The 72,089-nt window shown below is 35.3% G+C and overlaps 1 protein-coding gene, 2 long non-coding RNA genes and 1 pseudogene across 3 annotated transcripts; all 4 read left to right on the top strand.

Moving 5' to 3' along the window:
• The first annotated feature begins 4,386 nt into the window (after nucleotides 1-4,386).
• On the top strand, nucleotides 4,387-30,075 carry LOC120190102. Its single transcript, XM_039193233.1, has 34 exons — nucleotides 4,387-4,572; nucleotides 4,663-4,839; nucleotides 5,091-5,186; nucleotides 5,393-5,462; nucleotides 5,570-5,703; nucleotides 11,628-11,768; nucleotides 11,852-12,009; nucleotides 12,287-12,455; nucleotides 12,541-12,639; nucleotides 14,600-14,677; nucleotides 14,778-14,837; nucleotides 14,943-15,100; nucleotides 15,866-16,067; nucleotides 16,981-17,100; nucleotides 17,358-17,443; nucleotides 17,544-17,648; nucleotides 18,285-18,383; nucleotides 18,610-18,698; nucleotides 19,660-19,808; nucleotides 20,343-20,486; nucleotides 20,580-20,687; nucleotides 21,105-21,215; nucleotides 23,812-23,910; nucleotides 24,022-24,132; nucleotides 24,537-24,574; nucleotides 24,617-24,715; nucleotides 24,852-25,293; nucleotides 25,839-25,946; nucleotides 26,169-26,227; nucleotides 26,466-26,850; nucleotides 27,397-28,953; nucleotides 29,140-29,347; nucleotides 29,461-29,582; nucleotides 30,053-30,075. Exons 1-33 carry the CDS (start codon nucleotides 4,462-4,464, stop codon nucleotides 29,541-29,543), a joined length of 5,853 nt encoding a protein of 1,950 aa, XP_039049164.1. The 5' UTR covers nucleotides 4,387-4,461; the 3' UTR covers nucleotides 29,544-29,582; nucleotides 30,053-30,075.
• Nucleotides 30,076-51,469: 21,394 nt separating this feature from the next.
• LOC120190448 lies at nucleotides 51,470-55,426 on the top strand (annotated as a pseudogene).
• Nucleotides 55,427-58,071: 2,645 nt separating this feature from the next.
• On the top strand, nucleotides 58,072-58,536 carry LOC120190455. The gene is made up of 3 exons (XR_005522619.1): nucleotides 58,072-58,202; nucleotides 58,303-58,399; nucleotides 58,482-58,536. It is a non-coding gene; the product is annotated as an uncharacterized LOC120190455 (long non-coding RNA).
• A 3,327-nt stretch (nucleotides 58,537-61,863) lies between these two features.
• LOC120190457 lies at nucleotides 61,864-62,783 on the top strand. The gene is made up of 3 exons (XR_005522621.1): nucleotides 61,864-61,924; nucleotides 62,466-62,557; nucleotides 62,723-62,783. It is a non-coding gene; the product is annotated as an uncharacterized LOC120190457 (long non-coding RNA).
• The last annotated feature ends 9,306 nt before the right edge of the window (nucleotides 62,784-72,089 follow it).

Raw genomic sequence — 72,089 nt, forward strand, 5'->3', positions numbered from 1 at the left:
TCAATCTCACCTCGTTAAAGAAAGCGGATTGGGTACAAGATGAGCAAACCGGTCTTTGGGTCTTCTGACCCAATAAGCAAACTCCGGGAGCTAGTTCTTCACGAGCTGCTCCTAGTTCTTCTCGTGCTCCTCCTCCAGCTCCTACCGCTGACGAAGATCTAGAGCTTCAACAGCTTATGAGAGAAATTGATGAGGAAGTACCAGATGATGAGCCTGCACCGGAACCAGCTCGGCAAGAAGATCAAACGCTACCATATTTTCGATCTTTCTTAGAGTCGTTTGATCTGCGGTTTGCCTCCATGGAGTCTCAGATTACTGAGTTTCAGAGAGAGATGCGTGAACATATGGATGCTCTCACTCTTGAAGTTCGAGCTCATTATCCTCCTCCTCCTGATCCTCCGATGGAGTAAATATGTTTTCTTGTCATGCTTTCTTGGATTTAAAACTTGGATTGATTTTGATATTTCAGGATTGTTTGTTTTTGGATGTTTTAAATTTGTTGGTTGTTGGATTTTTGAACTTATTTTGTGTTTTATGGATTTTGAACTTTATATATATATTTGGTTTGGTTGAATTTTCTTATTTTTTCATCATTAGATATATATGACCAATTATCCATTACATGTTTATGAATATTGAATTATAACTAATGGCTAATCTTTCTTTTGATTGTGATCTTAGCAGCTTAAACTTTATCTTATTAATCAATTGGCTATATTTTTCAAATTCTTGTTTTAATAACGTTTTAGAGTCTTTTTGATTTAACAAAAAGGGGGAGAAAAATGTGTGTCATAGTAAGGGGGAGTAATCTTAATCAAAATTGATTTCAAAATGATTTTCTTAAACAAATCTTAAAATTACACAATTGTTTTGTTATATCAAAAAGGGGGAGATTGTTGAAAACATTTTGATATTTCGATATAACAAATTAAGTATAAATGAATTTTAAGATTTTACAAAAGATTTTTATAAGTATATTCGATTAATTAATCGAATATCAAATTATTACTCCAAGTCTTTCAAGATCAATTTTAATCCTTACTAAACGTGTAAAAAATTATGATTTGTACTTAAACTATTTTTGAAACAATTTTCACAAAGTATTTTGAACCAAAATCAAGCCTTAAATCAATTTTGCAAAGGCATGCACCGATGCATCAATACATGCATCGATGCATCATTGAATAAATTGAACATCGAATGCATTTCATGCACCGATGCACTATACATGCATCGATGCACTTTGATTTTAAATGAAAACATCGAATGCATTTGATGCATCGATGCACACACCATGCATCGATGCATTCAGGCTTTTTCAAAACATCAAATGCATTTTATGCATCAATGCATACTTAGTGCACCGATGCACTAAGTGTTTCAACGGTCAAAATATTTGAATTTTACACTGATGCACTGATGCACTATGGTCATGCATCGATGCACCGACTCTCCGAACTGTTTTAATTAATTGCTTTCACACTCAAACGACTCTATTAACTCCACTAATCATCCCCAACGTTCAGAATCAATTCAAGGAGTATTTAAACAAGCTTAGAAGACATTGATCAACAACAATTATCAAGAATCAAGAGAGAATCAAAGAGAAAGCATCAAACCTCAAGTTTGAGCAATTTCAAGCCTATTTTTCTTAAATATTCATTTTGCTTTCAAGAACACTACTTGTACTCAGTTGTATTCATTCTTGAGTGTTCTTTTCTTTGTTCTAGAATTGTGCAAACATATTTGCCTTGTGAGGTTTTTCTTGTAAGTTTGCGAATTTGTAATCTTTTCTTTGGGAAAGAGTGTTCTCAAGAATTAGGGTATATTCTTGAGGGAGTTGTAAGGTTATCTCTTTGGCCTCAAAAGAAAGAACAAAGTAGTGAATTTGTTGGAAAATCCTTAGTGTGGATAGCTAAGGTAGTGGGCGTAGACTTTGTTTGAGAAAGTCGAACCACTGTAAATCACTGTGCAATTTCTTTCAATTTTCTGCAAAAAACTTCCACCGAATTTTTAATTGCAAATTCACCCCCTCTTGGCCGATTCCGTCGATCGATTAACTCAACAAAGTTATATGAATTTGAGTTCCCCATAGGTAATGAGAAAGACCCTAATGAGGTTCAAAATTGACTTCCGATTGTACCAGATCTATCCTTTTTAAGGGAGCATGGTCGTCCAAAATCCACTCGAATTCATTGTAATATGAATATTCGGGAAACGTCCAGAGAAAACAAAAGATGTGGGCATTGTAGAAACCTAGGACACACTAGGAAAAAATGTACATCTCTTTTGTCATCAAGTAACCATTGATGTTGTGCTTGATGTAGTTGTTTATGAAATGTAAGTTTCTGTAATTTAATTTTCATTTACTTTCAGTTATGTCATTTGAGCATCACCGATTAATTAAACAAGAAAATGATACAACAAAAAAATTAAAAAGCATTAAATAATAAAAACATTCAAACAGTTAAGTAATAAAAATTAACAAACAAAATAAATTAAGTAATAAAAAGTAAATAATTAAATAAAAATATTGCAATTGTTGGTAAATAAAAAAATTAAATACAAAAATAATGAAGTGTATGACTTTATCGATGCATGCGTCTTGAATGTATTCCGCAGGGCGATGATTGTTTGTCTTGAGGAGGAATTATTCATATAACTTGTTATGACTCCTCACTCTCGTCATCATCACCATCACCATCATCATCATCATTATCATCATCAGGAGTAGATACATTTTGTTGATGAGGGACGAATGACGATGTAGCACCTCCATAGAATAAGGACCCTGAAGGTGTATGATTGATTATCTCACCGCTCATAGAAAACTGTGAAAACTGCGAAAAGTTCGACTGCGTTGAGTGCGAAAACTGTACAGGAGAAGTATGTGCATGTGGTGAAGCTTCACCCGCCAAATAACCAGCATATGAACCCTGATTTGGATCTACAAACATGGAAATATAATATCCTCCATGAGGGGTCATATAACTCTACGGCGGTGGTGACATTTGGTATGGAAGCGGTGGCGTCTGACCTAGCTGCAGTGGCATATGAAATGGCCACGGTGTCATCTGATATGGCTGTAGTGCCATCTGAAACGACTGCGGAATGTACATCGGTATAGATGGTGGTTGCTGTGAAAGTTCCGATGCTGTAACTAAGGACGATTCGGAAGTGACTACTCTCTGTCCACGAGTCGGGGACGATGATATTGTGATGGTGGACGTCTTTGTCGACGTCGATGAATGCTCCCGCCTCGTGCTTCCTCGAAAAATATGAATGGTTTCTCGTTCCTGTTGAACCACTCATAATAACTATCTGCAACCGAGTAATTATCCATATAAATGGGTTCTGTACGGGGAATGCGCCTACGTCGATCCTCCCATATCATTACTCACTCATAGTGCTTCAGCAACCAGTTGACTTCTTTTTTGCCCCGTCTATCAATGATATGCAAATCATCGAGATTCTTAGGTGCTTCTGGAATAGATTGTACAAAACCAAATTGGCGGAACACGTGATCAGTGGGATGCCACTCGACAATAGCATAACATATTAGAGGGACCATCGCCATCCAGAATCTAATGGGCCTCTTAAGTGATGCGGGTTGCAAATCATCATCTCTTCAGTACAATAAGGAGCAAATTCAAACTAAAATAAATATATATAATTCTTATCAAAATAATAATCTAATTATATAACGATAATTAAAAGTATATTTTGTTATTCAAATACATACCTCTGTGCCAGCCTTCTGATCAATGAGTAACCTAATTTCTTTTAATTCTTTAGGTAAATCCCGATGATCTTTTCTTGCGCTTGACCATCTATTCATTAGGTAATTTCCTTTTATGAAAAAAAGAAACTCTCAGTTTTTGCTTAAGCGATATTAAGCTACTTACCACTTGAACCAAACTCTGTTGGTTTTTAGTTATTTATTTTAGTGACAGTGTTCATTTCAAAATTTTATTTGTGTTCATTCAATTCAACGTACGGATTTTTTTAATAAAAATAAAACCTAAATTAAATAATAAAAATTGAATATTTAGAAGTCGAAAAGTAATCTCAATAAAGAAATAGAATATTATTTTTTATAAATATATTAAATTCAAATATTTATATTTACAAAATATAGAAGTAATCAATTGTAAAAAAAAATTATGAGTATATATTATAATATAATCACCTATGTTAAAAATAAAAAAGATCTAAATCCATCATGATCAGATTCAACTTGAGTTTTTAATTTTCTCCTTTGCACTCACTAACCGGCGCAGCCCGTTGGTCTTTCCCAAACAACAAAGCTGTCAAATCCAAACCCTTGATTCAAAACCCTCTTTCCTCTCAAAAGCGCGAAAAAATTTCAATTATACTAATTCTCAGGTAGAAGAAAAAGAAAAACGCTAATTTCCTTTTGTTTTCCTGCTTCGGGGCTAGGGTTTTAGTGTTTGACCTTCTATGGCTGCCACCGCTAAATCCGTCGATCGTTCTCTTTGGTGGGAGCCGTTCTCTTCTCTTCTGACAGAACTTGAGAATGCCTCTCCCTCCGTCGACCTCCCGGAAACCCTGGTACATCTACTACTGATCTTTCTCTTTTATTTTTCTTGTGGAGCATATTCTGCCTATTGGGGTTGTTTTTATACGTTTTGAATTATGCAGGCGAAGAAGTTGAAAGAAAATCACGATTGGCTCGTGGAGACGGTTTCCAGGTTTAAACCGCCGAATGAGAAGTCGAAGGAGGCTTTGACGAGTTCGCAGCAAATCAAGATTGGTCCACATGAGTTGACCATTAAGCCTGATTTCAGAGATAAGGCTTTGCAAGTCAGCTCGTATTTGGTTAGTTACACCTTCACTATTCTTTTAAATACCAATTTGAACATTCTCTCTTTTTTCTTTTAATTTTACTGTACATTTATAAAGCTATATTTTAGTATTTAGCACAATCTACTGTTTTATTGATTAAGAAGAGCTAACAATTTTATGGAAACGAGTCCTACATCGGTGACAATTTCTCCTCAAGTAGAAAGAATTCATGTCTTCTGGCATTACATAGTTCATTTCTGATTTTAGTTTTGGCTTGTTAACAGTGTTTGGATGAGGTGCAGTCGTACATTCTTGTAGATAGGTATCTGGAGCGAGGAAATGCTGCTGAGAATTACATAGTTCATGATCCTATTCATGTGGTTAGTAACTTGTTAAACTTTTTTGGATGGTTATTGTAATTATAAACATGGATGCCCCTGTTACACATGCATACTGATGTTTGTTTAAGACGTCATAAATGGGAAATATATGTGGGTCATCTGTTAATAAAACTTTAGCATATATTCTATGATATGAAGATGTCTGATTCTTTTCTATATATACTTTTATTTTTTTCCTTGTGAAGGTATTGCTACAATATTTTATTGAGCGTCAGTGCTTGTTCAAGTGCACCAGGCAGATCCTAATGCATGCTTGTAAGGCTATTATGATGAAGCTGTTATATTCTCTGACCGCCCATTGATGACACATCTTTCAATAATATATTAATTTTGTTATGACAACTCTACTGTATTTGGTTCAGTATATTTGGGGAATAGCTTGAAAGAAGGGAGTCTGATTAGGGAGGAAGCACTAAAGCTGATTTCTGATGGATTGGAAGGAAAACTAATATCTGTTGTGGAAGTCCTCATGTCTTGCAGTCATCCAGAGCAGATGGTATGTTTGATATGATTTGTCATTTACTTTTTACCCCTACAAAAAATTAGGAGCAACACGTTTGTAGAAACATGGGCAGCTAGTAGGAATGTGTTCATTATGATGGTTGATTATGCAGCATGCATCTTTTGATTTTTTTTTGAGGCAGTGGACTCTTTTTTTGATAAGAGTTACAGGCCTCGTTAAAAACCCCCTTCATGATTAATGGAGCTTGTAGAGAAGCTCCTTAATCAGCGGAAGGAAGAAAAGAGTGTCTTAGAATTTCATTAATAACAAGATAAGATACATAACAATTACAACACCCAGAAGGTTCCCTTACATAAAAACCTTAAACCCAAAAATCAGCCCTTAACATCAACACTTAAATCAGCCTATTCCAGCCTTAGCTAAGGCATCAGCCTCTAAGTAAGCTGTCCTAGCAACCCATCTAACCACACCCTCAAAATCTTTAAGTGTAACACCCCCAACCCGTATTCGACCCGGATCCGAGTTCGAGGGGTCACATTGACTTTTCAAAACGTTTTTCTTTACAAATTGGTTAAAATTTAAATTCACAATTTGAGAAAGTGAATGATTTTCATTAACTAAAACATTTGGTCTTACAAAACCTATCAGAGCATATTCAATACAATTCTCTTAGTACATGCCAACTACAATTAATAGAACAATATACATAAATTTTCCAAATACTTTTATGATCTGAACTTCGTAAAGGAGTGGTTGACCTGTTTCGCTCCTCTTAGCTCCTCTAAATGCTTCCCGGAACCTACGTGTGAAACACTCACACGCTAAGTCGATGACTTAGTGAGGCATTAAACGTATAAAGATAACTCTAACTACTTAACCATGCATGAACATATCATATCATGTTATCACACAAAGCAATATAACATTAAATATAATCAAATGTATACATATACACATCATTTCCATCATTTCCATCATTGACCTTATTTTACTATCAATATTATTATCATTTATATCTTTTAATCATATCCTCTTGTACCTAACGTTTTAACCATCATATGTCTCATTTAACCAAACAATACACATATCATCATATAAATCATATCATACAATTCATTTCACAAAAGCATATACGCCATATATCATATGTTTATTGTTATCTCTTTGTTAGCCCATGTACACATGTAAGAACTATAGATATGTGAGTCTATAGAGGTTGTGCACCAATGCTGTCACCACATCTCGTATAAATTCCCACTAGGGGCACTGAATATTTGTCCCGAAGGACCACTATGTCCCGAAGGACCACTAATAATCCCTCGACTCTTGGCATGCCACCTATACCCCTAGCTCTAATAACACATAACATGGGCATTATCATTCATGTTATTTCATATTTTCACATTCATATCATTTATCTTTTATCACATGTCATATCTCTTATGATCATGTAATCACATAACTTTGTATCATATAGCTCATTATCACCTTTCATAAGATCACACATAGTCACATAACTTATTTCCATATAATTCACCTGTACATATAATAACTTATCTCATATAATATAACTTATGGCTTAGACTTTTATCCTCATATAAATCATGTAACATATTATAACCTATAAACATATATCACTTATGCATGTATTCATGTACTCATTTTCATATAGTCTATATATATATATATATATATATATATCAATAAAATATATCTTAACTCCATGTTTTACATAATTACTTAGTTCAGTTTCACATAGCTTATCACATATACATGTTTTCTCATAAATTATCTTCAAAAAGCTCCTATAACATCTTCCTATGGCTTCATAGATCTTTATCATATATCTTATTTATTATAAGTTCATTTAAGCCTATAAATCTTCCCCATATAATTTATCTTACATGTTCATATAATCACTTCTATCAATATCTCCTAATTTATATACTATTCTCATATTGCCATATAGGTCAATGCTATTTACCTTATTTCACTTTTCATTTAATCCCTTAAGTTGATTATACCAATTCCCTTATATCTAAATCATGTAATTTATATCTTGTTATTATATCTTCATCTAGACCTATATCCACATATCTTATGTCAATTCCTCTTGTTATCACATAAGTCATTTCTATTTTACATAGCTCGTGATCCTATAACTTATATTCCATGTTCATATAGCTCATATAACAAGAACTAACAAATAACATAAAAAAAAGATGAGTGAGAGAGACAAAAAAGTAGAGAGAGAAAGTAAAAGAGAAAATGGTCAGTCTTCCTCCGGCGTGAGTTGGACTGTATTCGTTGATAACCTGAGTAAGAGAGTCACTAGAAGAGAGTTGAGGATTCTTTTTCTAGATCAGGGTCATGTGGTGAGAGTCTTCATACCAAACGAGACAAATAAACCAAAATACCACGTTCGCTTTTGTTCAGTTTGGTAATGAAAAAGGAATGAGAAATGTAGTCGAAAATATAAACGGATTGTGGATAGATGGGAATAAAGTATTTGTTGGAGTTGCAAAATATTTGAAAGACCGATCAAGGATTGCAGGCACATCTCGGTAATTATTTGATGTTTCGGATAATTTTACAGAAGGGAAATCAAAACCATGTGAGAAGTCTGAGTTTCTGAGAAGTATAAGGGATGGCAGATCATATAAGGATGCCTTGATGACGAGTAGTACGCAGAGGAGGAATTTGGAGCAAAAGGGATATAGATATGGTAGCTTGGACAGGGGGAGAGGTAAGAAAAATATTTGGGAGATGCACATTCCTACTGAAAGCTCAACCTGGGTGAAAAGATCTCTGACGGGTATTGTTAAACAATCTTTCGATCTGGAGCTGGTTCAAAGAGCTCTAGCAAATGACGGTATTGAAGTCCAAATAGCGAGCTGGGGGTACTTCTGGAATGCTTGTGTTGTTACTTTTAAATCTGAGGAAAAGTTGAAGGAGGCTTGGTTGAATAAAAGTGAGGAGTTATGGTTCTGGTTTGACCGAATGGCACCTTTGTTGAATGAAGGTGGAGTGCCGATGGCTTACTGTCTAGTTGAGTTGTATGGAGTTCCTTTATTATGTTGGCAAGAAAATTTTCTGAAAAAGTTAGCAGGGAGATGGGGGATTTTGGGCAGAATTCATGATTCGACAAAAACCAGGGAAGATCTCACGACGGTTAAAATGTTGTTAAGGGTAGCAAGTCCATTTGATGTCCCGGAAGTGATAACTTTAGGGTCCTATGGAAGATCTTTCAAGGTAAGCACTAAGTTGGGATCGACTTCTTCGGTTTCAAATTTTTTTCTTGGCAACACGCCGGAAAAAGATTCCGATGATAGAGTCACTGTCATAGAGTCGTCAGAGGAGGGAGATGACAGTATACACTATTCTGTCAAGTCAGGTTCTATTCGGCAAGTTGAGGAAGATCGTCAAAAGGTGGACACGTGGATTGATCAAGGACTTTCTTCAGGTTGATTGCTTAGCTAAGGCTGGTATTGGTTAGTTCTACTGTCTTGCTAAGGATGTTCTTGTGTTTTGTTTGTTTGTCATTGTAAAGGGAGTCTGTATGTTTGTTTTTTAAGAATTATGTAACTTTCGGTTATTAATGAATTATAAGGCACCCTTTTCCTCCTTCCGTTGATTAAGGAGCATCTTATGATCCATTAATCATGAAGGGGATTTTTAACGAGGCCTATCCTTCCTATCAAAAAAAATATAGCTCATATAACATTATTCCTATAATACATAAATCGGTGCCATAACACATATCATATAAATTCATACCTCATAACATGTAATACGAACAAAGCATATTCACATAATATCAAACATAATTATGCTTCTACTCATACAATCATATATTCAACATATTGGAAACAGACTTGTCGCAAGTCTAATTTCCATATACAATACATATATTCTAGTAGTACGCACTCACCTGGCCTCACTAGTCAATTCGAGCCCTTATAACTCTTTGACTTTCCCTCGATCGATCTTACTTGCCAATTGTTCCGAAACTCGTTAAGGCTTAGTGTCTACATAAATATAGTTTCCAAGACAATCATTAGAAGCCTAAACATCATAACTCGATTCTAATAACTTAAGCTAATTGATGAACATAATTCACATTTTCCATTAAGGGGGTATCGGTACACTACTGGGGGTATCGGTACCCAAATTCAATTCGAAATTCACAGATATGGCTACATACCTGTGTGTATCAATACACCCCGTAATGTATCGGTACACCATGAAGATGTTCTTCAAAATTGGTCTTAGTATATCGGTACCTATTCATAGTGTACAGGTACACCCTGCCCAGAACAGACTTTTCACCCGAAAATTCAACAATTCTTCATTAAATTTCCTTATATAAAGCTCCTTTCATACCACTAAACTCAACTACAACCATTTTAACTAACTTCTATCATTTCAACATCTTATTATCTCCCACAATTCATCATAATTCTTAAAACCAAGAATCTTACTAAATTTTCCATGTAATCAAAACTTAGTTCTAACACTTATAACTTCTTATTCACACTTATGACAAGTCAAATTCAACTTCTAACTTCAATTACTAACTTTATTCCAAGATTTCACTTATAACCATCTCATCTTTAATCCTTTCTAACTTAATTATCTTAGAGTTTTAAGCAACCTTAAGCTTTCTTTCCATCTCAAGAATTAAACCCAACTTAAAATTGAACAGAAACAATCACTTAAGATAATCTTACCTTACCAATGGAGGACGGGAAGGAAGGAAGAAAAAAGCCAACCATCTCCAGAGTTTTCTTATTTTCCTTCCCATCTCCACGTGTCTATAGAGGGAAGAAAAAAATCTTTCCTTTGAAAAGACCATTTTACCCTTTATACTTTCCAACTTTATTATTAAATCCAACATCAAAATTCTCCAATTAAGCCCCTGAACTTTTAACTTGTTTTGAAATTAAGCACCAAGTTTTCAAAATTTACAATTTAGTCACTAGCCCTGAAGTTGTGATGTTACATTAAGCCTATCAACGATGTCTTTTACAATTAAAGCATACACATCTGGACATAGTTCAACATTCTTGATCCAGTCCATTGCCACCTTACTATCACTCTCAATAATCAAACGTTCCTTAACAAGCCCTCGAAAAGAGACAAAGAAAAGTAAACCCTTTTGAATAGCTTTAAGCTCCATCAAGATAGGAGGACCTGGACCAGAAGACTCCTTGAAAGAACCTAAAATCGAACCATTTTTGTTTCTGAGAACGCCACCTAAACCACTCCTCTTCCAGGCAAAGCTAGTAGCAGCATCTACATTTAATTTAATGAAGCCCTTAGGAGGAGGAGACCAAGGAATCTTAGATACAATCGATTTGTGTACTGAGCAAGAATCCCCAAGAGAAGGATCAGATATAAGAGAATCCTTAGGAATAGAAATCTCTTTGTATTTGGCTAAGAACCAAGAAGCAAGCCTAAACCTTGCTAAGAAAAATAATTTAGTCTGGTCTAACTTCCCTCCTTCGAACACAATGGCATTCCTGACTTTCCAAATGTTCCATAGAACAACCCCTGATACAAATGACCATATTGCAGAATTGGTATTCAAATCTTCCCATGCTATGAGAAAACTCTTAGCATTTGCATGGAAAACAACATTGAGCCTCCAAAACTTCATCAATTTATTCCATAATGTCCACACAATAGAACAAGTAAAAAATAAATGTGATGAAGACTCCTCCAACTTGCAAAGTGGGCATAAAACATCATCAATACCCTGAACCCCTCTTTTAAACAGTTCTGTCTTTACAGCCAGCTTCTGAAGCAACTTGCAAAGAGGCAGTGGACTCTTACTATGTGTATTGTGTATGCATTACATTTGGTGATACACGGATAGATATTAGTTCAGTATCTCAGTTGTTTTTGATTTGCTGTTATGCTTAAAGCCTTCTTACTTTTTAATGCATGTTTTATAGGATGTTGATCTTTTTACGTTATGGGCTGAGGAGACACTTCTCGAAGACAACTTGGTTTTGGACATTATTTTTCTCATTTATTATGAGTCACTTTGTACATGTAATGCTGAAAGATGGAAAAATTTGTGCGAACTTTATAAGGTATGTCATTATCCTTAGTTGATATATATCAACTTCCAAATTATTTACCCACTTTACCCTTGCTTAGCAATATGATGTCACAGGGAACCTTATCGGGGTCTTATAACTTTGGAAAGCTAGCAATATCACCTGAAGCACTATCTTCCTTTTATCATGCCAAAGTTAAGCTGTTACTTATCCTCATAGAAGCTCTGAACCTGGAAAATCTTCTTCAGATGGTTCATGATGCAATTCCTTTCAGGTTTTTGGATAGCCTTTACTTCCTTTTTATATACATTTTCTTTCCAAATCATAAATGAGTATAGTTAAGCACCTAAAGTATGGAGCCAAAGAACCCAAACTTCTTGAAAAATAAGGGCAGAACACTGAAAGAAAGAGACAAAACATAATCATTCTAAAACTGTATGTTTTGGCATATATGCCGATATTAATTTTATATTACTTGGTTTTCAAGTATTCATTTATTTTACCTTTTTTTCAACTCTGGTGGTTAGATAATTTATTTTGCTGTTTCACAGGCAGGGGGGCTGTGATTTTACCATGATTGATGTCCAAGAGATTGATACTCTGATATCTGGCTTTGATATCTTTGAAATGAGAGAAGGCGGCCCATTGCTTCTTGCTTGGGCAGTGTTTCTATGTCTGATTTCATCACTCCCTCGAAAAGAGGAAAGTAATGAATTGATGGTATGTGTTTTTCCCCTCTTTTATTTTCTAAATGAATGAATATTACCAACAATGACATTGTCTTTGTTTTGGTTCAATTTCTCAGGAGATAGATCATGTTGGGTATGCTCGCCAAGCTTTTGAAGCTTTGTCTCTGAGTTATTTCCTTGAAATCCTTCAAAGTGGTATCTTGAAGGAATCAGATGTAAGAAAAAAAATTATATTCTCATTGTGTAGATCTAGTGCTAGTCTCATACATACCACTAATCACTTAGTGCATCAGTTTTTTTTCCCAGTGGAATTCATCACAGCTGTAGGAAATTATTGTCGGTTTTACATTGTCTTGGTCATTGTGTTTCGTGGTCCTCTTGTGATGTTCTCTAATCTTTTTTTTTGATAGGAATTGTAGGCCTCATTAAAAACCCCCTTCTTGATTAAGGAACTTATAATGAGTTCCTTCATCAGAGGAAGGAGGAAAAGAGTGCCTTAAACTTCATTAATGATAATACCTAAGATTACAACAAGAAGAAGCCCCTTACAACAATTTGAAAAAACCCAAAATAAAATACCCCTAAGATACACTGGAATTAGCCAATGGCAGATTTAGCCATCCCATCAGCCTCAATATTGGCTGCCCTAGCAACCCATCTAATAACACCCTCAACTTCTTTTAGCTTGATAGTTATGTTCCTTACAAGACTGACAAAAATCTGAGGGCAGAAAGTTCCATTCTTAACCCAATCCACGGCCAATTTGCAGTCTGATTCTAACAATAGACGACCATTAATACCTCCTTTCACTGAATCAAAGAAAATTAAGCCCTTCTGAATAGCCCTTAGCTCCATCATAATAGGTGGACCTGGACCCGTGGCCTCCTTAAAAGATCCTAGAATAAGACCTTCCTCATCTCTTAGAATACCCGCAACTCCACTGCTGTTCCAATCCGAATTTGTAGCAGCATCCACATTCAATTTTACAAAGCCCTTAGGAGGAGGGGACCAAGGAACTGTAGTAACCATCGATTTGTTGAGAGGGAAGCATGAATCCCCAAGAGACGGGTCCCCGATTAGAGAATCCATTGAAATACCAGAATCTGCAAACTTAGCTGAGAACCAAGATGCAAGTCGTACTCTTGCTAAGAAAAATAGATTAAGATGGTCAAACTTCCCTCTATCAAAAACAATATCATTTCTTACCTTCCAAACAGTCCAAATAACAACGGCAGGAAAGAACTTCCAAATGGCAGACCTAGGATTAAGATCTTCCCAAGCTTGAAGAAACTTCTGCGCCTTTGTATGAAAAACCACAAAAAGACTCCAATACTGCACAAATTTGTTCCAAAGTGACCACACAACTGAACACGAGAAAAATAAGTGAGAAGAAGATTCAACCTCCAAATTACATAAAGGACAAGAAGGATCTGTTATACCCGTAACCCCTCTCTTCACCAGTTCAGACCTCACTGGCAGTTTTTGAAGAACTACCTGCCACATGAATACCTCAACTCTTGGTGGCACCAGACCTTTCCACACAAATTTCTTCCAAACATAATCCTCCTTCTGAGCCAAAGAACAAGTCTTCACACATGAATTAGCAGAATAGACACCAATTCCGTTTCCTTTCCAAATCAGACCATCGATTGCCTCTTTAGACAGATAAAAATTAGAAATGATAGCCATCAGGTTAGCCCACTGTTCAAATTCCCAATCGGCTAAGCTTCTCCTCAACTGAATATTCCAGATCCATCCCAAAGAGCTGAACTCGCCAAATTCAATCAGTTTTCCAAGCTGGTTTGTAGAGATTGCGAACAACCTCGGAAAAGAAACCTTAAGAGGACAGTCCATTGCCCATTTGTCCTGCCAAAACTGAATAAATTGACCATTCCCAACTTCTAGTCTGAACATGCTGCGAAAATAGCAACCAAAAGAGTCTTCTTTAAAATAAGAATTCACCACCGAGCTCCAAATCCAAGAAGCTTGAGCTGGGATTTTGCGATTGAACAATAAAGAAAAAGGATCAATATTGTATTTTGAACAGATCATTCTCCTCCAAACAGCATCCTTGTCATTTGCGAATCTCCAAGACCATTTCCCCAATAGTGCCCTGTTCATATTGCTAATATTTAACACTCCTAATCTGATTTTGGTTTTACCCCCACTTTTCAGGGTCCTGTTGCAGGTTATCGAAGTGTCTTGAGAACTTTTATTTCTGCATTCATTGCATCTTATGAAATTAGTCTTCAGGTGATTACTTTTAATGCATGTTTGATTGTTGCTTGTACGGTTATTAGTTGCTTGTATGGTTATATTGAATTTCTTATATATTGCTGTCTTCATTTTGCAGGAAGAGGATAGTACCCTTAATTTGATCTTGGCTATTCTTTGCTATGTTTATCGAGGAGAGGTTTGGATGTTTAGTGAATTTACTTCAGACTTCAGATTAATTTAACTTTTATTATTCGCTGCCCATAGGTTATTAATTGGGATTTCTTGTTAACCTATATTGCAGGAGTCACTTTGTATTCAATTTTGGGACAGAGCAAGTTTCATTGATGGTCCTATTCGGTCCATTCTCTGTAACTTAGAGGGTGAATTCCCTTTTAGGACCGTGGAACTTCTACGCCTTCTATCATCTCTATGCGAGGGAAGTTGGCCTGCAGAATGTGTGTAAGTGAGGGGTTGCTTTTCTCTTTTTGTGATCCAATTGTTCTCAATGTTACATGTATACAACTTAAGTGGTTTCTATTCTTTATGGCAGAGCTTGACTGACTCTGGTTTGTGTTATAGTTTTAACTTGAGAGGAGCTATCTAAATTCTGAGAAGAGAACATAACAAGATACTACTTAAGTTTGTTTTATGCTATTTATTTACGTATTAGGGTTAGTTGATTTGATATGAAACATGTCTTCCTTTTTGTGATTCAACTGTTATCAATTTTACAAGTATGCAACTGAGACAGCTACTACATTATACATGTGTACTGAGACATACATGTATGCCTCGTTATGTTTTTAATATCTAATATTTTTGTTAAGTAGTTTGTCTTCTTTGTGGATGAGCTTCATTGATTTTGGCTTGTATTATGTTCATTTGAGCTATCTAAATTCTAAAAAGAGAATGTGGCGAGGTGCTACCCAAGTTTGTTTTATGCTATTTAATTTGGATAGGAATTAGTTGATACAATGTGCAACATGCCAACTCATGTTCTATGTTTTAAAATTTATTTTTACATTTTTAGTTTTTTTTTATGCAATTTAAACTGTAACAGTTCTTGTAAAAATCTATTCGATATACCTTCCTGTTGCTGCCTTTATTTGGGATGTCATAGATGACCTCTGCAGTTTTTTGTTTCCTGATATTTATTTTTTGATAAATTGTTTGTTCAAGTACTAATCATTTATCTTACGTGTATTGCACTTATGCTGTTTACAGGTATAATTTTTTAGATAAATCCACTGGCATATCATCTTTGTTTGACATTACTAGTGAATCCTTATTGGATCATGCGTCTCAAATTATTGAAAATCAGTATCCAGTGTGTATTCCTGGGATTGAAGGTTTGCATATTCCTAGTAGAACCTGTGGGCACATTCTGAAAGTAGTTGGTGGGGAAACTGCTCTTGTGCGCTGGGAGGTAAATAATTGAGAGGTTATGCTTTTTTTTCTCTTTTTTCTTAGTGTTTATTAATAATATTTTACAGATTTTGTTATATTTTCTTGGAACAAGTTTTGGTTGTGGTTTTTAACCTTTTTCTGACTGCAAACCAACAGACAATAGCCTAGAATTGTTAATGCATTATTTTTCTGAAGTTGGGAGCAATGGAGCTCTGAAATAAATTTAACGCTAGAGGAATCAACCCTCTCTGTTTATTTTATGATTATTTTGATATAGAACTCTGTAACATGCAAAATCTATTATCTACATATGTTTCAATATTTATGCACTATCATAATAGTGGTAGAGATTTAGTTTTTTATATATGGAACTTTGCAAAGCTAAATTGTATTATCAGTTCTTATCTAGATATGTTTGTTATGCATATAAAATGTTAGTCGCCGTCTAATTGTTTTAGTTGATTCTTTGGACTTCAACATGCAATTATAGTGTTTGGGTGAAAATTGCACCTTGTAGATAGGCTGGTAATATATTCATATAATCTGATTTTCTAGAATGCATATAATTTATATCATGGCATCTCTTCTGCAAGGAGCTGGAATTAATTTTTTCTTAAATAACATTGATTCACAAATTCTGCTTGATGGTATTTGTTAACTGGTATGTTGCATGTGCATGTCAATCTGTATCTATATGTATGTATATGAATTCTTCTCCATTGTTTCCTGATATCTTTTCTAATTATTAATAAAATGAATAATGGATAAGGTTTAATATATGATTACTGGTATGCTGATTTGCAGTGATGGTACTCTTTATGGTTCCTTAGGAAATTGCTTTATTGATGAAACCCCAGAAACTTGGTTGGAGGTTTCAACCATATAAATAGGGTATATCAATTCCGGTTTAATTCCTTGATCTTGTTCTGCAGCATTCAAAACCGGCCGTGTTTGTGCTGCTCCTTCGTTTGGCCCAGACTCCATACTTAGAAAACAATGAAGAAGGATTTCTTACCCTTGACCTACTTGGCCGAATGGTTTCCTTCAACACGGTACTTTTTTGCTGCCTGCTTTAGTTATTCATATTTAATGATCTATGGATAACTATAAATAATGTTATTCTCCAGAAACTATTTTATTGTAGCCATTGTCTATGAATGTAGTCTTTGTTCTACATTTCTTATGCTTAAAATTGTGAATTCATTGAAACCTGTGTTTTTGGTTGGTGTTTGTCCAATTACCTTAACACTAATGTTGTACCTAGCTTGAAGTTTTAACTTCTTTGTTTTCTAACAACTCTTTTGAATAGGCTGTATGCTTTTCTTTGATGGATAGTTGCAACATCTTTCATGTCCAAGCAACTGGCTTGAATGAGCAAAAAGAAAATAATGTGTGGTAATTAAGCAACTTGGGCCTATTTCTTTCATGTGCTATTTCATTTTTTGCGCCTCTTGTGGGCTATATAGCAACAATTTTGTCTTTGTTTCTTTTGCAGGGTGGTTGAGATCATTAGCAATATCGTAAGAAATTTGTCTCCTAATCCTAGTGGTGCTGCATTGATGTCCATGGCTTTTGTAATCTTGGCAAAGATGCTGAAATGGTAATTGAACCTATGTTTTTCCAAATTTTGAAATGACATATAAGTTTCAAGTATAGATAGGTAGAAACTATCTTTGCAAACTGGTTGGCTGCTGATAGCCTAACCAAACTTGTTGCTTGTGTTCTTCTAGGTGTTCATAAAATTTGCAAATGCCAAGAATTTTGTTACTAGCATTTATATTAATGAATCAAACCCCCTTTCCTTGGGGGGGGGGGGAAGAAAAAAAGTATCTAACCCCCTAACTCAATTCATTGGTAAAGCCACATCCATCAGTTCCAGCCTTCCAGGTGGAAAAAATGAATGGAATCTTAGTCATGCAACAATCCATTAGCAATTACAATTTAATAGTTTTATTTGAGATGAAAAATAATCCATGCATGATCTTCGTCTTATTAGTTGGAGTTTAGTTCTTGTAAAGAAGGATTCTAGGTGATGGTGTTCCTGATCAAGGATATTTTACAATCTGATATTCGTTGTGATATTTTACATCCATTGGATAACACATTTTATCATTAGGGCACAAAACTTCAATCTGTTTGTTGCCAAAGTTCATTGAAGCATGTCTTTTATTTTCGCTGATATTGTTACCTATCACTCATACACATATTCATTCATTCTTTATTTGTTTTGTGGTAGTTCCCCTTCTAATGTTGCTGCAGTAGCCTTGAAAGCAAATATATTTGATGTCGCTTCAAATTCAAGTATCTTCAATTTAGGTTGGAATGGTCTATCAAGGTAACCCTTATTAAGTGAAGCATGAAAATTGTATTGGTAATATTTTTAGATTTTATTGGATTGCTTCCACTCATAAATCAAAGCAGCATTCAGTTCATGTTTGCCTTATTAAGTGAAGAATCTTCTTGATTTGTGATCTCTAACTGGATATACTATAGTATTCAAGTGAAAAACATATTGTGTAAGTAATCTTCTAATTCTTTTTTGTCTCACCTTTTCTTTATAGTGGATCATGGTTGCTATCAGGAAAGTTGGCAAAGATGCTTTTAATTGATAGTGAGCAGAATGATTATGACTGCCCATTAACAATAACAGGTATGCATTCACTCAATTTAAGCTCTGCTGCTGGCATGCTTTTGCATATTCAAATTTCATTTAGCTTTCGGTTATATAAATTCCTTATTTATTATTATTATTTTTCCACTTCATCTACATCTTTTTCTTTTCCCTTTTTCCGTACATATATATTTGGAAGTGAGCCTTATCTCGATAACTTTGTATAGCATGTCATTGATTACTGAAATTTGGTATTACCCTCTTCATCGAGCAAGTCTCCTACACAAATTGTTGTGTGCTCATATAGTTTGACGAGTCTTTCCATTATCGAGTGAATTTCTTTTTATTTGTTGCCATATCTTCTAATTAAGTGGGATCAGTTCATTTCATGAAGTGTTTGGAATATCATTTTTAATCTAATTGTATAAGCTGGGAATGTAGAGAGAGTTGTTCTTGAGGTTGTATTTTGGTTATGTAAGGGTGTATTGGGATTTGGATGTACTTGGTATTACAGGAATAAAATTCTTGAGGTACTCTTTTCCTCCTTCCAATGTCCGTCGAGCTATTTTAGTAGCTTGATGGTTATGAAGGGGGTTTTTAATGAGACCTCCCATTTTTATCAAAAAAAAAAAAGAAATTTAATCTAATTGTTCTAAATCGCAGCATGCTATAATATACCAAAAATTCATTACACGTAACTTTGAGATTTCGAAAATGGAGAAAAAGTATACTATTATCTTGATCGTATATCTTCCTAAAACAGAAAAAAAAACAGCTTGTTAAAATAGGTTGTGAGTTACTGTCACATTGGCCCTTTCCCTTTTTCATTTTACTGTTTTACTTTTTCTAGTCCAAGCTTCCAACATACAGGGTCTTTCTGAAGCTTTTATCTTGTCAACTTTTCGACTTTAGCATTTTTGGTTTTGACCTGGTGGTGTTGCCCAAACTGCTCATTTATTTATTCTTGTTCTTATGTGCCAATTTCAAATTATATTTGCAGTGCTGGATTTCACTATGGAGCTTGTAAGGACTGGTGTAGAAGATGATATAGTTGTGTCATTAATTGTTTTCTCCCTCCAGTATATTCTAGTTAATCATGAATACTGGAAATATAAAGTGAAGAATACTCGTTGGAAAGTAACATTGAAGGTATGCATTGGTTTTCCTGTAAGCTCCTACAACTTGTTTAGTTGTTTCTATTTTTATAATACCGTGATTGTCACCTTTATTTACCATGAAATGCATTTATCATGTTGGAGATCGCATTGAACAGATTTCTCATTTATGGCCAAATTAGCTGATGTGGATCAAATAACCCAGAATAAGAATACTCAAAATTTTCAGTATAAAAAATGATTAGCACATATGTAATATCCATTTTTAATAAGTGGCAGAAGATTAAGGGATGTTGCCCTCTCTCATGCTCTGAGAATAGCTGCAGTAGACATGAATATTCTGTTATGATCCATATGTGTATGAATCTTGTACAATTTCTTGTTTGCCTTATACTGAACTAAATTTTCAAAACTATTGTTTTAACTGCATTCTTTCTTTCCTCTTTCCTTGGGGTGTCTTTGACTAATTTGGTCCGGTTAACCTAACGAAATAAGTTTCTTATGATTTACAATGGACATGGATTTATAATGCTGGAGTACTAAGTTCTAATTCTCTTCCTTCCCTTAGGTGCTGGAAGTGATGAAAACGTGCATTTTAGCGATATCTTCCTCTGAAAAGTTGTGTGACGTAATACGGGATTTGATACTCTATGATTCTTCAATCCACTACACTCTATTTCGTATAATGTGTACAACTTCTGAAGCTTTGGAGGTCTGCTATTCTCCATTTTATCCCTTATTATTTTACTTTATAAAGTAGGATTTACTGTCTTTTTCTTACCAATAAAAAGATTCTCTTGAACAGAGACTTTATCTCAATCGCCTCATAGAATTGGTGGAGATTGAGGGATTACAGCTTGCTATAAGTTCTGCTTTGGATATCTCATATGTCATGCTTACCAAATTTTCGCAGGTATTCTTTAGAAATTTATAGAGCTGTTTCACTACTTACAGGAAATAACATGTTGCAAATTTTATCTGATGGAAAATAGTTATTGTTTTAGTCTTTCAGCTTTGTTACTTTTAGACATCTTTTCAAGCTCTCATGAAATCATGATCATTATGCTGCATGTTTGAGTAGCCATATGCATTTAGTTGTTTTAAGAGGGAGTTTTAGAAGTTAACTTTACATGGTCATGGTAATATACAGCTCTTGGAAATTTTGTTTTTCCCAGGTAGGAGGCTTTTATTCATGGTAATACATCACATTTAGTGATGTGATTGTTGTTACTTTGTTCTTTCTAGTCACATTAGTTTTGGTCTTTCTTTTATTTTGCCAATCAGCTTATACCTTCGTAAATAAAAAGTAAAGTTCTTGCTATATCTGCAGGATATGTCATCAAGCATCCCAGCTTTTCACCAAGCTATTCTCTCTTCAACAACCAAACCGATTTCTGTCATTGCTGCTGTCATATCATTGATATCTTTTTCTCGTGATCCGGTAGGTACTCTTTATGTGGCTTTGCAATTCAAAATTCAAAATGTGTATCAAAAAATTACTGACTTAATTATTTTGCTTTAGTTATAGAAAATGGACTGATAAAGTTATTACACATAGAATCCATGCTGAATTGATAAAATGGATAAGTGCGTAAGTTCCTTAAGTTGTGGGTGCAACAATGGATTCTAAATATTAGGAGAGTATTGAGGGTTTTCGGTGTTATGTCTGGGTTACACTTAAACTTGTCTAAGTGTTCATTATTTGGGGTTAATACGGAAGCTGACAGGGTTAAAGATTGGGCTATGAAAGCGAGCTGTGGAGTGGGGTCTTTTCCAATGTCTTATCTTGGTTTACCGATAGGAACTAGGAAAAATTCAGAGGGTATGTGGGAACCGGTTGTCCAGAATTTTAATAAGAGATTAGCTGGGTGGAAAGCTAAATCATTGTCGCTGGCGGGCAGACTTGTTTTGGTTAAATCCGTATTATCATCCTTGCCGATCTTTTTTCTATCTATTTTCAAGATCCCTCTCAAAGTGACTCAGAAGTTGAACTCGTTGATGGCTAACTTCCTTTGGGGTGAAGATCTTGATAAAAAACGAATTCACTGGGAGAATTGGAAATCGGTTAGTCAACCAATCGAAGTGGGTGATCTGGGAATACTTGACTTAAGGTTGATTAATAGGGTCCTACTTGGGAAATGAGTTTGGAAATTTGCTTATGAAAAATATAGTCTGTGGAAGAATCTGATTTGCTGCAAAAACAACGTTAGCATTATGTCTCTTTCAATTTCAAATGCGGCTTCACCCTTAGATTCCTGGATATGGAGAGGTATCCTCAGTAACTATGCTAAGGATGATCAGATTGGTGATGGTTTGAGACAAAATTCAAAGATCAATGTGGGAAATGGTCGGTCGATTGCTTTCTGGATTGATGTTTGGATTACTAATCTGCCTTTAAAGAACCATTTCCCCAGAATATTTGCTTTGTCGACGAACAAATGGGGGATGGTTTCTGAGTTTGGTGAGTATGAAGATAATGTCTGGGTTTGGAACATTCAACTTAGAAGAAATTTGTGTGATTGAGAATTGGAACAGTGGATCGCTTTAATGGCATTGATTGACCAGATTTCGCTGTCACGATCAGTGGATGACTTCTTGGGATGGTCAGGAAAGGGGGATGGCATGTTCTCGGTCAAATCTTGTAGATTGTCGTTACAGGGTAGGTCTGAAGGGAGTTTTGAGTGGAAGAAGTGGGTTTGGGATGGATTGGCTCCTCCTAGAGTACAAACTTTTTTATGGCAAATCTGTCATCAGAAATTAGCAGTTAGAGTGGAATTAAAGAGGAGGGATTCAGATTTCGGATGTTCTGTGTCCATTATGTCTTTCTCAGGATGAATCTATTGCACACTTGTTCCTATCGTGCACTGTTGCATCGGATTTGTGGAGCAAATTTCTAAGGTTATGGAATATCTCTACGGTGTTGCCTCATGACCCTTCTTCTATTTTGTGCTCGTGGTCGAACCTAAGGCATAATTCTCTTATTTGGAGGTTTATTCCGGCTGTCATCTTCTGGTCTATTTGGAAGGCAAGAAATCTGGTTGTTTTTGAAAACGGCAAGTGTGACTCTACTGTTCTGTTCTTTATCACTAGATTTAGATTGGCGAAATGGTTTTTAGCTAAATATCCTGAGGTTCGGATTCAGATTGACCTTCTAGTAGGGGATCCTACGAGGGCTTATAAACTTCTCTCTAGTACGAGTACTAAGAAGGTTATTGGCTGGACTCCTCCACCATCGGATATGTTCAAACTCAATGTTGATGGGGCACTGACTGGAGATGGGATGCAGGGTGGTATTGGTGGTGTTTTGAGAGACTCCTTCAGTTGCTCTTTAGCTAATTTTTCTTCTGCAGTAGGGCCTGGCCTCCCTATATTGACTGAACTGAAAGCTATTAAGAATGGATTGGCCTTTTTCTTTTCTCCCGATTGGGCTAACAAGGGTAGACTGATTTTGGAAAGTGATAGCAAATGTGCAGTGGATTGGATTTTAAAGCTACAACCTGCTCCTACTTTTTTCAGTGATTTGGTGGAGGAAATTGGAGTTCTTGTTACTGCTAAGGGAGTCGTTCTTAGATGGGTTCCTAGGAGTTCCAATATGGAGGCCGACAGGTTAGCTAAGCAGGGGATCGGTTGAGTGTTGCAGGCTTTCTGTTGAGTCAGATGAACTAGCTGAGGATGGGTTAGGCTGATGGGTCATTGTTTCCCAACGCTATTTGTATTAATGTTCTGTTTTATTATCGAGGGTTAGAGTGTTATGTCTATCTTATGTTATTCAGGGTTAGAATGTAATGTGTATCTTATGTAATTCTGGTTTATTAATAAATTGAGGTACTCTTTTCCTCCCTCAATTAGTTGCCACTTTTCAAGAGTCAACTATGAGGGAGGTTTTTAATGAGACCTCCTATTCCTATCAAAAAAAAAAATAATAATGATAATAACTTGGGGGGACAGCTCGGTAATTTCCTTTAATACATAATTTCTAATTTGTTTATTGATGTGCCAAAATTGTGATGGTGATGCAATGCTACTTGAATGTGCAGGCAATACAGGTTGCTGCTGCTAAACTACTGGCAATATTGTTGCAGATGGCGGAACCACATCCTTTTATAAATTCATGCTTTTGTCCAGATGATAAGCGGGTTGGCATTTTACTTTTTTGTTTTTGGAAGTTATTGATTTGCTATTTGTTTTATGGCTTCTATATAACTACATTTTTTCTTCTAATCTATCTTGATTAACCACTTCTTTAGATGACAGATTTAAGGCATTCTATTAATAGCATTCTACTTGAACACTGGATACCGAATGAGGATCTTTTTATTGCTATACTGAATTTGCTTGCTTCTGCAGCTCGTTTCCAGGTTAGTTGTGGTTCATTCATTACTTGCTAGTTAACCTTATATGTGGGCTGCGGTTCATTCATTACTTGCTAGTTAACCTTATATGTGGGCTGCCTTTTTCTTTATTATGCTTCTTCTGATGGTATTTGGAAGCCTGATGTGAACTATATCTATTCATGGAACTCTTTCTAGCTTGTAACTTTTCATTGATACAACAAATCGAGTTAGATGGCATGTGAATGTGGTTTTGTGAATATGTAATTACTTTTCGCCTTTCGGATAGTATACCCATGTGCTTTATCAATTCTTAATAAAAGAGAACCTTGATCCAGGTTTTAGGGGTTCCTAATTGATCTACTACAATATCATAATGCTACTGAGTTAGTTTTCCAAGACTGTCTTATGTTGGTGGTTTCTTTGTGCAGCCTGCTTTCCTTCTTGCTATGTTTGATGCAAAAGCGGAAACAGATAATCAACTGGAAAATATTGGTGGTGTGAAGCAGACAACAAATGAACCTCTGTCTGGTTCACCGGGCTCTGGAATAAATAGCCTTGTAGATGCCATTCTCCAATTTGTTGAAAGGTCTAATGATGTTATCAATAGGTATTTTGGGTGCTGAAGCCCTTTGCTTTTTTTCCCACTTATTCTACTATTACCCTTCGTGTGCTGATTTTGTGGTTCTTGGTTTGGTAACATGGCTACAACGGAAAATCAAACACCGACTCATTATCATCTCCAGCAATCCCTGCATACTTCTGAATGTACTTAACGTCTTAAAGGCATTGTGGCTTGGGGCTGGTCAGTATACAACTATTTTGGAGAGGCTGAAGAGCTCTGACAAGTTCTGGAAAGAATTGTCTAACTCTATCTCTCAAAATTCTTGCTTGGAAGTTCCTTTGCTCAAAAGCATGAAAGAATCAGAAGTTTCACTCCTTGGACACAAATATCGATGTCAATCTGCTATATTGGAAATGATGGCATATGATATGTTCATGATGAAAAAGTTGATATATGCTGAATCACTTGTCAAGGAACCTCCTGAATCAAATAAGAAAACTGAAGCTGATAATAATGTTGTGAAGAATGTCTTGTCAAATTGGTGCAAGAACTCTACTCTGGGAAGCTTGATCAAGTCATATACATCTTGTAAATATGAAAATGAAATTTATCTTCGTGCAAAGGTAAACATTTTAGTTTTTCATATTGCATAGATACCTATAGTCTGTAGATGGTCTTACCAATTGCACTTGAACTTGGATATGATTGCCGTTCCCAGTTGAAGTCTCCTGTACCCTGTTGTAGATGATAGACCTTTTATATCAGGCTGCGATATACATTACCCTACTTCATTTGTTGTTGTCTTGAATGTTCTGGAAGTTATTTTCTTTCCTTCTTTCATTTGTGTGGGGAAGTGTTGGGTGTGAGAGGAGATCGAACAAACATCTATTTTTTATGAGGGTACAGGATAATGGACATTCACATTTAAAGCACCTATATTTTGACAACTTGAAATGATTATCATTGTATGAATATATAGTTTTCGTAGGTATTAGAAAATGGTTTATCTGAAACCAATGGTAACCCATGCAGGCTTTTTGAATTGAAATTAGTGTTACTGAAAAATGTCCTTCCAGATAAACAAGCCATTACATAATTTGACTTAGATATTTTGTCTAGGCGTTGTCTTATCTAAACTGTTGATATTGAAAATGGAGCTACCGTGCAGGTTGCATTAAGTTTGCTCACCGTGTACGTAATGGGAAAACTAGTAGCTGGTGATGGTGGAAGTTTGTCTTTATCCTTAGTTGAGAAGATTCGTCTTGTGTATAAAAAGGTAATAGTAATTTTGCATATATTCTGGCCTGTTTTCCATAAAACGGAGATCTGTCTGATTAGTTGTATCTATTTCATCATAAAATACCCTGAGGAGTTCCTAAGAGATTGAGGCCACACAGAAAAAACAATACATAATTTTAATGTGAAATTTACTATTGCTTACTATTTTTTTAGTTACCCATATCTAACTCTGGTTTATGGTTGTGTTTTCTGCTGATAGTTGACTGTTCAGCCTGCTTTTTCTGAATTGTTGGCCCAGTACTCACAGCGTGGTTACAGGTAAGGACAAACATCTATCATATTTTTTGAAACTTATATCTTAGCATTATGTCGGTTCGCTAGACAATGCACCATCCGAGTAAAGGTTCAAAAAGAATCAAAATGTACTGGTTCTGTAAGGTTTATGTATGGATTAGCATTTTAGTCTTTAGATACCTTTTAACTGGGTAACCCTTTGTACTTCTTTTCATTTCATTACTACCATTTCTGAATTTTGCTTTTCTCGGTTTTCTTTCAGTGAAGGGAAGGAGCTGAAAGCTTTAATATTGAGTGATCTCTATTATCATATGCAAGGAGAGCTTGAAGGCCGTAAAATGAGTGCCGGACCTTTTAAAGAACTCTCCCAATTTCTGATAGAGTCAAAGGTGGTCAAGATTTATGAGAATAAGTGCAGTGTTGATCCTTTTTCAAATGCTGATGGTGTCCATCTGTTTGATCTTGGACGCATAAAAGCAGATTTGGGGTTAGATATGTGGGATTATTCTGAATGGAAAACATCTAAAGCAATTGCAGAAACAATGTTGTGCTGCTTGCAGGAAGCAAACTCAATGGTGTTGATTGAGAAGTCCAAGCTTTCTTCACTGAAAGCTTTAATAGCTGTCTTAACTGTGTATGAGGACTGTGTAAGTCTCTGATTTCTAATAGTTATTGCTGCTGCTTGAATGTTAGCTATGCTGAGATTGACACTATTTCTATTTCTAGGGGATCTCGGAAATCATGATAATTCACAAATAGGTTAAAATAGTTTTATTTTTATGCTATTAGCAATAAACAAAAAATGTGAAAGGACGATTAAAATTGTGGCAAACCATCTCCAAACTATTTTAGATTTTTATGGACTCTGGGATGCTGTGCCCACATTATATTAATTCGATTTTTTTGCTAATGGAGTTTAGACTTAAGTACCTTTGCCATAAAATTATTGGGGTAGTTTGGATTCTGGGCCTATGCCGATAAAGAAAGATATGTTAAAATGATTTAAATTCTGGATTTCAGGTATTGGCTTCTAAAATATATTGAAAACGTTTTCCTACTCTTCTACAAATGATTGGTATATTGTTGTATCATCCAGAATTTCTACTTGCTAATTTTTTTAATGCTTTTAATTCTCATATCTTGTTTGTGTTGCTACTATTAGAATATTAATTCAAATATACATTTTGTTGCAGTCGCTGGAAAAAACGACTGAGGTTGGAGGGAAGATTCCTGATCAACTGATTTTTTCATGCATGGATCATATATGTCGAAGTTTCCGTGACACTTTAGAACCTTTGTCTCCAGTCCCTGATGTTTCTGAAGATGTCCTTGATTTTCTCACTGCACAAGCAGACTTACTTCTTCATCTCACGAGATCTGTGCGGAAGAGCCTGTCCATGTCTGTTTGTGTTCTTCTCTTGAAGACTTCTGGTGCTGGTCTTAAAGTGCTAAGTGACCTTAGAATGATATTCAGTAGGGTGAGTAAAACCATGAGGCTTTTGATAATGTTGATTTTGTCAGCAACAGAGTTTTGCTGGGACAATTCTCATATATCTGGTGTGAAAGACAAAGAGTCTGTTGAAGGTTTCGCCGAGATTTCTAATGTCAGCCTTGGACTGTTACCCATCTTGTTTAACTGTGTTACTGTTGCCGAGTGTCATTCCCTCTGCTTGACTGGTTTGGACTTTATACTAAAATGTTTCTTGACACCTGATACTTGGTTTCCCATCATCCATAAACATTTCCGATTAGAACATGTTGTTCAGAAACTTCAAGATACCAATTCTTTTGGATCTGTTCCAATTCTTTTGAAGTTCTTCTTGACCATTGCACGTGTAAGAGGAGGTGCTGAAATGCTTCTTAATGCTGGTTTTCTCACGTCTCTCAAACTTTTATTTGCTGGCATGTCAGATGGGCATGGGCATGGGCGGGTTTCATCAGTTATTAGTTCTGGTAAAAGGCTCTCCACTTTATCTGACAAAACTGAGAAGCCTCAATTCATTTGGGGACTTGGCTTAGCTGTCATCACAGCTATGGTTCATTCTTTAGGAGACAGTTCTTCAAGTGCTGATATTGTGGAGAATGTGATAGCATACTTATTTTCTGAGAAAGCCCATCTAATTTCTTATTTTCTCAGTGCACCAGATTTTCCATCTGATGATCATGACAAGAAAAGACCACGTGCACAAAGGACTTGGACTTCTCTTTCTTCTCTAATGGAGACCGAGCAAACTCTCAATTTAATGTGCATCTTGGCACGACATTGGAATTCTTGGGTTAAGGTTATGAAGGATACAGATTCACAATTAAGAGAGATGTGTATTCATCTTCTGGCTTTTATTAGCCGCGGAAATCAGCGCATTGGAGAGGCTTGGAGCCGCACTGCACCTCTGTTGTGCCCTCCTGTTCTCATGGAAGAGCTTGATTGCTGCAATAAACCTTCATTTGTAAACAGCAGGAATGGATGGTTTGCTCTTTCACCCCTTGGCTGCCTCCCAAAACTGAAAAATTCTGGAACATCAACAACTGCTCTTGTTATCAGAGATCAAGCAACTGAAAGTAACAACCATGTTAAACAAACTTACTTCTCAGACACAGTTGCCATTCAGATATATAAAATTACATTTCTTTTGTTGAAATTCCTCTGTTTACAAGCTGAGGGTGCTGCTAAAAGGGCAGAGGAGTTGGGATATGTTGATCTTGCTCATTTTCCGGAACTTCCAATGCCTGAGATTTTACATGGGATACAGGTATGACTGCCACTTATGTTTCCCTTTTCGTATTCCCAGTCCCTTAAATAATGAGACATTGAATGGTGATTATTGTTTACTTCCAAAACAGATAGTTTATGTCTGGGCAGTGTTCTAAATTCTAAACTTAATTTATTAATTGCCTGTTGGTGGATTTTTCTTTTAATATCCTTTTTTGGACCACAGGACCAAGCAATTGCTATTGTCACGGAATTATGTGATAGTAACAGATTGAAGCAGATTCATTCCGAGATCCAGCAAGTGTGTCTCCTACTGCTTCAAACAATGGAGATGGCCTTGTACTTGGAACTTTGTGTCTTGCAGATTTGTGGAATAAAACCTATGCTAGGACGTGTGGAGGACGTTTCAAAGGAAGTCAAACTATTGATGAAAGGTAATGTTATGTTGCTAACATTTCCCTAAGAACGAAGAAACGTAATTCTTTCTGGAATCATTAACAAACTTTCGCCCTCTTTTTTGGTTTTTGTATTTGTTTCTGGTTTCCAGCTACGGAGGGTCAGGCTTTCCTCAAAGGATCAATGAAGTCCCTGAGTCAGATAATATCACTCGTCTATCCTGGTTTGCTATAACCAAGAAGTGTACAGGTGACTTTCCCAAGGACGCAATGGGTCTTTGTAGGCTTTCAGAATGAGAATCTGTAAGATCTGCAGATATTCCCGAATGTCGCGGTGCTGATGGTATGTAAGTCTTTATATGCTTAATATTCTGTTTTCAACACATACACTCATATTTGATGTCTTTCTCTCGGCCATTCTTTATTGCTTCTTGTGATTCCGTCGTGTTGATCACAAAGATGCTCCCCCAGTCATCTTCAAACTGTTAAGTGATTTTTATTATTTTTTCATTTTTGTAGTTGAGCTCTTGAGGTTGATTGGGCCCGCCTCAAGCGTGTAAAATGTGCGATTATAAAACGGTGTGCACATTACCATAAGCTTCATCGGTTAGATACTTGTCGTGAATAGGATTTGGATTTATCATATTCGCCATTCAACAAAATTCTGTGGCAAATTGAATGTGATTTTCCGCTTAGATTACTGAATTTGTAATGGCGAGAAGTGCGATGAGCATTAGATTTATGTGTAAACGGATGTTACGAAGCAAGGTGAATCTACACCAGCAATGGTTTTTCTTTAACCAGAACACTATCCTCTAAAGGGTTGGTGGCTAAGATCTTGGTTTTAGTTAACTGAAACTCTTTGATCAATGAAGTGCAAATGAATGAATGGATCTGAAATCCAGTAATGCATAAACAGATCTAGAAAACATCGAGATCATATTCCTCTTCCCGGCCATGAACATGATACATATAAGCTAGAGTTCTTGAATCTCTGTGAGTACAGTAGAACTTAGATAAATGAATGGAGTATTTGATAAATTAGTAATCATGATTTCTTGTTCGAGAGGCATATCTACTCAATCTACAAAACTCACAAACATAGTGATCAATGGATTTATATCCTAGCTTCATGTGCAAGAATTTCTTCATTCTTTCTGCCAAGTAGTTATTACTAAAATATTTCTTCTTGAATTCTTTACAAAGAACTCCCAAGTTACTTTCTCCTCAGGCATGGTTAAAATCGTGGTTTTCCATCAGTTTCGAGTTTCGTCGGGGATCAAAGAAACGACACATCCAAGTTTGTGCTCGTCGGAACACTGAAGTTGCATGGTTAATATCTTCAGTATTATCTAATCAATATTCAACAACCTCTGGAATATCATCATCATCAAGCCTAGTGAATGAATAAGAGTGGAATTGATATAACTTATCCATAGGAGCCCTCAAACTGGAAGTCGAAAGTGGAGGAGTTAAGCAAGTCTGAGATTGCTTTATATTCAGAAATTGGGTATCGGTGATTGCTTTGGAAGCATGTCACTTGAGCTGCAACTCCATAAGAACCATGGGGGAGTTCGGATGATTTCGATGAGTTGGAAGAACTTGTGCCTTTTCATTAGTAGAGGTGTAACACTCGAATTTAGGGGCTAAATTTAAGAAATTATAAAATGGTGAATTTAATTAGTATTTTGAATGAAACGGTGGATTAAATTGTAAAATTTCAAAGTTGACAGACCGTTTTAAGAAGTGCAGGAAATTCAGTGGCTAAAATCATGATTTGACCATTTTTTTAGGAGAAAATATAAACCCCTTCCCCGTGCGCAGTATCCAGATTATTTCCCAGTTTTCCCTAGGGATGGCAAAAAAATCCGAACCCGACGGGGAAAACTGAAAACCGAATTAAACAGGTCGGGTTCGGGGATGATAAACGGGGACGGGGACGGGGAAAACCTATTTATTTTAAACGGGGACGGGTTTGGTAATCCCCGCACCGATTACCCGATTACCCGCCCCGATACCCGACCCGATAAATATTAAAAATAATTATTTATATATATATATATATATATATATAATATTAATAAATTTAATTTAAATATATATATATATACCCGGCTCGATTCCCTGCCCAATACCGACCCAATACCCGGCCCAATACCCGGCCCAATACCCGTTTAAATAACCGTTTATACTAAACGGGGATACCCGTTTCCCCGCGGTTTTCCCCGATTACCCGACGGGGATCCCCGTTTAAATCCCCGCGGTTTTTTAAACGGGGACGGGTACCAATTTTTTAAACAGGGACGGGGGGACCAATACCCGGCCCGAACCCGGCCCGTTGCCATCCCTAGTTTTCCCCTTTCATCAACCCTCCTTTCAATTTCGATCTATTCGTCGTCCGACCTCCGATTGATGAACCGAAACCAACATCGTGTTCGTTGTCGACCGATGAACAAAATCCCTCAAACCACTCGTTGTGAATCGGCGTCGTTCGTCGTTAATTTCAATTGGAAGTATCATCGGTTTTAACTCAAATTCAGTTGGTTTTTCGTCGATTCACGTCGATCCGGCCATCCGTTTTCGACACCTCCCGCACCATCGTGTTCCTTGTATTGTTCCGAGTCCACTGGTGATTTTCGTTTCTCCGTAGCCGACGGCACGTGGAGGGGTGAGACCGTAAAAGTTTCCAACGTTTCAGAATCGAGCTCTCCACCGTTCAAAATTGTGAACCGAACTTGGTAAGTGTCTCAAAGTGCCTTAAAATAATTATTAGGAATTTTTCCGGGAATTTTCCGACACCGTATCACTGTTCACAAGCCGCACGCGCTGCCACTGTGCGTAGGGGTGTTAATTTTGTAAATAATTTCTGTTAGGATGATATTTGTGTAAAACTCGAGTGTTAGTTTTGTAAATATTTTTAGGTGGCTAATTTTGTAATTAATTTCGGTTAGAGTGATATTTGTATAAAACGGTCTGTAACACACCCAACCCGTATCCGACCCGGATATGAGTCAGAGATATTACATTGACTTTTAAAACACAACTTTTAACAAATCATAGCAAAATACTTGAACTGATAATAAGAAAATATGATAATATACATATGATACTATAAGTTTACCAAAATATTCGGAGCATACACAACTTAACCCTTTAATTACATGCCAACTTTCATTTACATAACAAAATGACCTACTGATTAAGTTGCTTCTGATCTGATGGTTGCAGGAGTAATGCTGTCCAGCTGCTTAACATGTCCCGTCTACTTTCGTGGATCCTACGTGTGAAACACTCACACGCTAAGTCATCGACTTAGTGAGGCAATGTAATAATAATAACAAGGAAATATAATGAAAATGTCATAATGATATGAAATGGAATGAAAACATATATTTAATCACTGTAGTTCACATCACCATTATCCTTACCGGTAAGCATGTTACTTTAATATTCATGAATTTGTATTAATGAGTTTATTGGCCCATGATATCATATTGAGAACCTAAGGTATGTGATTATTGTGAGGTTGTGCACTATGCTATCACCACAGCTCGTATAATTGCACCGAAGTGTCACGTAGAATTGCACCGGAGTGCCGCGTAGAATTGCACCGGAGTGCCATATAATAATGTCCATAAGGACCACATATCATTCCTTAAGAATCATATACATATACTAGGGATCAAGTATGTGTCTCACAAGACTTCACACATGTTCCAAAGGATATATATATATCCCGAAGGACCGCGTACACCCTCTACCCTTGGCATGCCAACTATACCTATAGTTCTCATCTACATAACATGGGCTTTCACACTTCACATAATTTGTATCACGTAAAGATAGTATTTTCATACCTTTATCACATAGGCATATCATTTCCTGCATATTCATGTCATGTAATGCATATGGTATAAACTTATATCATGTTTCATAATATGGAATGTAATCATGTATCAAAATATTGAATCTAGACTTATCATAAGTCTAGAACTGATTATAATACTATATTTATGCTATGCATATGCACTCACCTATATTTCCTTGCTTTTTCCTCGATCGATCCTACTTGTCGATTGTTCCAGAACTCGTTTAGGCTCGATATCTAAATAGCAATTCATTAATATTTATCAGTATACTAATTAGTATATTCTAAACTATCATTTCTTAGGCTAAAAGAAAAGCCATTTTCATCTTTTAACGGAGGCATGCATCGATACACTCCTGATGCATCGATGCACTGAGGGCATTCGATGTTCATTTTATTAGAAATGCATCGATGCACTCCTTATGCATCGATGCACTTCATGTGCATCGATGCACCTTCAACAAATTTCTGGGATTTATCATTGATGCATCGGTGCATAATGAATGTGCATCGATGCACATTGCCCATAAATGTCATTTAAGCACGAGAATCTCTTCTTACTCTACTTAACACTTTATATTTCCCCTCTTTTAATATCTCTAACTTGCATACTCTTACTTAAACTAATTATTATCCATTACATACTTCTAAAACTTAGAAATCCAATTCTCCATGTAGAATTTAAGAATCTAACCCAAATTCCAACATGTTCTAATTTGAATTCTAACACCTCATACTTCTTAGTTAGCTTTATGACAAGTCAAATCCCACTTTTAATTCTTATTATGAACTCTACTTCAAGATTTCACTTTTCTACTTCCTTTCTTTAATTCTTCATATACTCATCATCTTATGGTTTTAAGATAATCTAAGCTTTCCCTAAGCTTAGTTATTATCTAAGGACCAATAAGCAAATCTAAATTCATCAAGAACTTGATCAACAAGAAAACTCACCTTTAGCTTGCTCCCACGATGGAGAAGAAGAATGAAGAAGAAAGAAATATCCAGAACCTTGTTTTCTCTCATAAGCTTCCACGTGGTTATTAAATATCCCTAAATAATCTTTAATTATTCTTCTTGGTAAAAGACTCCTTTACCCCTTTAGTTCCTCCTTCTTTGTTAATTGATCCTACACAACACATTTCAATTAATTCCTTGAACTTTTCAATTAATCAACTTTAATCACTAATTTTTTTTAACATTCCACAATTTAATCACTAACCTGGTATGAAAGATGTTACAAATCTCCCTCCCTTAGGAAAATTCGTCCTCGAATTTTCATTGTACGAACATATGAGGATATTGAAGTTGCATATCTTCTTCACGTTCCCACGTGGATTCTTCTACCTTGTGATTTCTCCAAATAACCTTGACCAACGGAACCGTCTTATTCCTTAACTGTTTGACTTCATAAGCCAATATTCTCACTGGTTCTTCTTCATATGTCAGATCCGATTGGACTTCTACTTGTTCTGGTGCAACGATGTGAGAGGGATCAGACCTATATCTTCGTATCATGGACATATGGAAGATGCTATGAATCTTCTCCATTTCCGGTGGCAAGGATAACTGATATGTCACTGGTCCTATCATTTTAACAACTTCATATGGCCCAATGAATCTAGCACTTAACTTTCCTTTCCGACCAAAACGTAATACTTTTTTCCAGGGAGATACTTTAAGGAAAACTTTATCTCCAACTTCGAACTCAATCTCTATTCTTTTAAGATCAGAATAGGACTTTTGCCGATCAGATGCCACTTTGAGGTTATGCTGAATTTCCCGCACTTTCTCTTCCACATCTTGAATCAAATCTGGACCAATTACACTTCGATCTTTGAGCTCATACCAGTTTAATGGAGTACGACATTTCCTCCCATATAACGCCTCATAGGGTGCCATTTTAATACTAGATTGATAACTATTGTTGTAAGCGAACTCCGCCAGTGGTAAATATTTCTCCCACGACCCTTTAAACTCAATAACACATGCGCGCAACATATCTTCCAATATTTGAATAGTTCTTTCTGATTGCCCATCCGTCTGAGGGTGAAAGGCTGTACTAAAGTTAAGGCGAGTTTCCAACGCTCCATGCAAAGATTTCCAGAATCTCGAAGTGAATCGAGGGTCTCGATCAGAGACTATGGAAACAGGCACTCCATGCAATCTAATGATTTCTCTAATGTACAACTCCGCATATTTTTCCATAGAGAAATTAGTTCTGACGGGAATGAAATGTGCTGATTTGGTCAAACGATCGACGATGACCCAAATTGAATCTCTTTTGTTCGGAGTCAAGGGTAACCCCGAAACAAAATCCATCATCACATTATCCCACTTCCATTGAGGAATAGAAAGGGGTTGTAATAATCCAGATGGAACTTGGTGCTCAGCTTTAACTTGTTGACATACCAAGCACTTAGACACAAATTCAGTGATGCTTCGTTTCATCCCTGACCACCAAAATCGATCCTTAATATCCATATGCATCTTGGTTCCACCCGGGTGCATCGTCAATGGACTGTAATGAGCCTCTGTCAATATTTCTTTCTTCAAATCTTCATTGTCGGGTATCACAATTCTTCCTTTGTAATACAAATTTCCATCTGACTTAACCTCAAAGTCTTTAATTTCTTCATTCTTTATTTGCTCTATTCTTTTCAAACACATTTCATCTTTACTTTGCAATTCTCCAATTCAATCCAACCATGCTGGTTTAAGTTTTAACTCTGCACATAGACCACCGTCTCCAGTTAAAGATAATCTTGCATCCATAGCTCGTAAGACTGCAAACGTTTTCCTGCTTAAGGCATCTGCTACTACGTTAGCCTTTCCGGGATGATAGTCAATTATCACGTCATAATCTTTTAAGAACTCTACCCATCTACGTTGCCTCAAATTCAGCTCTTTTTGAGTCATCAGATACTTCAGGCTCTTATGATCCGTATATAAGTAACAACACTCTCCATAAAGATAATGACGCCAAATCTTGAGAGCGAACACTACAGCAACCATTTCTAAATCATGGGTGGGGTAATTCTTTTCATGCGGTTTCAACTGTCTCGATGCATACGCTACCACTTTCCCTTCTTGCATTAACACACACCCTAACCCATTATAGGACGCGTCACTGAACACTACGAAATTCTTGCCAGTTTCAGGTTGAACTAATACAGGAGCTTCTGTCAAAATTTTCTTTAAAACTTCAAAACTATCTTGACATTCAGGAGTCCAAACAAACGGTACGTTCTTTCTCATCAACTTCGTTAAGGGCAACACTATCATCAAAAAATTCTTAACGAATCTTCGATAATAACTGGCAAGTCCAAGGAAACTCCGAACTTCAGATACATTCTTTGGAACTTCTCATTCCATTATAGCTTTTGTCTTTTGAGGGTCCACCCAAATTCCATCAACAGAGATCACATGCCCTAAGAAAATTACTTCCCTTAGCCAGAATTCACATTTGGACAGTTTGGCATAAAGCTTCTTATCTCTAAGAATTTGCAAAATTGTTTGTAAATGTACACTATGCTCTTCCATGGACTTCGAGTAAACCAGTATGTCATCAATAAAGACAACAACAAACTGGTCCAAATAGGGCTGAAAAATCCTGTTCATGAGATCCATGAAAGCGGCAGATGCATTCGTTACTCCGAATGGCATTACGATGAATTCATAATGACCATATCTTGTTCTGAAAGCCGTCTTTGGAATGTCCTTCTCTTGAATCTTCAATTGGTGATAACCCGAACGTAGATCGATCTTCGAAAATACCGAAGCTCCTTTTAACTGATCAAATAAATCATCAATGTGTGGAAGGGGATACTTATTCTTGATTGTCACCTTATTGAGCTGTCGATAGTCAATGCAAAGACGCATTGATCCATCTTGCTTTTTAACAAATAACACCGGAGCTCCCCAAGGTGATACACTTGGTCGGATAAATCCCTTCTCTAGCAACTCTTGTAATTGATTCTTTAACTCTTGTAGTTCTTTTGGAGACATTCGATAAGGTGTCATTGTAATCGGAGCTGTTCCCGGCATTATTTCAATTTGGAATTCTACCTCTCTACTTGGAGGTAATCCTGACAACTCAGCAGGGAAAACATCAGGGAACTCTCGAACTATTGAAATCTCCTCTAACATTTTCTCTTGAGCTCTTGAATCTATCACATTTGCAAGAAAACCCTGACATCCTTGTAGCAGTAATTTCTTGGCAGACATCACTGATATTACATTTGCTAAAGGATTACACATTTCACTGATCACATTTACTTCTATTCCTTCTGGACTCTTCAGGGTTACCTTTTTCAATCTACAGTCGACATTCCCATAATAATGAAACAACCAATCCATTCCCAGAATCACTTCAAACTCTTCAAAGGGTAATTCCATCAGATTAGCAGGGAATTCAATTCCCTGAATCTTTATGGGACATCCATTATAGACCTTGTCCACCCGAGCACTATGCCCTAACGGATTAGTTACTATCATCACATTACTCGTAGCTTCTATAGGAATTCTCAATTCTTTTACTAATTTAATGGTAATATAAGAATAGTTAGAACCCGGATCAATCAGCACAAAAACTAATTTATCATACAGCTGAAAAGTACCTGCAATGATATCAGGATCATCACGGTCATCACTTGTATTTAAATTGTATACCCGAGCAGTGGATCGAACTTCCGGTTGCTCAGAGGATTCAGACTGGTTCCTTCCTCTACCTCTTCCTCGTCCTCTCTGTGAGGTATAACCAACTCTCTCAGATGGTGCAGGCTCACCAACCAATAACGGGCAATCTCGAATAAAATGTCCAGCATCTCCACAACGAAAACAAGCTCCAAAAACCATCCGACATAACCCAGAATGATTCTTCCCACAATGCTGACACTGTCTCACTTGACTTTGAGCAAATCTCCCAGCACCAGATCCCACTGATTGTGTCTGTCTAGGTCTCACCTGACTTGCTCCTCTTGCTGAGGATGCAACTGATTTGGATCTAGTTTGCGATCGAAATTCTGAGTCTCTTCCTCTTTTTGGTGGTGCTGAGCTAGAAGAAGCAGCCGTCCTCTTTGATGTCTGAACTCTTGAGTCCCCAAATCTTTCATTCTGAGCCCTTTCAAGAGCTTTTGCACGATTGATCACCTCCTGGAACGAGGACAAGTTTAATACTATCAGCATTTCCTTAAGTCTAGGGCGCAAGCCCTCCACGAACCATTCGCAAGCATCTTTTTCAGTAGGAATAAACTCAGCTGCAAACCTGCTCAGCTTATTGAACTCACATTCGTACTCATATACAGAGCGGCTCGTCTGCTTCAAATTCATAAACTCCTGCTTCATTTGCCGAATAAACTGATCTCCAATATACTTGTTTTTAAATTCTTCTAAAAACAAAGACCAAGTCAACTGGTCGTTTGATATCCTCATGGTGACGTTCGTCCACCATATCCTCGACTGACCCCTCAATAAAGATACAGCTCCATCTAACTTCTCCACTTCGGAACAGTGGAGACCATCAAGCATGATTTTCAAATCATTCAACCAAAGATCCGCTGACACTGGACATTCCTCAGCTTCTCCCTTAAATTTGAAAGCTCCTAAACCTCTCAACTCTTTTCCTACATTCATTCTTTGAGTTGGTGGAGCAGGAGGTTGAAGACACGTCAAAATAGCGTCTAACGTTCTGAAGAACGTATCCTGATCTTGCACAGGCACACCTTGAGATTCATGTTCTTCACCTTGCCTGGCCAGGGCAGGTGAATTACTGCTTTCAGCAGGCCTATCTTCTCCCGCTTCACTTCGGGAGCTACTATGTCCGGACATCTAATAAAATAAACACATTGTTCTATTAGCAAATTAACATACACATACTATACCAGATCAGAATTTCTCACTATAAGTTGGCATGTATTCCACTTAAAGACTCTACAGACTCTGGTTTATGCCTAGAATCGGCTAAACCATAGCTCTGATACCATTAAATGTAACACCCCCAACCCGTACCTGACCCGGATATGAGTCATAGATATTATATTGACTTTTAAAACACAACTTTTAACAAATCATAGCAAAATCCTTGAACTGATATTAAGAAAATACGATAATATACATATGGTACTATAAGTTTACAAAAATTTTCAGAGCATACACAACTTAACCCTTTAATTACATGCCAACTTTCATTTACATAACAAAATGACCTACTGATTAAGTTGCTTCTGATCTGATGGTTGCAGGAGTAATGCTGTCCAGCTGCTTAACCTATCCCGTCTACTTTCGTGGATCCTACGTGTGAAACACTCACACGCTAAGTCATCGACTTAGTGAGGCAATGTAATAATAATAACAAGGAAATATAATGAAAATGTCATAATGATATGAAATGGAGTGAAAGCATATACTTAATCACTGTAGTTCACATCACCATTATCCTTACCGGTAAGCATGTTACTTTAATATTCATGATAATGAGTTTATTGGCCCATGATATCATATTGAGAACCTAAGGTATGTGAGTATTGTGAGGTTGTGCACTATGCTGTCACCACAGCTCGTATAATTGCACCGAAGTGCCACGTAGAATTACATCGGAGTGCCGCGTAGAATTGCACCGTAGTGCCATATAATAATGTCCATAAGGACCACATATCATTCCTTAAGAATCATATACATATACTAGGGATCAAGTATGTGTCTCACAAGACTTCACACATGTTCCAAAGAATATATATATATCCCGATGGACCGCGTAGACCCTCTACCCTTGGCATGCCAACTATACCTATAGTTCTCATCTACATAACATGGGCTTTCACACTTCACATAATTTGTATCACGTAGACATAGTATTTTCATACCTTTATCACATAGGCATATCATTTCCTGCATATTCATGTCATGTAATGCATATGGTATAAACTTATATCATGTTTCATAATATGGAATGTAATCATGTATCAAAATATTGAATCTAGACTTATCATAAGTCTAGAACTGATTATAATACTATATTCATGCTATGCATATGCACTCATCGATATTTCCTTACTTTTTCCTCGATCGATCCTACTTGTCGATTGTTCCAGAACTCGTTTAGGCTCGATATCTACATAGCAATTCATTGATACTTATCAGTATACTAATTAGTATATTCTAAACTATCATTTCTTAGGCTAAAAGAAAAGCCATTTTCATCTTTTAATGGAGGTATGCATCGATGCACTCCTGATGCATCGATGCACTGAGGGCATTCGATGTTCATTTTATTAGAAATGCATCGATGCACTGACGACATTCGATGTTTTATTTTAAATTAATGCATCGATGCACTTCATGTGCATCGATGCACCTTCAACAAATTTCTGGGATTTATCATTGATGCATCGGTGCATAATGAATGTGCATCGATGCACATTGCCCAGAAATGTCATTTAAGCACGACAATCTCTTCTTACTCTACTTAACACTTTATATTTCCCCTCTTTTAATATCCCTAACTTGCATACTCTTACTTAAACTAATTATTACATACTTCTAAAACTTAGAAATCCAATTCTCCATGTAGAATTTAAGAATCTAACCCAAATTCCAACATGTTCTAATTTTAATTCTAACACCTCATACTTCTTAGTTAGCTTTATGACAAGTCAAATCCCACTTTTAATTCTTATTATGAACTCTACTTCAAGATTTCACTTTTCTACTTCCTTTCTTTAATTCTTCATATACTCCTCATCTTATGGTTTTAAGATAATCTAAGCTTTCCCTAAGTTTAGTTATTATCTAAGGATCAATAAGCAAACTTAAATTCATCAAGAATTTGATCAACAAGAAAATTCACCTTTAGCTTGCTCCCACGATGGAGAAGAAGAATGAAGAAGAAAGAAATATCCAGAACCTTGTTTTCTCTCATAAGCTTCCACGTGGTTATTAAATATCCCTAAATAATCTTTAATTATTCTTCTTGCTAAAAGACTCCTTTACCCCTTTAGTTCCTCTTTCTTTGTTAATTGATCATACACAACACATTTCAATTAATTCCTTGAACTTTTCAATTAATCATCTTTAATCACTAAATATTTTTTTAACATTCCACAATTTAATCACTAACCCGGTATGAAGGATGTTACACGGTCGACTGTTGACCGTTGACCGGCGTTGACCATTGTTGACCAGAACTTTGATCGGCGTTGACCATTATTGACTAGAACTTTGACCGGCGTTGACCGGGAGTTGAACGACCTTTGACTTTGACCGGGTATACCTATTCTGACGTTTTTCGATGTCCTAAATCTGTTTTTGGGGTCCGTTTCGCCCGATTAGATCTGTTTTACGGAAATAAGCTCCGTTTTTTATATAATTTCTGTTGATATGCATTTGAGGAATTATTGGAAGATGATTTCAAGATCGAGGGCATTCGAATGGAATTTATATGGTCGATCAGTATGGCACAAAAATCAAGGTAATACTTTACTACCTCTTTATGCTTTATGGAACATGCTGGTATTGGTAAATGCATGAATGGAAATGTTTGGTCTCATATGTGTAATTAATGAAGTTCTACACTCGATTCGAATACTGTAAAAATTCGGTAACTGAATATGGATCAGTTGACTAATATAAGAAATTGAAGGATTGTTAGAATTAAATTACAAGTTCTGTGATTAGTGATAAGGAATCAGCCCTGGATGTAACTTATATTTATATCATCAAAGGTTAAACGTTAAGAGTACTTGGATGAGAAATTATGAGAATACTCTAGTTTGGTAAAATTACGAAAATACCCTTATGTTGTAAGATGACAAGAATTGTCCCTAGAAGTTGGTTAATAAATCTGAAGAGACATATTGATCCAGTAAAAATTACTGATGTGCATAAGAAATGCTAGTTTTGCTTAGGAAATGCGGATAACCGATTTTTAAACTCAAGAGGGTTTGTGCAAGATACTAGAAGTCTGTTAAGGAATCATTTCAAGATCAGAGAATGTTCGGGAAAGCAATTAACCATAGAATCTCTAAACAACAATTATTTTCGTTAAGAGTTAATATCGAAACTATTTGGTTAAGAAATTATGAAAATGCCCTTGAAAGGTAAAAATAGTTCGAGTTGACCCTGAATGTGAAAGTACTTTGAGGATTCGTACTTAACTCGATAAAGTACATATTTAATTGTTAAGATCCTATCTTTGTACAGAAAATTCCTGATAACTTGTTGGTAACTTTTGATAAGACAATTGACCTGAAAATCTCCGTGTTAAGAATAAATTATCGAGGGTGCTCTTTTGTCAGAATTATTCGAAAGGTCTGGAAAAGATGATACGTTTGAATTAAATAATAAGATCATATGGAAGAAAAGGATTGAAATACACCAGATCTGTAAAATGACCAAAATACCCTGTAATGGAAATGACCCAAGAATGTCACCAAGCTCAGGAATGATAGGATATCTTCGAGCTATGTAATGAATGGAATAAAACTAAACATCAAAATGACCAAAATACCCTTATGACCTATACTAAGTAAATGTCTTGGATTAATTAAGGAATCCAAATAAGCATAGGTGTTGGACTACCTTTAAAAGTTATGGAACACAACTTAAGTGAGTTGATCAATCTTAATGATATGTTAGTTCCTGAATAACATAGATATTACTTGAATGCGTGTTCGTCTTCTCAAGTGTGGCTTGATGATAATGTTGGAAGTATTCAGCTCAACTCAACTCTAGATCGCATTTAATACTAAGAATTGGGTATTGTTCGACAAATCAACCAAGAAGACCAAATTGTACTGATCGGAAGTACAATACGTATCCGAAATTCAGAAACGTCCGAATTACTCTGGAAAAACTCTGAAGTAAATGGGATACACTTGACTGCTAAATGAATTAAGTAACCTCAAGGACTAAGGATTAAACAAGTGATTTGAATAGGTCTGGAAACGTTAATGAACATACATGATGTAATGTTCTTATAGGACATGAACTACAAATCAAGCACGTCAACATTTCATGATATCGTGGAAGCGTGAAAATGAAATTAAGAGCATTGGAATATCTGTTAGTTTCCTTGAGATCTATTCAGTGATGATTTCGAAGATGATCTATGGATAAGAATTTTTGGTATTAAAAAAAATAAATACCCTGGAAGGATAATGTATTAACCAGTCGACAAGCATTAGTTTTGGGAGTTATTCATCTGGAGTTGTTCGATAATCCAATCAATCGACATAGATTGTATAATGTTCTGAATCTTAGTTCTTCCTTATCAGCTCAAGTCACATTCTGAATAACTGATGATTCCGTCAGTTATTGAACTCTTCCAATAGTGATTCTAAATTCTGACATTCTATTGGTATACTGAAGATCCGTGTATCTCTGCCTGTTAAGATTATCCTGTACCTCTGAATAATATCCATAAACTCTGGTGTGTTCCCTAATCACATAAATATTTTATCTAATTTTCGACTTGAATTCTGTTCTGATACATTACCTGAATTCTGTTCTGATTTCTGATATGGATTCTGTTATGATATCTGATCTGAATTCTATTTTGATTTCGGATATCTCCGTTTACTAACGGAAAATGTTTTATATGGGGGGTTTATTATTGGAGGAAGTATATCTGTAGGCTTCTCGGCTGTGTGCTCAGAGCCTCACTGGTTGTGCGAGGTGTATGGTTCCGGGGAACCTACACAAACAAATTGTGAAAGGATGGAGGTGTATATATATATGTTTTAAAAAGATCTGTATCTTTTTACTGGTTTTATGGGAACACACTAGATAACCTATTCTGATCCCCTAAACTCGGTCATCCGAAATATTTATCTGAACTGAAAACTCATTTTCCGTTACCACCTGAAATATCAGTAGGATCTCTGCTCAGCATAAAAATCTATAGATGTCGGAACCAATAAGGAAATATATGTTTCTCTGTATTTGCACGTTTTTCAGCATCATCTGCTAGTTCTGTATTACTGAGCTTTCCGAAGCTCACTACATTACTCAACATTGCAAGTTAAAAGAATTGTACCAGTGCAACTATCGACTTCAGTAAGGGAGTTTTTCCGGTGTTTCTTGCAGAGTATGGTACACATGATTAGGGGGCATGTAATTGTATTTTGTTTTATATACGAGTTTGAAAATATGTTTTATTTCGAATACTGATAACTTTTATTTTGTACTCATAAATGATTTTATGAGTTTACATGTTTTAAGAAAAGTTTTAAATTTTCCGTTATTTTTAAGGTGGGTCGCTCCGGTGACCCTAATGTGACACCTCAGATCGGACTGGGTCATCCGTATCGGTCTGGGGGGTTACATTTAGTGGTATCAGAGCTATGGTTGAGTCAATATTTTTTAAGATAAACCGGCCGGTCGAATTTCAAAAAGATGTCTGATCAATAAATGCCCCTAGACTACAGTCGTACTTCTCTGAGCCGGAACTCCAAGATTGAGTCCCTATTTGTAACGAGCAAATCTAAGTTTTCTATCCGTTAGGACTCTACCATTGCATAAAGGAATATCGGTAACGTCCGCTTAAATTCTGTAAAGTACCTCACGAGCCATGTGAGAGTTACTCATTTGAGAAATTCTGACTCAACTTCGGAAATGAAATTGGGATATGTTACTGCTCTATGAGCCTATTCTCATGACCAAGACTGAATTGATTACTCAGGGAAATTTTCGTTCGGATTCTTTTATTGAAATGAGGGAGAGTTCTGATAAGAATGTATACTCAACTGGTTAAGGATTAGTGGAGGATCTATATTTCTATAAGAGTTACATGAAAGATATGAAAGAACTGATGAAAGTTTCATTTATGCAATTATGTGATATGAATGAATATCGAGGATGAAATTCTTTTAAGGAGGGGAGAATTGTAACACCCAAATTTAGGGGCTAAATTTAAGAAATTATTAAATGGTGAATTTAATTCGTATATTGAAAGAAACGGTGGATTAAATTGTAAAATTTCAAAGTTGGCAGACTGTTTTAAGAAGTGCAGGAAATTCAGTGGCTAAACTCATGATTTAACCATTTTTATTTAGGAGAAAATATAAACCCCATTCCCCGTACGCAGTTTCCAGATTATTTCCCAGTTTTCCCCCTCCTTCAACCCTCCTTTCAACTCCGATCTACTCGCCGTTCGACATCTGATTGATGAACCGAAACCACCATCGTGTTCGTTGTCGACCGATGAACAAAACCCCTCAAACCTCTCATTGTGAATCGGCGTCGTTCGTCGTTAATTTCAATCGAAAGTATCGTCGGTTTTAACTCAAATTCAGTTGGTTTTTTATCGATTCACGTCGATCCGGCCATCCGTTTTCGACACCTCCCACACCATCGTGTTCCTTGTATCGTTCCAAGTCCACCAGTGATTTTCATTTCTCCGTCGCCGACGGCACGTGGAGGGGTGAGATCGTCAAAGTTTCCAACGTTTCAGAATCGAGCTCTCCACCGTTCAAAATTATGAATCGAGCTTGGTAAGTGTCTCAAAGTTCCTTAAAATAATTATTAGGAAGTTTTCCGGGAATTTTCCGACACCGTATCACTGTTCACGCGCCGCACGTGCCGCCATTGTGCGTAGGGGGTGTTAATTTTATAATTAATTTCTGTTAGGGTGATATTTGTATAAAATTTGGGTGTTAGTTTTGTAAATATTTTTAGAAGGTGGCTAATTTTGTAATTAATTTCGGTTAGAGTGATATTTGTGTAAAACGGTCGAATGTTGACTGTTGACCGTTGACCTGCGTTGACCGGCGTTGACCACTATTGACCAGAACTTTGATCGGAGTTGACCGGGCGTTGAACGACCTTTGACTTTGACCGGGTATACCTATTCTGATGTTTTTCGACGTCCTGAATCTGTTTTTGGGGTCTGTTTCGCCAAATTCAAACCCGATAAGCTATTTCTGACTGATTTATCATCTGATTCGATCCGTTTTGCGGAATTAAGCTCTGTTTTTTATATAATTTCTGTTGATATGCATCTGAGGAATTATTGGAAGATGATTTCAAGATCGAGGGCGTTCGAATGGAATTTATATGGTCGATCAGTATGGCACGTAAATCAAGGTAATACTTTACTACCTCTTTATGCTTTATGGAACATACTGATATTGGTAAATGCATGAATGGAAATGTTTGGTCTCATATGTGTAATTAATGAAGTTCTACACTCGATTCGAATACAGTAAAAATTCGGTAACTGAATATGGATCAGTTGACTAATATAAGAAATTGAAGGATTGTTAGAATTAAATTACAAGTTATGTGATTAGTGATAAGGAATCAGCCCTGGATGTAACTTATATTTATATCATCAAAGGTTAAACGTTAAGGGTACTTGGACGAGAAATTATGAGAATACTCCAGTTTGGTAAAATTACAAAAATACCCTTATGTTGTAAGATGACAAAAATTGTCCCTAGAAGTTGGTTAATAAATCTGAAGAGACATATTGATCCAGTAAAAATTACTGATGTGCATAAGAAATGCTAGTTTTGCTTAGGAAATGCGGATAACCGGTTTTTAAACTCAAGAGGGTTTGTGCAAGATACTAGAAGTCTGTTAAGGAATCATTTCAAGATCAGAGAATGTTCGGGAAAGCAATTAACCATAGAATCTCAAAACAACAATTATTTTCGTTAAGAATTAATATCGAAACTATTTGGTTAAGAAATTATGAAAATGCCCTTGAAAGGTAAAAATAGTTCGAGTTGACCTTGAATGAGAAAGTACTTTGAGGATTCGTACTTAACTCGATAAAGTACATATTTAATTGTTAAGATCCTGTCTTTGTACAGAAAATTCCTGATAACTTGTTGGTAACTTTTGATAAGACAATTGACCTGAAAATCTCTGAGTTAAGAATAAATTATCGAGGGTGCTCTTTTGTCAGAATTGTTCGAAAGGTCTAGAAAAGATGATACGTTTGAATTAAATAATAAGATCATATGGAAGAAAAGGATTGAAATACACCAGATTTGTAAAATGACCAAAATACCCCTGTAATGGAAATGACCCAAGAATGTCACCAAGCTCAGGAATGATAGGATATCTTTGAGCTCTGTAATGAATGGAATAAAACTGAACATCAAAATGACCAAAATACCCTTATGGCCTATACTAAGTAAATGTCTTGGATTAATTAAGGAATCCAAATAAGCATAGGTGTTGGACTACCTTTAAAAGTTATGGAACACAACTTAAGTGAGTTGATCAATCTTAATGATATGTCAGTACCTGAATAACATAGATATTACTTGAATGCGTGTTCGTCTTCTCAAATGTGGCTTGATGATAATGTTGGAAGTATTCAGCTCAACTCAACTATAGATCGCATTTAATACTAAGAATTGGGTATTGTTCGACAAATCAACCAAGAAGACCAAATTGTACTGATCGGAAGTACAATACGTATCCGAAATTCAGAAACGTCCGAATTACTCTGGAAAAACTCTGAAGTAACTGGGATACACTTGACTGCTAAATGAATTAAGTAACCTCAAGGACTAAGGATTAAACAAGTGATTTGAATGGGTCTGGAAACGTTAATGAACATACATGATGTAATGTTCTTATAGGACATGAACTACAAATCAATCACGTCAACATTTCATGATATCGTGGAAGCGTGAAAATGAAATAAAGAGCATTGGAATATCTATTAGTTTCCTTGAGATCTATTGAGTGATGATTCCGAAGATGATCTATGGATAAGAATTTTTGGTATTAAAAAAATAAATACCCTGGAAGGATAATGAGTTAACCAGTCGACAAGCATTAGTTTTGGGAGTTATTCATCTGGAGTTGTTCGATAATCCAATCAATCGACATAAATTGTATAATGTTATGAATCTTAGTTCTTCCTTATCATTTCAAGTTACATTCTGAATAATTGATGATTCCGTCAGTTATTGAACTCTTCCAATAGTGATTCTAAATTCTGACATTCTATTGGTATACTGAAGATCCGTGTATCTCTGCCTGTTAAGATTATCCTGTACCTCTGAATAATATCCATAAACTCTGGTGTGTTCCCTAATCACATAAATATTTTATCTGATTTTCGACTTGAATTCTGTTCTGATTTCTGATCTGGATTCTGTTATGATATCTGATCTGAATTCTGTTTTGATTTCGGATATCTCCGTTTACTAACGGAGAAATGTTTTATATGGGGGGTTTATTATTGGAGTAAGTATATCTGTAGGCTTCTCGGCTGTGTGCTCAGAGCCTCACTGGTTGTGCGAGGTGTATGGTTCCGGGGAACCTACACAAACAGATTGTGAAAGGATGGGGGTGTATATATATATGTTTTAAAAAGATCTGTATCTTTTTACTAGTTTTATGGGAACACACTAGATAACCTATTCCGATCCCCTAAACTCAGTCATCTGAAATATTTATCTGAACTGAAAACTCATTTTCCGTTACCACCTGAAATATCAGTAGGATCTTTGCTCAGCATAAAAATCTATAGATGTCGGAACCAATAAGGAAATATATGTTTATCTATATTTGCACGTTTTTCAGCATCATCTGGTAGTTCTGTATTACTGAGCTTTCCGAAGCTCACTCTATTACTCAACATTGCAGGTTAAAAGAATTGTACCAGTGCAGATATCGACTTCAGTAAGGGAGTTTTTCCGGTGTTGCTTGCAGAGTATGGTACATATGATTAGGGGGCATGTAATTGTATTTTGTTTTATATACGAGTCTGAAAATCTGTTTTATTTCGAATACTGATAACTTTTATTTTGTACTCATAAATGATTTTATGAGTTTACATGTTTTAAGAAAAGTTTTAAATTTTCCGCTATTTTTAAGGTGGGTTGCTCCGGTGGCCCTAATGTGACACTTCAGATCGGACCGGGTCATCCGTATCGGTCTGGGGGGTTACAAGAGAAATCAATAAATAACTCGAGATCATCATATCCTGAATTTTCATTCCACATTTTAGGAAGTTATACAAATGAAATAAGTTGTATCGGTTGCGACTGAACATAATATAAACTTTTAGATCGCATATGTAAACATTAAATACACATTTAACTTCGATTTAGTCCTATAATCGATTAAACCTAGACTCTAATATAAAAACACAACTCTCAACTCGGTTTAGATGAAAATTAGATTAGAAAAGTTATCGAAGAACACAAAATTGAAAATCTTATAAACAAGCATCATACACTAATCAACATTTCCCAACAAACACTTGGTGATTCGTATTAGAGCATTTTCATTTTTAACAAACGACTTCCATATTGAAACATGTATATTTATCCCAAACATACCTCTAATCACGTTATTATAGTTTTAGAACATCGTAACATTATTTAAGGACCGATACAATTTACACATTTTGTACAGCTAGTATCGATATTATTGAATGAATATTAATACCTCAACATTGATATCGTTACTCTTTGACAAATAAAAACATTAAATCTAATTGTAATATCAATACCAAGAGTTAGTATTGATATGACAATACCGACACTCATTCCTAGTATATGTACTAAAATAGTATTCGAGCTTTCAATTTAACATATGATATCAATAATCATTAACCAGTACTGATACTGAATAAACCAATTAATCATTTTCAACTGGTAAACATGTTTAACATTCATTCAAACTTAATATAAAAATGGCATATTCAAGTCTTAATTCACAACCTCATATCAAGTAAAACTTGGCTACTACAACAGTTTAAATTTATAATATATTATTTTAATTACATTTAAATTTATAACAGTTTAAGTTTTCTTAAATTTATAACAAATTCATTTAAATTTATAACAATTTTAATTTCTCCAAATCTATAATGAATTATTTTAAGTTTATAATATTTTTTACTTATTTTTTAATATAATTCTTTGAGTGACACGTTTTATCAATCGTGTTTTTCACGTGGACTAAAGTATATTATGAAATTATATCTTTCATGTTTTTATTCTATTTTTTTTTAATAATTTGGGTATGTACAAGGTAATTATCTGTTCATTGATCAATTTCAACTATTTGACATTGAACGTTCGTACCCCTACATTTCTAATGTTCAAACCTAGTATCTCAAAAAATAATAACGATTTCTTTATCATCGAAGTCGCTAAAACTTGTACTCATGATTTTATTCTGTGTCAGAAAAATATGTTATTCTAAAATTTATAAAAAATGAGTTAATTTAAAAAAAATTAATGATGATATTCAGGTTAAAAAAAGAAACAATTAGGCATAATGTGAAGTTGTGGTAGATCCCTATAATTCCCTTACCTGATAGCCGTCCAAATACAAGTGGTCAAAAGCAGCCCAACAACTAATTCCAAATGCATTGGATACATAACATCCACCACCCTATAAACCCCTACCGGTTAACTCAATTTCACTCTCATTTAACCTACTAATGTTTTTGTGTACAAAACAAATAATTTTCGTGGTTAATGAATTTGTGGTTATCATTTGAGATTTCAGATTTTAAAACAGTGTATATAAGAGTATGAACGCTTATTGTTAAAAGGTAGAGAGAGTTTTTCAATAGATACTACTTTTTATTTATCTATATTTACCGGAGAAAAAATTAATTATTTTGGCCAACTAATTATTTTAAAAAAATAATATATTTAATATTATGTTTTAATTTTGTTTGGTCACCCATTATTAAAAAAATAAACAGATTGTTGATGTGATATTTTTAATTTTTTTTATCATGACATGAAATTATCTTATGGTAACATTTTAATATCACCGTTAATTTTTTATTGTAGGTGATCAAAACATAACATTAAGTATGATTTTAAAAACATTAATTAGGTGACCAAAATGGAACCACGGGAATATGTGGGTGATTAAATACATAGTTACCCTTATTATTTTGGTATAATGTCAAAAAAGGCCTCTAAAGTTTTGAGTAAATAGTTATTTTGGTCTCTATTAATTGTTTTTGAACATTTTAACCCCTAAAATTTTATTTTGGGACAAAAAAGTATGGATGTAAATCGTTAGTTAACAAACAATTAATATTCTAAAATAGGAGCATTTTTAACTCTAAAATAAAACGTTGAGGGTCAAGATACTCTAAAAAAGAATAAGGTCCAAAATGATTATTCAGTCAAACGTGAGAAACCTTTTTGTCCTAAAACAAAACGTTGGGTGAAAATGCTCTAAGAAAAATATGGGCTAAAATAACTATTTTAATAAATATTAGCGGCTAATTTTGAAATTATGCCTATTATATTTGGGTAAATCCACCTTCATCCTGCTTCGGGTTTTTCATTATCATACTAATGAACCATCTCCCACCGCTTGATCACAACCCAACATCCATCTCCATCCGTTGATCACCTTCTTATCTTTTTTGTTTTTCTAATACTAATCTACATCCTTTCTTATGTTAACCCGAAGGCCAAAGCATTTGCAGATGATATGAAAAGGAAAGAAGTGAAATGAAAGGATATATAATCTAAGATCCTTTCTCTCTCATTATACGGCTTAAACGTATACCCCTTCCCCCCTTTCATTTCTTCCGAAAATCAGAAACACCAGGTACCCTTTGTTTTGTTATTATTGCTTTCTGTTTATCATTTACATTTATTGCGTTTTTATCAATCTTTTTTCAAAGAAAACGTAATAAAGAAACTTTAGTATGTACGTGGGATCTGATTTGTTTTGGAAAGAATGATGTTTTGATCGTAAAGAAATGGAAAGATCTATTTTCGTTTTTGTTGGCATGTGGATCGATATTGCATTTTTTATGTTCGGGTTTTAAGAATTGATGGGTTTCCGTTTTGTGAGTGTTTTCTTATGATTGATTGTTTATTGGTTATTGAGATGTTAGTTAAATGGGCTCCTCTTTTATGGTTTTTGGTGAGTTTAGGTTTTTGAAGCAACATTGGTGAAAATGGAAAACGGGGGAGCAATGGTTGATGGTTCTGTTACGGGGGACACTAAAATTTCGGAAGAAAGGGTTGCCAATGAGAAAGTTGATGTGGGGGTTGTTGGGGATTCCGGTGAAATAAAGGGACGAGAAGATGAGGATTTTGAGGAGACAATTGTAACACAGGAGGATTTGCAAGAATTGGCAGACAAATCCGTGCTCGATGACAATGGTTTAGTTGCCAATGCAATTGGAAATTTTCAAGAGTCTATTGAGGTTCTGACTGAGGTTAGAGCTCAGGAGAATGTGGTTCCAAGTGAGGTTGGAACTCAGGCGGATGTGGCAGAGTTGGTGGTTGAGCAGAAAGAGAAGGAACTGTTGAGTGGGGAGAGTGTTGGTGGCGGTGTGGTGTTGGATAAGATTGACGATGGAGGGACTGAAATGGGAGCAAAGACTGATGATTTGAATGGTAGCGAGGAAGTGCCGGAAATTAGAAGTACTGGAAAAACAGATGTTCTGAGGGATAAGGAAAAAGGAAATCTGAAGTCTGATACTGTAACTGAGATGCCTGTAAAAGGAGATACTGATAAGGCACATTTAGAGGGAACATTGGCTGATGAAAAGTTGGACACTCTGGAAAGTGATAGGGTGGAGGAAGATGTGAAATCAGAATCTAATTTGGAGGTTTTGAATCAAGAGGGTAAGGGTGAGGAGTCAAGAGAGGATGTAATGGCTACTAATTATCAAGAACAAAAGGTGCTGGAATCTGCTGATACTTCAGCTGGCATGATTTTCAAGCTTCAAGATGACAAAGTCGGTGAAACTGTGAATGACAAGTCAGCTAATGTTGATATGGGAGATAAGGGAACAGAGAGTAGGGAATTAAAAGGTGCCACATCTGATCTTGATTCACTGGATGGTGTGGATGAAAATGAAAAAGCAGGTGACACTTATGCTGCGGAGGAGGTGGAGGATAACATGAATGGTGAAGCAAAAGATTCATCAGTTGCAAGGGACATAAAGCATAATGGTGAGATTGATGAACTGAAAAATACGATGTCTGAGCTAAGTAAACCTGTGGAAGGGACAGTTGATTCTGCATCTGGAAACTTATCTTTTACGGAAAAGTCCACAGGTGAGAGGAATGAGCAGATTCAGGCTGGTAAAACTGATATGAGAACAGAGCCTCATGATGGTTTTCAATCTCAGCTTCCTGATGAAATGGCTCAAGATATTCATTTTTTGACCGAAAAATCTGAAAAGAAAGCAGAGAAAGATCATAAAGATAAGCAAATCACCATCGTGGCTCCAGAGCATGAAGTGCAACATGCTCCAGGATCTTCTCTGTCTTCCAAAAGCGAAGAGTTTAGGAAGAAAGTAGACATAGATCAGGAGCCTAAGCCAAACACCTATGTGACTAGAGAAGGTGAAATTCTACCAGCTCCAGCATCATCAACACCTGTTAAATGTACAAATCCTGCTACCCCTTCTCATCCTGCTGGCCTTGGGCGTGCTGCTCCGCTATTGGAACCTGCACCCAGGGTGGTGCAGCAGCCTCGTGAAAATGGAAGTGTCTCTCAGGCACATTCACAACAAATTGAAGATCCTGGTAATGTTGAGGCCGAGGAGAGTGATGAGACACGTGAACAGCTACAGTTTATTAGGGTTAAGTTTTTGCGGCTTGCAAATCGGCTTGGGCAGACTCCCCATAATGTTGTTGTGGCACAGGTTCTATACAGACTTGGATTAGCTGAGCAGCTCCGGGGGAGAAATGGGGGCCGTGTCGGTGCCTTTAGCTTTGACCGTGCAAGTGCTACCCTGTACAATTCTGGTGCTTGGAATGACAGGAGTTGGTAAAAGTGCTACCATCAATTCAATATTTGATGAAGTCAAGTTTGGTATCGATGCTTTCCAGACAGGTACAAAGAAGGTTCAGGATGTTGTGGGTACGGTACATGGTATTAAGGTCCGTGTAATTGATACACCAGGCCTTCTTCCTTCCTGGTCTGACCAATGCCAGAATGAGAAGATCCTTCGCTCTGTTAAAAGTTTCATCAAGAAAACACCTCCAGATATTGTGTTGTACCTTGATAGGTTGGACATGCAAACCAGGGATTTTGGTGATATACCCCTCTTGCGTACCATCACTGAGATCTTTGGTCCATCTATATGGTTTAATGCAATTGTGGTTTTGACTCATGCAGCTTCTGCTCCACCTGATGGTCCAAATGGTACTGCTTCTAGTTATGACATGTTTGTCACTCAACGTTCTCATGTTGTCCAGCAGGATATTCGTCAGGCAGCTGGGGATATGCGGCTCATGAATCCTGTTTCGTTAGTGGAGAATCACGCTGCATGTAGAACAAATAGGGCAGGTCAGAGAGTATTGACTAATGGTCAGGTCTGGAAGCCTCATTTGTTGTTGCTGTCCTTTGCATCCAAAATTCTGGCTGAAGCAAATACACTTTTGAAGTTGCAAGATACTCCTCCAGGAAAGCCTTTTGCTACTCGAACAAGAGCACCTCCTTTACCTTTCCTTTTTTCATCACTTCTTCAATCAAGACCACAAGTTAAGCTGCCTGAAGAGCAGTATGGTGATGAGGATGGATTAGATGATGATTTGGATGAATCCTCAGACTCTGAGGAAGAACCGGAATATGATGAGTTGCCACCTTTCAAGCGGTTGACTAAAGCACAAATAGCAAAGCTTAGTAAAGCTCAGAAGAAGGCAGGAATCTCGGTTACTCTCTTGGGTGATGCATTGTCGGCTGGTGTGAAAGTTGAAGACAAATTGATTGCTAATAAGCAGTTCCAGGTAGTCATGACTGGAGGTGCCATGACTGGTCGTGGTGATCTTGCTTATGGGGGCAGCTTGGAAGCCCAATTGAGGGATAAAGATTACCCCCTGGGTCGCTCCTTGTCTACTCTTGGTCTATCTATAATGGATTGGCATGGAGATCTTGCCATCGGATGCAATATACAGTCACAAGTGCCCATTGGACGGTCTACAAACCTAATAGCTCGTGGCAATCTGAATAACAAAGGTGCAGGACAAGTCGGTTTGCGACTAAATAGTTCGGAACAGCTACAGCTTGCTTTGATTGCTCTCTTTCCATTACTGAAAAAGCTATTTGATTTTCCCCATCAAATGCAATATGGGCAATAATGAGAATTAGGATGCAGTGGATAAGACATTTTTAAAATGGCCATCTCTATGTGGGTCTTTGAAGAGTGTGAGTGAAGCTCTGAAAGTAGGGTGCTGAAAATTTTCCATCATTTTTCTTTTAATCTTTGCTCTGATTATATAGTGATTGTAGTTTCTTTGTTTAGATATTTTGCATAATAAGGTTATTTTTTGTTCCCATGAAACCATGTCCAATCAACAAGTGCTTCTTTTCTCACTTGCCTACATCATTAATATATATGGCTCAACTACCAACATAAATGATTTATGTGCGAACGTAGCACAGGATTGTAATATGGCTCAAGATTGTATATTCTTCTGTTCTGCTCATTAAAATGACGGTCAACTGTGAAACTCTAGCTTGATAAAACAACACAAATCTTATTAGCGGAGAGCTTGAATATGTAATATTAAGCCTGAGACTACTTTGCCGCCGAGCCTCCGACACAGTAGGGGCATTTGGTACACATAATGCAAGATTATCCATTCGAAATGTTATATTATCTTGTTTGGTTTGATTCAGCAGAAATGTAAGTTTATAGTGTCTGATTGGAGGAATATAAGATTATTTAGATGTATATCATATATAGTTTTTTGTATTCAAATATTTATAATTTAATATTAAAGTTTTACTTTTTGTAGAAAAAATACATTTAACATATAATTAATATAATTAGTATATCGAATTTATATTTTAAAATAAGTTTATAAGTATCATATTTATTTATATAAAATATAATATAATATGAAAAAATAATGTTGTGGGAGTGGATAAAGATATTGTTTTTTAATGTATAAGGTTCATTTTTTAATAACTCAAAGTTAAATATTATTTTAAATAATTATTTTTTTACAATAATATCATTTTCATCTCATCAAATTAGAAAATGATTAATATATTTAATATTAAAAATATAAAATAATTTTAACTACTCAAATTTATAAATATTTTACTAAATCAAACTCTTTGTATATTATTATTATGTTTATAATTTTGAGTAAAACATCAATAATAAAAATTGAGAATTATTCATGTGAAAACAATTTATTATTTTAGGGTTATTCTTATCCAAAATAATGAAAATGGTATAATATCTAAGAATTTGAATGTAATAACATTTAACCAAAAGAATACTATTATCGATAATAAATTATTACCCGATAAAGATCATTCCTCTTAGTAATAATGATATTTTCCACGAACTCAACGTCCCTTTAATGTATTATATGAGTACGACCTTCGTAAATTCATATCATACAAGGGGTTTCCTTACAATTTACTTTTTAACACGGTCGTGTAAAAAATTTGAAACGAACGACTTTCGAGATACTTTTATAAGATTATATTTTTTAATATTTCAGCTTTGGGATATATTTTTAAAAGAACAGAGTTAAAATCAAATATAGACGAGTTACACTTTACAAAAATATAAACTATTATTTTTATTATTATACTAAAATTAAAGAAATTAAATATGTAATTTTTAATATATATTGAATTGCACGTTATGTTCGTATTAAATTATATTTTCAATAAAATCTAAAATATTTAAGTCTATATTTTTTTATTATTTTAAAATTAAAAAATTGAATAAATAAAGTATGATACATATAAATTATATTTCATCATAGTTCAAAATATTATAACAATGGCCTGGTAGTTGCTGGCCCTTTACCGGTGATCCTGTTGAAGCACAAACAATAACATCTGGTATTCGGCTAGCGGTCAACCTCCGATACCGGCAGATCACGGTCGAAAGTGATGCCTCCAATTTGGTTGTTCAATTGCTCCAGCGTCGGATTGATCTATCAAGGTTGAATCACGACCAGAGATTTAAATAGTGATCCGCGACTGCAATAGCGCCCTCGATATAGCGGTACCGGTGCCCTCTGAAAACGCTATTATTTGACCGCAACACCTGTAGTCACCGCAATAGCGTCTGCTATGCCCGCGATATAGCAGTAGCAGTGCCTTCCAAAAACGCGACCATGATTTGAATATCTGATCACAATAGTTATGTTTTACTAAATACTTCTGTTTTTTTTTCATGAATGCCTAGATTTTATTTTCGATTATGTACTACAGGATGCTATTTCAGTTAATATTAAAGACGTCTTCTTTCAAAAATAAAATTATTGAATTAAAATTAAATGAAATTTTGAATAAATAAATTTTAATAAAATATTGAATTATAATTTATATTCATTCACATTCTTTGTAGTTAAACTATTTTAATTTATGGATAAATATTTTTGGATATCTATTATTTGAGTTCACACTAATTATGTATTTTCAAATTTTAATATTTGAATTTAACTTTGGATTAAAAAATTATAACAGATTTGAACATTGTTCATTCAAATAATAACATATTTGTATGAATTCTAGTATCCAATATATAATTTAAAATTTTATTTTGTATATTCAAATATTTAGCAGATAATAATATTTAATTAGAATTTAAATAACAATAACAATAAAATAATTCAAAAATAAAAACATATTTTAATCTTTAGATACAACTATGAAATTGAATAATTTAAAAATTATAGATTTTCAACCCGCTGTAATTTGTAAGTTGAAGCTAACATTAATGAAAAAGAACAGAGCTATGCTTGAAGACCCGTATTTCTATGGGTTTGGCCCATGAAGAAAGGTATACATCCATTTGGGAACAAATTTAGTTGCTCTCCATGCGCGTTTGGTCTAATTACTCGTTGTGGTGCTTTGAGATAAAGTTCCCTCTTTTTGAGGGTTTTCTTCATTTGGTCATTCTCCTAATATAACTTATCCGAAAAGAGAGGGTTTTAGAAAAAAAGGTGACGGCGGTTTCTCTGCAGTTTTTAAACACTCTTCTGCTAAATTTAATCTAAATTCCAGACTAAACTTCAATCTAAATAAAAAAAAGATGGGTCTCAAGCAAGAAGATATACTTCTCAATAACAGCACGAAGAAGTAATTTTTTCTTCCATATTTATGTTATTTTTTACCAAATGTGATTTTATTTTGTTTAATTTCTAACTTCAATTTTTTGTTTATTGGGAAAACCCGATAGCTTAAATGCTTCTGAGATAGCAGTGGACAAGCAAAAGCTTGCTGCTCCAATCAAAACAGCTGTCGACAAGTTTTAACTTCTCCCGGAGTTTTTAAAGGTGGTTTGATGTTAATTTGTTATTTTTTTCTATGTGAAGATGTATATGTTTTTGAACTGAATTTTGGGTTCTGGGTGAATAGGTTAGAGGGTTAGTGAAGCAGCACTTGGATTCATTTAATTATTTCGTTAATACTGTTGGGAAGCACGGTCTTTCCCGCTTTGTGAAGTTAAGATAGACACTTAGAGATTAAGGATATTAAAGAGAGCACAAGAGTATAATTCTCCAATTTGGAGATTCTTCCACTATACAAAAGAATAGAAAGATTACAAGGATGTGTTCACAAAATTTGACTCACACTTGGTGGCTCACTCAAGCTTGAGGATAAAGACTTCCCAAGCTATCTCTATTCTCTCTCAAAGAGGCTCTCTAACTCTCTAGTTTCTCTAGTTTCTCAAGCTTGAATTTCTTGGATTTTGGATGGTTAGGAATGAAGTCTCTCACCCCTATTTATACTACTCCACCTCCACAATGAATGTAACACCCCAACCCGTACCCGACCCAAATACGAGTCCGAGATGTCACATTAACTTTTAAAAACGATATTGTTACAAAATATTAAAACATTTTAACTCATTTTAAGAAAATGAGATCATATATTGTTGAATTGTGTTTGTTATAAAATTTTGAGTAAAAAACATATTTATGAACAGTAAAATACGGTATGAACAATACCGTATGAACAATGATGAACATTACCTGCTACAGTACCCGAATGTTAAAAATTTCCAGATTATCAAAGGGGAACCGATTCCCCTGCTACAGGGAATCGATACCCTGCTACAATATTGCTACAGTACTGCTACAGTACTTCCGTAAAATACGTATATAAAACTCGTAAAAATTTAACCATTCATTAATATACATTTACTATTACATTTATACGTTTAAAACATTACAAAAGTCGATCAGAGCATATATACTAAGCGACTTTATTTACATGCCAACACCTATATCATATAAACATACATACTGTGTAAGGTTCTTCTGATTTGATCTTTGAGCAGAGATATGTTGTTACTTTGAACTTAGCTTTGATCCTCATGCTTCTCAGTACCTACGTGTAAATCACTTACACGCTAAGTCATAGACTTAGTGAGGCATAAACATAATAATAATGCATTTACTATACATATGAACATATAATCAAATCATTCAATCATGTCACAAGTATTTTAGTGTAAACAATAATAATACACTTACCTTTAATAACCATTTATAAGCCCATGTACATTATTGAGAACTCGAGGTATGTGAGTACATTGAGGTTGTGCACTATTATGCTGTCACCACAGCTCGTATAAATGTCCTGAAGGACCTATCCAGAGGTCACAAGGAACCTCAGTAACTATCCAGAGGTCATAAAGAACCTCGACAACTGTCCATAGGTCCCGAAGAACCTAGGTAAACTGTCCATATGTTCCTTAGAACATATGTATATTGTCCATATGTCCCGAAAGACATAGGTAATTATGTCCATATGTTCCGTAAAACATAGGTAAACCCTTGACTCTTGGCATGCCAACTATACCTATAGCTCTCATGTTACATAACATGGGCATTATCATTTATATCATTTCACACATTCACATGCACATTTCACTTTTCATATGATTTCATAATCATATGTCACTTTTCTTATAACACTTCTCTTGTGTTCATATGACATGTAAATCATTGGTATCTCTTGTTCTCATATGATTCCTATACATCACATATATCACATTCATAACACATATTCATATAGGCTCACGGTTTTTATCACCTATCATGACATTTCACATAAATCATGTAACTCATATACTTTTCATATAACCATTACATACATACACACATACATGTCATCATTTATGTTTTTATCATACTCCTATAGTATTATCCTTTATTTCTCTTAGCTCTTGTTCATATGATCTCTTAGATTCATACAAAAACACATCAATACATATAGTCACGTAAATCACTTTTGTATAACTTATATCAACTTTTTCATGTCATTTCACACTTCGTGTTACATTGCTTATATTTTACTCTTATGTCTTCTCACATACATATATTCTCATATACATATCAATAACACATATACTCATGAACACATATAAATCATAACAAACACATACTTCTATGAATTCATGCATTTTACTATTAGAAATAGACTTATCACAAGTCTTATTTTCCATTGAACATCATATACTAAATAATGTGCACTCATCTTAGCCTTGTTTTGATTCAATCCTAATCCTTTGATTATTCCGGAACTTGTTTAGGCTCAATATCTACATAAATATAATATTTCAAAACAACTATCAAAATCCTAAACTATAAACTTGATGTTAATAACTTAAATCGGTTTAATGAACCAAATTCCATTTTTTTCATTTAGGGGGGAATCGATACCCCCAGGGGGAATCTGTCCCCCCTGCACAATCTGTAATTTTCGTTCAAGCCCAGAAAATCATTGTTCATTGTACGAAAATTCTCTATTTCCACTTCAATTCTTCATATTTCATCCCCTTTTATATTCTTAACTCAAATATACATACTTAAACTAATTTATATCCATTTATTTCATCTTAAACCTCAAAATTCTATTCTCCATATAGAAATCAATAATCATACTAAATTTTCCATGTTATCTAAACTTAATTCTAACACTTCTAACTTCTTATTCTCATAGATGACAACTCAAATTCAACTTAAAATTCAACTTATCAACTATATTTCAAGATTTCATTCAAGAACTCAAAATCTTTAATCTCTCCTATACTTTTCATCTTATTGTTTTAGAACAAATTAAGCTTTCCTTAAGCTTAATTATCATCTAATGATCAAAACCCAACCTTAAATTTAACCAGAAATTAACTAAATAGAAGACTCACCTTTGAGCTTGGAGATACGGGAGGAGAGGAAGAAGGAAGAAGAAGTTCTGGAGAAATCTTTTCCTTATCCTTATCCCCCACATAAATATATATATCATTATCATATCATATTTTTAATTAATTTCTAAATCAAATGACCATTTTGCCCTTCACTTCATTTAATAATTACTAACAATAATTCATAAAATATATTCAAATAAATCATTAAACTATTCAACCATTTTATTTTAATCACCAAATTCTGAAGTTTTACAATTTAGTCACTAACCCGTAGTTTGGGATGTTACAATGAATGGTGGAGATTACTTATATCCAAGGGTAGAGAATAATTATCTGGAATGCTCCACACACTCTAGGAAGCTCTACACTCTTCCACTCCCTTCCATATTCTTCCATACTCTTCCATAAGGTTCAACACATCTCTAGAATATTTCAGAGGATTCTACACTCTTCCACAAGCTTCTAGAGAGTTATACACTTCTCTAGAGTTCTCCGGAATGTTTTAGAAAATTCTACACTTCTCCAGAAAGCTCTAGAATTTTCTAGAACCTCTCCAATTAAGGAGAGATCCAACAAATACTGGGATAAAGAAGATTGTTCGTGCCAATGACCAGATTGTAGCCGATCTTGACCCCAGTATTTACCTCAGGTTTGAAAGCATTTTTTGTTTATTTTTTGGGTTATGATTGTTATAAATTATATTTTGCCAACTAGCTGATGCAGGTTCGTTTGATTGTAGCTAGTTGTTATTATTATTATTATTATTATTATTATATTTGCTTTTAAAAGCAAGATATAATCTTTTGAACAGTTAAAAATAAATAAAAGAAAGGCTGTTTTGGAATGATCACATGCTATATTACTTTTATATGGAATATTAACTTCGGATGTGTTATGGCTTAACTATTTTCTGTATGTAATAAAATATGAGGAATCTTATTGTCAGTAGCATTTGAGCAAGCTAAGAGCATTTGAGCAAGCTAAGAGCAAGCGATGAAATAGTGATATTAACAACCTCAGGGAGCCTTATCTGTTTTTCTTCCATGCTATAGTTTGGTTGCCTTGTATTTGGTCCCTGAAATTCTGGTTATGACTTGTCTGCATACAGTGAACTAAGTTTCCTATTGGCATAATTTGGATTTAGACTTTTTTCCGGCTCTACTTCAATTGTAACTGGTGTTCTGGTGCAGGTTCAAAGATGTTAGAAGTGGTGATCCCTCCATGACGGTTGATGGGATCAGTGAAAAATCAATCCTCATACATGCCGATTGTCAGATATGACGTATGTACTAAATACATTCATACATTTCTATGTTCAACTATTTCATATAGGCATTTTTGGAATTATTGAATTTTTTCCTGGTGTTATAACAACTGAAACTTTAAATGGAATAGTGAGTAGTGCATATTGTTCTCTTTCATCTTGCTAATGTGGCGTTAATTTAAGGTATTCTGCACCGATATTGGTCAACATAGAGTACATTCATGGGAGTCATGGGCAGAAAACTGGACTAGAAAAGGTACATCAGATGCTTTTTTGATGTGTGTATGATGCAGAAAGATAGGTGCTTTGAATGTAATACAAAATATTCTTCCTTGCAGAATAATCTTGTTATCGGAAGAATGCCCATCATGTTAAGGAGATGCTGCTGCGTGTTGTATGGAAAAGATGAAGCTGAACTTGCAAGGCTTGGTTTGTGTTCACTAAACTCAAAACAATGGTTGTTCCTTTCTCACTTTCTTATTATATAATCTAAGATCCTTTCTCTCTCATTATACTGCTTAAACGTATATCCCCTTTCATTTCTTCCGAAAATCAGAAACACCAGGTACCCTTTGTTTTGTTATTATTGCTTTCTGTTTATCATTTACATTTATTGCGTTTTTATCAATCTTTTTTCAAAGAAAACGTAATAAAGCACCTTTAGTATGAACGTGGGATCTGATTTGTTTTGGAAAGATGATGTTTTGATCGTAAAGATATGGAAAGATCTATTTTCATTTTTGTTGGTGTCATAACCATTTTTATGAGAAACAATTGTTTATTGTTTTAAAAATAGTTATGACTATTTATTTTGAAAAATTGGAGGATTTGGAATTAATTTGAACTAAATTGGATAGAGTCGTCATCGACCTTTGGGTTAGGTAGGTCGAATACTTAAAAATGTCTTTTAAAAACAATTTTAAGAAAAATCATTTTTTAAGACAAAAGCTGGTATGCGTAACCAAAGATTCAATTAAATGGATTCGGAAGTCGGTTACGCATGGGGAAGGATTAGCACCCCACAACGCCCAAATTTTGGTACCTAAACGATTATATGTTATTTAAATATCGGGAATTACAAACTCGAAAATATATTTAAATTACGATCCTTTTATTCATTCAAATTTATTTAAAAAATGTCAAATTTCGAATAATTAATTTCTTTTTGTGTGAATAATCTCGGGAATACATTTCCTTTGCAGTTAGGATACTTTCCCATAAATTTCTCTCACAAAAGATGTTATTTAACAATTTTTCGCAAATATAAAATACCATAAAATAAAACAAAATAAAAGTAAAAAAATAGTGAAAATACTCGAAATAAATAAACGTAGAATAAATAAAATTATTGAATACAAAATAAGCATTTATAAGATAAATCCTTGAAAAGACACATTCCCTTGTATTTGGGAGATGTCTTCGTAGATTTCCCTCAAAATTAAATTTACATTTTCAAACAATAAGGATTGGAAACATGCAAAATAAAAATAATCACAATGACAAGCAATAAACATATTTATTTATATGTGATACAAGTGAACACATAACAAAAAAAAAAGATACACACATAATATAAAATATTCATACATAAATGACTAAAATAAAAATAAGTAAACATTACAATCCAAAATACAAGCAAAATAAGTACATAGGATAATTTCGGGACCAAAATGATATTTAACCAAACTTGAAGGGCTAAAATAGCTAAAATAGAAATTTAAGGACTAAAATGGTAAAAATAGAAACTTAAAGGGCTAAATAAGTAAAAACATAAATTGAAGGGGCTAAAATATAAATAAAATAAACTAGGCTCCCATAATCGAAAATATTAAATAGTACAGGTACTAGAAGCGAAAATAACTCATAAATAAAGCTTAGGACTAAAATGAACTAAACATGAATATAACAAACCCAATGAACAATAAACCCAAAACACATAGGCATTAAAAATGGTGACTAGAACGAACTCGGGGCAAAACATATGCTTTAAAACATAAAATACACAATTTTACACATTCACAAATATTAGGACTACAATAGAATATTATGCAATTAAAGGTCCCAAAATCTAAATATAAACAAATATTATAATCAAATTATAGGGACTGAAATAGGAAATAGTAAAATCATGAAACAAATATCTAAACATCGAAAAGTAAAAAAAAAAAGCAAATATGACTAAAATGAAACACAAAACAAATAAAATGCTCGAAATAGAAGAATGAAACTTCATTCAGTGATATAATTACATGCATTACAAAGATAGAGGGACCTTAAATGCTATTTCACCATTTTAAAAAAATGCAGACTCCTCTTGGCCTAAAAGACGTTGTTCGGTGTGTGGGTTATATACCCCACTTAAGGGTTAAGAAACCCTATCCTCTCATTTGTTTCCTCAGCCCCCAAAACAGAGAGAGAGAGAGTCCCCAAAGACTCTCAATTTTTTTTCATCGGAGAGGAAAAATGTCCGCCGTGGATGGCGCCTCGAGGCGGTGCACGACGGCCCACGGAGGCCAGAACAAGCCAAACGACTCCAAAATGCTCTCTTTTCCACCATTTACCCGAAAATCACCCTCACTCGACCTAAAAACACCCACAAGCCTAGATCTAGCCTTTACCTTTCGAAGAACATGCAACTCCGACGACCCTTGGGTTTCCCGACGCTTCCCCGTCAAAGGTAATGGTTCTTTACTTCTCTTTTTGGTATTTTTTAGTTGTTGATGAATCTTAGACTTTCCTCTCGGTTTGTTTGCTTTGGGTTCGAATCTCTCACCCTCGTTTTTCTCTAGTTTGTTTCTCTGTATTTTTTCTTTTTCAACACCGAATCTCCCCCTCACTCTTTCTTGGTTCGAATCTGTCTTCTTTTTTATCGTTGCATGTGGAGACCGATAGTGGGTAGTGGGTATGATTTAATCCCGTAATTTTCAGGATTTATTTTGCTTTTTGACTTTTGTTTAATTATTTGGCAGGTTTCAATGATGGCTCCGATGGTGACGATGGTGACCTCGACTTGAACGACTCTTCGGCATCTTGGCAGCGGCTCACGCGTAGCCAGGGAAGTCGAACTATTACTAGCGATAGCTGTTAAGGGATTAGGGTAGAAACCCTAATCTGCTTAGAGTTTAGTTGGGCCGGATTGGGTCGGTTCTGGGTATTGGGTCTGGATCCTTGGGTCGGGTTCCAGTTGTAACCGGGTTGGAGTACTCTGGATCTGGTTTAGTGTTGGGTCTTGTTGTAATGTGGGCCTGCAAACATTGTAACCAAAATTGTTATTAATAATAATAATAATAATAATAATAATAAATAATAATATTTATATAGACCCAAACAAAAATGAGTGTCTACAGCTGCCCCTCTTTGCACATTCTTTTGTTAACAAGAATAGGAAAAAGACGAAATAGACAACCAGTTTTTATCCAATGATCTTTTTTGGTTTTTGAAAATTTGATATTGTTTGATTTGGGGAGACGACACTACTCATACGTGATGAAGAGTTCGGGTCGTCTAAGGGTGACAAGACTGCTACATAATGAGGAAATCTAGATAGGAGATGACATTGCTCATACTATGATGAATCTTGGCCATCTTTAGGAAGGGTGATAACACTGCTCATACTATGATAAGTCTTGATTATCCAGGGTTGACACTGCTCATATACGATGAGTCTTGGTCAGATAAAAGTGATAACACTTGGTTATCTAGGATTGACACGGCTCCTACGTGACGAGGAGATCTGGTCATGTGATGAAACTGCTCATCTGTTCATGAGTCATGGCCATCTAAAGGTGATAACAAGGTTCCTCTCTGCTAGGGATGACTGGTTATCTAAGTTGACACAACTCCTACATAATGAGGAGATCTATTCAGGTGATGACACGCTCATCTGTTCATGAGTCTTGGTCATCTAAAGGTGATAACACGGTTCCACTATGATGGGGACGACTGGTTATCTAAATTGACACAGCTCATACATAATAAGGATATCTGGTCAGGTGATGACACTGCTCATCTGTTCATGAGTCTTGGTCAGGGAATTTTAGTTTCAAAAGAAACTGATTCAGAGGTTATGCTTCAAAAGAAGCTGTCTCAAAGGAGGCAAAATTTTGTTTCCTAAGGAACAAATTCAAATATTTTTCTTCAAAAGAAACTGTCTCGATTGAGACGATACTTTGTTTCAAAAGAAACAATCTCAAAGATGATCAATAGTCCGCTTGTTCCTGCTGGTGGAGGAAATGCCTTCAGAGGATCTGATAATTCACATCAGGATGTTAAATCCCCAAAGATGCCCCAATATTTGATGTTGAATCTCCAAAGATGCCTCAACATTTGATGTTGAATCTTCAAAGATGCCTCAGCATTTGATGTTGAATCTTCAAAGATGTCCTCATTGTTCATTGTTTCTTGCTTCAACACTGATTCTAAGCATGAGTTTTATGTCAAATACCAAGATCCACTCTAGAGAGATTCTCTTGTTTGAAAAGTGTTTTTCTTCTTCTTTTATTTTCAAGATCTGAAAATATCAATTAGAAGAGTTTTGAAAAATGTTTAATCAAAGATTTTGAAAATATTGCTCCTTTCTATGTTTTACAATTGATAAATCATAAAACAACAGTTTATTAGATATCGAAGAATTAATTACACTGTTAATCCTTCAATAAATTATAGTTATTTGAAAAATGTTAAGATCAAAGCTATCTTTGGGAAATGGTTAGGTAAAGAGAGGATAAAATGTCTCAGGTTGTTGTTTTTTGTCAATGGTTTGGCCTTCTTATTTCTTTGATGCTCACTGATTTGATGGGGTAGCTTGTATGCTCCTCTACTGGAAGTGTTCTTCGACTCCCTGCTCTCATGTTCTAATCATGTTGTACGAAGCCTTATCAAGGAATTTGTGCGATCATCTCGACTGCACAATTTTTATATTAGAGCTATCTTTTCAGGTTTTCAACTCGATTCCTCCTTTGTTTTTAAAACATTATTTAGAATTTACATCTTGAACACCCCTTTGTTATTCTTCTCTATCATGCATTAAAAATTTTAGAAAACCTTTTGCAAATAAAGATTAATCCTGATGGGCAGGATGAAATCTGAAGAGAGTATCTTCTATTTAGAAATCCATGTATGATTAGAAGGGACTTTTAAGGCACGTAATGTAGGTCATGGTTCACAGTTATGAAAGAAATGAATAAAAGGCCCAAATAAGTGGTTAAGGGTCATTAAACCAAGGATCAATGATACCTTCAATTTTGGTCTTGCTCGACTTGAATCTGCTCGTATGTGTTTCTTTTGATGTTCTTTGGATCTTTGAGTGAAGTGATTCTGGAATGATTGTGCTTGATCAATCTCATGGTTCGAAGCTTGATGCGCCATTTGACTCGAGAGAATCTTTACATGTGCTTATTGTCCCTTTTTCTTTGTTTATTTTCTCTTTGCTCTTTGCTTCTTTTCTTTTTTCTCTTTCTTTGCTTCTTTTCCCTTCGTTTTGATTGGATCTTCACACTTGGCATTTGGTTCACCTTTCGGTATCTCCTCTGGATTGAGGTCTTCACTCATGTGAGCATATTTCTTTCACCTTGCCCCCCAGTGTGGAGGGTGATCCTTGGTTAGGGTTGAATCAGAAGAAAAATACTATAGGCTCAAAAGGGGACAACAAGGGATGTATATATACATATATGGATAAATGAAACAAAGTCGTTCATCATCTCATATACAGAAGTCCTTGCAGAAGAGGTATCCCCAGGGGATAAATTTTCAGGAATAATTTTTATTCACATGAAAACAATGTAATTAATGCATGATAGAATTATTTTGAATTAATTCTCTATTTATGCTTCTTGCTCCCAGCATGCCTCAATTGTACAAGTTCAACTTAAGAAAATTGATGTGAGATGCCCCAAGTTGTGTCTTTTGGTAGGAAGGTTCATGATCAAGTGGACATATTGTGCTCAATGCCTTAGGTTTTATTGGTATAAATATGTCATTTTTGCGTCTAAAAAGACGATGGTGTGACTTTATTGACTCAAAGTTATGGGTATGATTCTTTGTATCTCCATGAATTATTCTAGGTCAAAAAATCAAAGGGATTTTTTTTTGACAGGATAAGAAATGTCTGATCTTGCCATATGTCAAAAATCTATAATTCTTGAAGAATTAAAAGAACCCGTAATTCATTTGATATTTGAAGAACTAAAGATTTAAAAATCGCTCAATTATTCAACCTTAGAAGGTAGCATAAGTTCAGTCGTTTAAAAGATTAAAAAATATAAAAGACATAACAAAAACGATTTAAACAAAACAATACTCTCAATGCTAATGGTAAATGCAATGCCCCTATCCTTTTTCGATTGTTCATGTTGTTGAATTAATCGATCGACGGAATCGGCCAAGAGGGGGGTGAATTGGCAATTTAAAGTTTCGGTGGAAGGTTTTGCAGAAAATTGAAAGAAATTGCATAGCGATTTACAGTGGTTCGACTTTCTCAAACAAAGTCTACGTCCACTACCTTAGCTATCCACACTAAGGATTTTCCAACAAATTCACTAATTTGTTCTTTCTTTTGAGGCCAAAGAGATAACCTTACAACACCCTCAAGAATATACCCCAATTCTTGAGAACACTCTTTCTCAAAGAGAAGATTACAAATTCGCAAACTTACAAGGAAAACCTCACAAGGCAAATATGTTTGCACAATTCTAGAACAAAGAAAAGAACACTCAAGAATGAATACAATTGAGTACAAAAGTGTTCTTGAAAGCAAAATGAATATTGAATGAAAAATAGGCTTGAAATGCTCAAACTTGAGGTTTGATGCTTTCTCTTTGATTTTCTCTTGATTCTAGTTGCTTGATGTTTCTTGTTTTAGATCAATGGCTTATAAACTTGTTTAAATACTCCTTGGATCAATTCTGAACATTGGGGATAATAAGTGGAGATAATAGAGCCGTTATTGTGTTAAAACAATTAATTTTCTGGATGGGAGCGTCTCATGCATCGATGCATGATCATAGATGCATCGGTGCATCAGTGTAAAATTCAAATATTTTGACTGTTTTAACACTTAGTGCATCGGTGCACCAAGTGTGAATCGATGCATAAAATGCATTCGATGTTTGAAAAAATAGCCTGGTGCATCGATGCATGGCTTGTGCGTCGATACATCAAATGCATTCGATGTTTTCATAAAATCCTAGTGCATCGATGCATGGAGAGTGCATCGGTGCATGAAATGCATTCGATGTTCAATTTATTCATTGATGCATCGATGCATGGAATGATGCATCGGTGCATGCCTTTGAAAAATTGATTTAAGGCTTGATTTTGGTTCAAAATACTTTGTGAAAATTGTTTCAAAAATAGTTTAAGTACAAATCAAAATTTTACACATTTAGTAAGGATTAAAATTGATCTTGAAAAACTTGGAGTAGTAATTTGATATTCAATTAATTGAATCGAATATAAATTGTAAAATCATTTGTAAAATCTTAAAATTCATTTAACTTAATTTGTTATATCGAAATATCAAAAATGTTTTCAACAATCTCCCCCTTTTTGATATAACAAAACATTTGAGTAATTTTAAGATTTGTTTAAGAATTTATTTTTGAAATCAACTTTGAAAAATTTACTCCCCCTTACTATAGCACATCTTCTTACTATAGCACCATATCTTAAACCTTCTCCCCTTTTTTTTAAATAAAAAAGACTCTATAAAACGTTTTAAACAAGAATTTTTGAAAAACTTAAGCCAATTGATTTATTAATTATAAGCTGCTAAGATCACAATCAAAAGAGAAGTTAGCCATTAGTTTCATAATCAATATTCATATAAAATGTGAAATCGGAAATTGGTCATATATATGTCTAATGATGCAAAAATTTAAACATGAAGCTGAAACTGAAAATTCAAACCACATATATTTAAAATAAGTTCATCATCCATAAACACCCAATAATTAAAACAATCCAAAAACAGCAAAATGTTTTAACAAGTTCAAGTTCAAAACCAAAGACAATCAAATAAAAATAAGTCTATTCATCCATAGAAGGATCGGGAGGAGGAAGAGGGTAACGAGCTCTCATCTCAAGCGTGAGTGCATCCAAACGATCATTCATATCTTGTTGTCTAGCTCCCAAGGTAGAGAGCTGGGACTCAATGAATGTGAAGCGAGAATCCATGGACGCATATCGTAAATCAAATGTCTCCATGAACGAACGAAATATGGTAGAATTTGATCTTCTTGACGAGCAGGTTCCGGTGCAGGCTCATCATCTGGTGCTTCCTCATCAATTTATCTCATAAGCCGTTGAAGCTCTGGATCGTCGTCAGCATCAGGTGCCGGAGGAGGAGGAGCATGAGAGGAACTAGGAGCAGCTCGTGAAGAACTAGCTCCCAGAGTTTGCTTATTGGGTCGAAAGACCCAAAGATCGGTTCGCTCATCTTGTACCCAATCCGCTTTCTTTAATAAGGTGAGATTGATTTGATTTTGGAGAGGAATAGGAGTGTCGAGAGAGACGTTTAAACCAAGTTTGATAAAGAGGTTACTAAGTAGACATCCGTAAGCTAATGTTTCAACATGTTTAGAAGGAACAATGTTGATGATATCTACTAGTTGACTAAAGATAATATGTGGAAGGTTTATTTTAACCTTATTCTTAATGCAATACATCCACCATAAATCCCTATTGCAAAGAGTGGAGTACCGACCAGCTGATGGTCTAAACCACCAAGAAATAATGAAGTGAAGAAAACGGTCGTGATGAGTTCGAAGGGTACTGACACTAGCATGAGGGGTGTATGGATAATCCACAGATCCTTTTTCGTCAAAAACACCATTATCATCTAACTCGAATTGAGTAGCAATAGTTGCGGAATCAACAACAATATACTGTCCTAGAAGATAGGATCTAATTCCTATGGTTCCACATTGGGTTTGATTTTGAATACAGACCGCATTAGAATAGAAAATGTGGACTAATTGGTGATAGACGATAGGTTGAAGTGAAAACAGTTTATCAAACTTCCATTGTTAAAGAATTGGGAGGTATTCAAATTCAATTTTGGTCATGGCTTGAAGCGAGGGAATACGTTCTTCCCGAATTCTATATGATTGGAATGACTCAATATATCTATTGTATAGGTCGTTTCTACGACGCTCTGGCATATTGAAACATGAACTCAATAGGCCATTAGGAGATTGAGGAACGAGATTAGGAGGTTGAGGAACGGGAGGACGGTTTTGGTTTGACCGACTCAAAGAAGACCTTGGTCGTTTATATCACCTACAATTTGAAACACATGTATGCACAAAAATCAATCCCAAAACTCAAATGAGTCCTCAATAATTCAAGGTTCTCTAAAATAATCCTAATGGGCAAAGTTTTTGAAAAACTATTTGAAAAATAATATCATAATATGTAAAGTTTTCATGAATACAACATAATTAAAACAAAAACAATAAGTTTAGAAATTAGATTTTTTTTAAATTTGAAATTTTTAAAAAATGAAAAATTTTGTGTTTTTGATGAAATTTGTTGTAAAATCTAGTTTAGAATC

The sequence above is a fragment of the Hibiscus syriacus genome, unplaced genomic scaffold (genome assembly GCF_006381635.1).
Source record: "Hibiscus syriacus cultivar Baekdansim isolate YM2019G1 unplaced genomic scaffold, ASM638163v2 tig00116962_pilon, whole genome shotgun sequence".
Lineage (NCBI taxonomy): Eukaryota > Viridiplantae > Streptophyta > Magnoliopsida > Malvales > Malvaceae > Hibiscus > Hibiscus syriacus.

Coding starts and splice junctions, on each gene's coding strand:
- LOC120190102 (XM_039193233.1), top strand. CDS start 4,462: ATGGCTGCCACCGCTAAATCCGTCGATCGTTCTCTTTGGTGGGAGCCG. Junction 14,678..14,777: donor CTTATGAAATTAGTCTTCAG/GTGATTACTTTT, acceptor TTCATTTTGCAG/GAAGAGGATAGTACCCTTAA. Junction 16,068..16,980: donor CTGCTCTTGTGCGCTGGGAG/GTAAATAATTGA, acceptor CTTGTTCTGCAG/CATTCAAAACCGGCCGTGTT.